This window comes from Eriocheir sinensis, chromosome 57 (assembly GCF_024679095.1).
Source record: "Eriocheir sinensis breed Jianghai 21 chromosome 57, ASM2467909v1, whole genome shotgun sequence".
Taxonomy (NCBI): Eukaryota; Metazoa; Arthropoda; class Malacostraca; order Decapoda; family Varunidae; genus Eriocheir; species Eriocheir sinensis.
Window position 1 is genome coordinate 7525213 of NC_066565.1, and position 72089 is coordinate 7597301.

The 72089-nt window shown below is 44.7% G+C and overlaps 1 protein-coding gene and 2 long non-coding RNA genes across 7 annotated transcripts; 2 read left to right on the forward strand and 1 right to left on the reverse strand.

Annotated features, from left to right (window-relative positions):
• Positions 1-596: 596 nt before the first annotated feature.
• LOC126984771 (DNA polymerase epsilon subunit 2-like) lies at positions 597-10151 on the reverse strand. Of its 2 annotated transcripts, none has more exons than XM_050838827.1 (3): positions 7181-7256; positions 4567-4714; positions 597-803 (listed from the first exon to the last, which is right to left on the reverse strand). In XM_050838827.1, exons 1-3 carry the CDS (start codon positions 7225-7227, stop codon positions 627-629), a joined length of 372 nt encoding a protein of 123 aa, XP_050694784.1. In that variant the 5' UTR covers positions 7228-7256; the 3' UTR covers positions 597-626. The 2 variants fall into 2 exon arrangements, with proteins under 2 accessions (XP_050694784.1, XP_050694785.1); XM_050838828.1 differs by lacking the exon at positions 7181-7256 and adding an exon at positions 9621-10151 and having other exon boundaries at positions 598-803.
• A 12342-nt stretch (positions 10152-22493) lies between these two features.
• LOC126984772 (uncharacterized) lies at positions 22494-29862 on the forward strand. The gene is made up of 3 exons (XR_007737669.1): positions 22494-22636; positions 23396-23477; positions 29780-29862. It is a non-coding gene; the product is annotated as an uncharacterized LOC126984772 (long non-coding RNA).
• A 7636-nt stretch (positions 29863-37498) lies between these two features.
• Positions 37499-41423, forward strand: LOC126984773 (uncharacterized). Of its 4 annotated transcripts, none has more exons than XR_007737673.1 (4): positions 37499-37796; positions 38784-39560; positions 39635-40959; positions 41167-41423. It is a non-coding gene; the product is annotated as an uncharacterized LOC126984773 (long non-coding RNA). The 4 variants fall into 4 exon arrangements; XR_007737671.1 differs by lacking the exon at positions 37499-37796 and adding an exon at positions 38259-38708; XR_007737672.1 differs by lacking the exon at positions 37499-37796 and adding an exon at positions 38260-38632.
• The last annotated feature ends 30666 nt before the right edge of the window (positions 41424-72089 follow it).

Sequence of the window (72089 nt, forward strand, 5' to 3'; positions counted from 1 at the left end):
GGTTTTGTTCTAGTCTCTCCGCTTGTGATCTTTGTGAGCGCTGAGGGAAATATGGAAACAGCAAGCAAGTTGAACCTCTCTGCGAGCTATTTTGCGGCGGCGGCAGCGGTTTACGTTCAATAGGCATTAAAAAGTCAATCGTGATGTTAGTGATTTCATGATTTTTAACAGAGAGTGTCAACAGATTACTTCATAACACACAGAAGAATACCACAAAAATATAGGTTTGTCCAACTGTCCCACAGGTGACCACAGAATCTAATACTTTTTAAACAGAATATGACCCTTTTAAAACAGAATATGACCCTTTTAAAACAGAATATGACCCTTTTAAAACAGAATATGACCCTTTTAAAACAGAATATGACCCTTTTAAAACAGAATATGACCCTTTTGAAACAGAATCCAAACCATTTGAAACAAAAACCAAACCTTTTAAAACAGAATCCAGACCTCTTTTACCTTTTTGAAACAGAATCGGACCCTTTTAAAACAGAATCCACCTCCTTGTGCTCCACCCTGTCCTCCCATTCCACATGCCCCGTAACTAAATAAAGAGATAAATAAATAAATAAACTAGTAATATAAAGTGAATAATTAAGTATACGAATATAATCGAGAGACCGTCACCTGTTTCTGAATAGCGTCGCTTTGTCCGCCGCCTTCCCGTGCAGGTCCAGCGCTCCGGCCGGCTCAATGATGAACTTCCTCTTGTCCACGTCGTAGGTCAGGCGGGGAATCTTGAAGACGTCGATCACCTCCAGGGCGCTGTCGGGGTTGACGTTTTGCACGTTCCCCGCGTCCTGCAAATAAGTGTTAACATTATTATTATTATTTTTCTTTTATTATTATTATCATTGAGGCAAAGCAGGTAACGAGTAGTAGTAGTAATATAAGTAGTAGTAGAAGTAGTACAGGGCGCATATTTGACAAGGCTTTCATAGGAGTTTTGGGCATTTCCAGAGGTAGTAGTTTTAACCCATCCACTGCGATTGGCATGGATTTCGCCATCACTGGTAGCCTGGTAACATACACTCCCAGGTTCGGTATTAGGTCCACTTTTGTTTATTATTTATATCAATGACTTAGACACAGGAATTAGTAGTGATGTTAGTAAATTTACAGATGATACCAAGATCGGTAGAGTAATTGAGTCGGATCAGGACGCTAGTATTCTCCAAGGTGAACTCAACAGATTATATGACTGGGCGGATAAATGGCAGATGGAGTTCAATGTAGGGAAGTGCAGTATTCTGAGTGTAGGTAGGAACAACCCCTCACATAACTATTGCTTAAATGACACTCTCATAAGTAGGTCTGGGTGCGAGAGGGATTTAGGGGTCTTAGTGAGCTCTGATCTCCGTCCAAGGGCACAATGCATTCAAGCTAGAAATCGAGCTAATAGGGTACTGGGATTTATTTCAAGGAGCGTAAGCAACAGAAGCCCCGAAGTCTTCCTCAAACTATATTTAGCATTAGTTAGACCTCATCTTGACTATGCGGTTCAGTTCTGGTCACCTTACTATAGAATGGATATCAAAATGTTAGAATCGGTGCAGAGGAGGATGACTAAGATGATTCAGGGGCTGAGAAACTTGCCATACGAGGAAAGACTCAAACAGTTAAACTTGCATTCTCTAGAAAGGCGAAGGGTGCGTGGAGACATGATCGAGGTTTATAAATGGATGAAGGGCTTTAATAAGGGAGACATTCATAAGGTTTTGTTGGTAAGAGAACCGGGTAGGACACGAAGTAATGGGTTTAAACTGGATAAATTCAGATTCAACAGGGACACAGGCAAAAATTGGTTTACTAACAGGGTGGTGGATGAGTGGAATAGGCTTAGCAGTCATTAGGTGAGTGCCAATACAATTGTCACATTCAAAAATAGACTAGATAAATTCATGGACAGCGATATTAGGTGGGGTTAGATACACGGGAGCTTAGGGTCAAAGGAGCTGCCTCGTACAGGCCTACCGGCCTCTTGCAGACTCCTGCGTTCTTATGTTCTTATGTTATGTCTTTCTCTGCCTCTGTGGTGGATAGTGGAGTGTTTCCCATGTGGTACTGGTGTGCTGGATATCCCTTCACTGGTAGCCTGGTAACATACACCCCCAGGTCTTTCTCTGCCTCTGTGGTGGATAGTGGAGTGTTTCCCATGTGGTATTGGTGTGCTGGATATCCCTTCACTGGTAGCCTGGTCACATACACTCCCAGGTCTTTCTCTGCCTCTGTGGTGGATAGTGGAGTGTTTCCCATGTGGTATTGGTGTGCTGGATATCCCTTCACTGGTAGCCTGGTAACATACACTCCCAGGTCTTTCTCTGCCTCTGTGGTGGATAGTGGAGTGTTTCCCATGTGGTACTGGTGTGCTGGATATCCCTTCACTGGTAGCCTGGTAACATACACTCCCAGGTCTTTCTCTGCCTCTGTGGTGGATAGTGGAGTGTTTCCCATGTGGTATTGGTATGCTGGATATCCCCTCCCAAGGTGCAGGACTTTACATTTTTCTTAACTGAATTGTAGCAGCCACTTTTTGTTCCACTCCTGTAGCTTGGTGATGTCTTCTTGTAGGAAATCCGCAGTCAAGGGGTTAAGATGGCGCCACTATAAACACCTGCCTGCACCAATACGGGCTGGGGCCGACTACCATCCAGGCCCCTCAAACAAGCCTATCGGCGCTATAGGCGTAGACATAAAGAATAAATAATAAATAAAAAAAGTCCCTTCTTCTGTACCGTGAACCTGAAAGAACACTCATGAGAACACGGCTGAGCTCCTTTTTGGCCTTCGGAAACACCTGATGTGAGGGGCAGAAGACCCTGAGAACACTGACAACATGTTTTCCAAGTGAGTGAGTGAGTGAGTGATAGAGTGAATGAATGAGTGAGTGAGTGAATGAGTAAGTGATAGAGTGAATGAATGAGTGAGTGAGTGAGTGAATGAGTAAGTGATAGAGTGAATGAATGAGTGAGTGAGTGAATGAGTGAGTGATAGAGTGAATGAATGAGTGAGTGAGTGAGTGAATGAGTGAGTGATAGAGTGAATGAATGAGTGAGTGAGTGAGTGAATGAGTGAGTGATAGAGTGAATGAATGAGTGAGTGAGTGAGTGAATGAGTAAGTGATAGTGAATGAGTAAGTGATAGTGAATGAATAAGTGAGTGAGTGCGTGAATGAGTGAGTGATAGAGTGAATGAATGAGTGATTGAGTGAGTGATTGAGTGAGTGAGTGAGTGAGTGAGTGAATGAGTGAGTGATAGAGTGAATGAATGAGTGAGTGAGTGAATGAGTGAGTGATAGAGTGAATGAATGAGCGAATGAGTGAGTGAATGAGTGAGTGATAGAGTGAATGAATGAGTGAGTGAGTGAATGAGTGAATGAGTGAGTGAATGAGTGGTGATAGGGTGAATGAATGAGTGGTGGTGGATGAGTGATAGGGTGGATGAATGGTGGTGGTGGTGAATGAGTAAGTGATTGAGTGAATGAATGAGTGAGTGAGTAAATGGTAAGTGATGGAGTGAATGAATGAGTGAGTGAGTGGATGAGTAAGTGATAGAGTGAATGAATGGTGGTGAGTGAATGAGAAGTGATGGAGTGAATGAATGGTGAGTGGTGAATGAGTAAGTGATAGAGTGAATGGATGAGTGGTGGTGAGTGGATGAGTGGATGAGTGAGTGGTGGTGGTGGATGAGTGGTGAGTGGATGGAGTAAGTGATAGAGTGAATGAATGGTGAGTGGATGAGTGAATGAGTAAGTGATAGAGTGAATGAATGAGTGGTGAGTGAATGAGTAAGTGATAGAGTGAATGAATGAGTGAGTGAGTGGAGCAATGAGTAAGTGATGAGTGAATGAATGAATGGTGGTGAGTGAGTGAATGAGTAAGTGATAGAGTGAATGAATGGTGGTGGTGGTGAATAAGTGATGAGGAGTGAATGAATGGTGGTGTGAGTGAGTGAGTGGTGATGTGAATGAGTGAGTGAGTGAATGAATGAGTAAGTGATAGAGTGAATGAATGAGTGAGTGAGTGAGTAAGTGATAGAGTGAATGAGTAAGTGATAGAGTGAATGAGTGAGTGAGTGAATGAATGAATAAGTGATAGTGAATCAATGAGTAGGTGAGTGAGTGGGTGAGTGAGTAAATAAGTGGTACCAGTAGAGTGAGTGAGTGAGCAAGTGGTAGAATGAGTGAGTGAGTGAGTGAGTGAGTGGGTGAGTGAGTAAATAAGTGGTACCAGTAGAGTGAGTGAGTGAGCAAGTGGTAGAATGAGTGAGTGGGTGAGTGAGTGGGTGAGTAAATAAGTGGTACCAGTAGAGTGAGTGAGTGAGCAAGTGGTAGAATGAGTGAGTGAGTGAGTGGGTGAGTGAGTAAATAAGTGGTACCAGTAGAGTGAGTGAGTGAGTGAGCAAGTGGTAGAATGAGTGAGTGAGTGAGTGAGTGGGTGAGTAAGTAAATAAGTGGTACCAGTAGAGTGAGTGAGTGAGCAAGTGGTAGAATGAGTGAGTGAGTGAGTGAGTGAGTGGGTGGCATTCCCTCTGCCCTGCCCTGACCAGCTCAACAAAACCTGCCTCGGCTGCCCTGTAGATTGCCTCCTTGGTGATCTGGTCGGAGGTGATGGGGAGCTTCTGCAGTGCCTCGATGACCGCCTCCACCCACTGCGTGTGCTCCTCCTGCGGCAGAGGCTCCAGCAGCTGACACAGGTAGCTTGCCACGTCGCTGTTTGGGAGAGGCAGGAAAGAGCGGAGTTACGGGAGTCCTTTTGTTGTTTTGTTTAGCTACGGTAAAGGAAGCAGGTCAAGGGCAATAATAAATAAGAAAATAAAGCTTGCTAGACGCTGCCCCAACAAGAGAAAAATGAACGAGAGGTCAGGAAAAAGATTAATTTCGGAAAGGAAAGAGCGGAGTGAGTTACCAGAAGTCCATTTTTTGTTTTTGTTTTTTTACAAGAAGGGAGGCAACTTAACCCTTATACCCCGTGATAAAATGAGTGGACGGTTTTAAGTTACGTACGTACATAAAAACGGGTGAGTAATGTTAGTACAGTCATCCCCCGCCGTTCGCGGGTATTTCGTTCCCGGACTTCGGCGCGATGCGCGAAACCGCAAACGGCGGGACTATAACCCTATGGGAAAATATGCATTTGGGGAAGTCACCTCTGACACGTCATATAAAACATGTTTTTTCGTTCCCAAAAGTAGCCCAATTTGCGATAAGTAGCCCAATCTGGCAACACTGCAGTGTGGCGGCGCGTGAATTTTTTTTTTTTTTAGGATAATGTTGCTATGAGAAAATCTCGACCAATAGCAGTCGTCCCTGAGTGAGCTGCTGGCCAATAGGAAAGCATGAAAATCGTCGATATCTTGGCTGCGGCCTGTCACACACAAACGGTGTTTCGTCTGAAACTTTCCGTCGGCACAGACCATGGGAATGTAAACAAACATGGAGTCCACGCTGCGGCAAAGATACGCTGCTCTGAACCTAATACTGTGTATTGTGAGACTTAGACGAGCTAAACAAGCCAAAAAGCGTGCATGGATGCGCTCATGGTTGGCTCGTCGGGAAAGAGAAAGTGTGTACCACAGGCTGTTAAAAGAGCTGAGTTTAGAGGATCATGAGACTCTGAAGAATTGGATCAGGTTGGACAAGAGCCAGTACCACAGACTTCTGGAGTTAGTGACACCTCTTATTGCCAGAAGTGACACCAGGATGAGGAAGGCTGTCACTGCAGGAGAGCGTTTGAGACAGGTTGAAGCCACGCGGAAAGTCTCGGTCTTGGTCTTGGAAATGTAAACAAAGGCGGAAATTTGCAGGCGGAAACGATCCTGATCGTCTGACAAATTCATGCGATAAGTTCATGCGGAACGATGAAAAATCGACGGAAATGGCATTAATCGACGGAAAAAGTGCTAGTGTGACACCGCCTTAACGTCCATTGACACTCCTCCTCCCCCCTCTCCTCCCTCCCCTCCTCCTCCCTCCTCTCTGCCTTCCTCCCTCCTCTCTGCCTTCCTCCTCCTCCTCCTCCCTCCTCTCTGCCTCCTCCCTCCTCTCTGCCTTCCTATTTAGCGTCAATGCATCCGTATACATGAAACTGGGGCCGCGTATAAGCAGAATCTGTTGACCGCGAATACGCGAAACCGCGATGGGTGAGACCGCGAACGGCGGGGGGTGACTGTAGGTGTTCCCTTGCTTACCTTAGTGTTCATTCAAATTATTGTAACAAATGCTGGGACAATTATATATCATCTGAAGGCTTAGAGGTTGGTCTTTGCTTTGGTATAATGATAAATGAACAAATGGAGCTTATGTAATCCTCTAAATGGTAAACCTCCAGTATCACCTCACACTCGTCATCTGACATCACCCTTATCTAGGTCAATAAGAAGACAAAAAAACAATTCTCACGTATTGTCATGTATCTTATCATGTGCCTGAAATACTTATTTACTCATGGAAATACATATATATCTGCTATCTTGCCTAGAAATGGGTAAAAAAAATGATAAAATACACCACACATCGCGACCTTGTACTCACTGCGGGAAAATCTGGAGCCCGAATACAACATAACAAATCCTTGTAAAAGCTGGGACGTGATTGGCCAGGCATCCAGCATGTTGGAAAAAAGGGCCAATGACAGGGCTTGATGTATGACGCATAGCCTCAAGCATAAACAGTGTGTCAAAAAATGATCGATCGTGGCGTGACGGAGACTAACATAAAAGCCATGATCATGCCTGACGGGGTATAAGGGTTAAGGGCAAAAAAACATAAAAGAACATAAAAATAGCTTACCAGACACTCCTCTGACAAAAGTAAGGAAACAAGAGGCCAGAAGATGGCCAATTTTGGAAAGGAAAGAGCGGAGTGAGTTACAGGAATCCTTTTTCTTTGTTGTTGTTTTTAACAGGGAGGCAACTTAAGGGTAAAAACATTGAAGAACAAAAAAATAGCCCGACACTCCTCCGACAAAAGAAAAAACAAGAGGCCAGAAGAGAGGCCAATTTTGGAAAGGAAAGTGCAAAGTGAGGTCAAGGAAGTTTTTTTTTTACAAAGGAAGAGTAGAAAAAAAAGGTTAATCTAGCCAACAACTGCTTCTAATATAGTGAAAAAATAGCATGGGTACTGCATAGGATACTTCTTTTGCTTCACATCTGTGAAGGTTTTAGTTACTGGTCGTACCAATTTACTGCGTAAACGGCTTGATTATGTGGGGGTGCCTTGAACATTTCTAAGTCCAGTGTTGTTGTTTGACTCGACAGCTTCCTGGGCAGACTGAGCCTCTTAGCTGCCTTATACTACACCACAGAAACTAGTTCCTAAGTCAGTAATATCCAGAACGTGCATGGATCATAACGATTTCGGACAAAAAACGGTCTTTTAAGAGTTCTACGTTATTTTCTTCTATATATTAAAGCAACTAATGCCGCAGCTATTTGTATTTTCTAATTTTAAAGGAATACATTCGTGAAATTTTACTACGCGAGGGTGTATCAGTGGTGGCACCTATAGGCAGGTTCCTGAAGTCAGTTGTTTTCAAGCCGCCATAATGGATGGAAGGCCCGACACTCACTCCCTCAAAACATCAGTCTACTTCACCTCTCGGTAAGTGTTAACTGAGTATTTAACCTCTTTATTGGTGTGCATGTAGGTTGACAAAAGGACCGACTACTATCCCATTACCGGGTCCAACAGTGACACGGGCGTGTCACGTGCGCTTTGTGAGTCACGGTCGCATGAAGCTATGACAAGCACGTGTCAGAAAACAAACGGATATTGTTCAACGTGCGATACTTATAGTTGATATATAGCATATATCATATGATATATAGCATATATAGTTGATATGTAGCAGTCGGTAGGTCACTCCCGGCTCAGTTAACAGCAGGAGCGTCAGTGCTGGATGACAGCTGTCACAAATGTTTTATTTTGTACCCCAAAGTACTTGGTAACAATGATCTAGCATCATCTTACAAGAAGTGGATGGGTTAACCGTCAGTACTGTACCACTTGTAATTATAAAACATGACATTTACCAAATTACTCGACTATGGATTGGGGCATGGCGGTGGGCGGGGGGATCTACTCGCTGACCATCCAATTACCGTAACACTCGTCAACAGACCCGCTGGGGCGGCTGCTAGGTTATATTGGAATTGATTACAAGAGTGTACGTTAGGGACTTTCCTTACTTTAGAGACTAGAGAATATTCCCTATTTTAGGGATTTTTGTAGGGACATTTTGGAAGCCCATTTTTCAGTGATTTAGCCTTCCACCACCAAAACCACGGTTCCCTACAGGGATTAATCGAGCGCATCATACATGTGAGTGGGGTCGAGGGGGCGAAGCACCCCAGTTAGTTGCCAGGTCGCAAAGTTCGGTTGGGGTACTTTAAGAGGGGGAGGGTCCAGGGGGGGTGCAGCCCCCCTTGGTCAGCAGGGGGGTCGAGGTTAGGTTATGTAAAGTTCGGTTAAAATAGTTTAAATATGCTCACCCACCCTAAAGAACCGATTTCAAGTGCATCATACATGTGGGGGTTAGTGACGGTACGCTTGGTTAGCGATTAGCCCACGCATGTGAGAGTATACATTAGGGATTTTCCTTACTTTCGAGAAGAGGGAATTTTCCCTAATTTAGGGATTATTCTAGGGATATTTTGGAAACCCATTTTTCAGTGATTTTGCCTTCCCCCCCAACAACCCCAGTTCTCCACAGGTCCCCAGGCTTGTGTTGGGGGGTAGGGGGGCTGGGGTGGTGGAGGGGGAGTAGTTGTTCCCTAGTTTTACAAAAAAAAAAAAAAAAAAACGCTAGTGTATGTTCCCACACAGGGTAAAGTGTGGCGGCAAGGGAGGTCAGTTCAGTGCTCTTTCTCAGTTTTCGTTGCAGTGACGGCAGCAGACCAAGGGCAGAAAATAAAGAGGAACAAAAAATCCTGCTGATCACTGCTCCTGTATAAAGAAGTATAGAGGAGTGGCCACCAGAGAGGTCAGTGTCCGGTGAAGTGTCTTAATGTTCCTCTCCTTGTTAATGTGATGTTAGGTTAGGTTAAGACGACGTGCGCTGGGCAAAAATAAACTTGGCGAATCTAACCAAACTAACTCTAACCTAATGTCTGCACTCCTCCCTCTATGCCGACTTTGTCTCATATGATAACAATAAAATAAAATAGTAATAAAGAAGAAAGAGAAGAGGAAGAAGAAGGAGAAAAAGGAGGAAGAGGAGGAATAAGAAGGAGATGGAGAAGATAACAATAAAAAAATAATAATAAGGAAGGAAGAGAAGAAGAGGAAGAAGGAGGAGGAGGAATAAGAAGGACAAGAAAAGAAGAAAGAGAAGAATACAAAGAAAAAGAAGGAGAAAAAGACAAAATGAAGAAGAAGAAGATTAAGAAGAAGCAAAGGGGAACATTAATAAGGAGAAAGAGGAGAAGAACAAGAAGAAAAAAAAAAAGAGGAAAAGAAGTGAAGAAGATTAAGAAAAAGGATAAGAAGCAGAAGAGGAATAATAAAAAGGAGAAGAAAAAGGAGGAGGCAGAGAAGAATGAGAAGAAGGAGGAAAAGGAGAAGAAGAAAAAGGGAACTGTTGATGAAGAAAAAGAAGAACAAAACTAACAACCTTTACCTCCGCAAGTTCAGTCCGTACAGCTTAAAGAACCGCATCATCTCACTCTTCTGCGCCAAAGTCCTGTTCTCGGCCAGGGTGGGGAGATCAGGGTCTGGGGGTTATATATCGCTTCTGAGGGCGTCACTCCTTCCTTTATAGCCTTTAATTATCTTGTTCTTCTGGGATGTTTTAGGGGGCTGGTCAGGCCATAATTAATTCTTACGAGTTAGTCAAGGTCATTTATTCTTCTTCTGGAGACCCCTGGAGCTTTGTAGCGCTTCTGAGGCCGTCACTTCTTGATCTCCTTCCTTTACGACCTTTAATTATCTTTTTCTTCCTCTGCGGTGTTTTAGGGGGCTGTTTAGGCCTTACGAGTCAGTCAAGGTCCTTCTTTTTGAGGCCCCTGGCGCTACGTATCGCTTCTAAGGTCGTCACTCCTTGATCTTCCTTCCTTTACGACCTTTAATTATCTTCCTGTTCTTCCTCTGGGGTGCTTTAGGGGTCTGTTCAGGCCGTAACTATTATCCTCCTCGCCGCCCCGCCACTCAAGGGTTTGTTTGTAAACATTGGGATTTGGCGCCAACGTCCTCATCATACTATCGTACTTAGCACACTGCATTTCCTGGTTTCAGACCCCAAAACAGTCGCATCCACACAGCTAACGATATTTATTTATACTACTTGTTGAAATCGTCGATTACTGAGGCTTCCTTGCGGTAATGTTGGGCCAGAAACTGGAATATGCAGTATTGTTCTGAGTACGACAATCTGGTGACGCTGGATTGGCGGGAGTCGCGCAAGGCCTTGCTCTTGCTCTTGCTCTTGCTGTACAGGTGACAAGGGAGGACAAGAGTAAGAAAGAGCTGAGGAATTATAGGCCGATAGCCCTGGCGAATACGGTGGGAAAGATTTTCTGTGCTGTGTTGAATGAAAGGCTGTGTAAGTGGATTGAAAGAGAGTGCTGGGTGAGGAGCAGAATGGTTTTCGCACAGACAGGAGAGCAGAGGACAATATGTATGTGGTAAATGAGATGATAGAGAGGAAAAGGAAGAATGGAAGTCCGTTGTATCTTGGGTTTCTTGATATTGAGAAAGCGTATGATAGAGTGAACAGGGAGGTGATGTGCAAGGTACTGGAGAAAGTAGGTTTGAGTGATAAGATAGTGCGAATCATTAGGAGCATGTATGTGGATACGAGAGCCAGGTATAGGTTAGGAGCATTAGAGACAGAGTGGGTGAGGAGTGAAAGAGGTGTTAGGCAGGGCTGCATCCTGTCTCCAACTCTCTTCAGTCTGTACACTGAGGAGTTGGCAGCCAGGATGAGGAGAAAGAATGCAGGAGTAAAAGTGGGAGAAGACAGGGTAAGTGTGCTTCTATATGCAGATGATGTGGTAGTCATGAGTGAGTCAGCGGAGGAACTGCAGGAACTATTAGATGTGGTGAATGAGTATGGGAGAGATTTTGGAGTGAAATATAGTAGTGAGAAAAGTCAGATAATGGTTGTGAATGGGGCAGAAGATGAGAGAAATAGGACCTGGAGGCTAGGAGACACAGAGCTAGGGCAAACAGATGCATACAAGTACCTGGGTGTATGGATGAGTCCGAGAGGATGTGAAAGGACAAAGAATGAGAAGATTAGCCTAGTTAATCAATGGGTGGGCCGTCTGAGAAGTGCGGCAAGAATGAGAGCATGTAAGTATGATGTGCTGAGAGAGGTGTGGAAGAGTGTAGCAGTGCCGAGTGTGATGTATGGGATGGAGGTGATTACATGGAGTGAGTTGGAAATGGATAAACTGGAAGTAGGGCAAAATAGGATCGGTAGGTTAGCTTTGAATGCACCAAGGTATGCAGCAGTGGAAGCATTGAGGGGTGATATGGGGTGGAGTACCTTTAGGGAAAGATTTAGGAAGGCTACCCTTAGATACAAAGTCAGACTGGAACGAATGGATGACGCGAGATTGGCACGGAAGGTCTACTTGTGGAGTGTGCATGAGAGCAAATGGATTAAAAACTGCATGAGAATGAATTGGTGACAGTGGTATGCGAGTCAGGTGGGTGAGCAGAGAGGAAGGGAGGCGTTTCTTTGAATGGAAGGTGACTGACAGAAATAGTGAGGGTCTAGAATGGAATGTGAGAAAGTGGAAGAAAGAGATAGACAGTGCAGTGAAAGGTGACGGTCTGAGGAGGTGGAAGCATGTGATGGAGCGAAAGACTACTTTGGAGTGGTACAGGGAAAAGGAAGCCCCGCAGTGTGTCAGCTGGTATGATGGAAGCCTGGGTGGTGATCTTCTCTTCCAAGCTCGCGCGCAGTGTATGAATGTGAATGCAAGAAACTACAGGTGGTCTGAGTCCCGCAGCAAAGTGTGTCAGATGTGTGACAGGGGTGTGGATGAAACTGTCGTGCATGTGATACTGGTGTGTGGGAGGTACCGGAGAGAAAGGACGGAGATGATGAGGGTGGCACTGAGTGAGATGGGCTGGGATGTGAATGGGAGGATTGCAAGGACAGAGAGGGAATGGATGCTGCTGCTGGGACTGAGTGATGAAGCAAATGATAGAATTATAGAAGCCATGAAGGGTTCTCTGGAAAAGATGTGGTGTGCAAGAAATAGGGAATTGGAAGATTTGTAATGGATACTGCTTGTGTTATTTTTACAGGGTGTGCCGATACGAAGGCCAGACTCTCCAACGGGTCACCTGTACAGCAAGAGCAAGAGCAAGTTGGAGAGTCAGGCCTTCGTATCGGCACACCCTGTAAAATAAAACAACACAAGCAGTATCCATTACAAATCTTCCAATTCCCTATTTCTTGCACACCACATCTTTTCCAGAAAACTCTTCATGGCTTCTATAATTCTATCATTTGCTTCATCACTCAGTCCCAGCAGCAGCTCCTGCTCTTGCTCTTGCTGTACAGGTGAATGGATGAGTGACAGTGGAAATGTAGAAAGACTGAAGGTGGATGGTGTAACAATTACAGATGAAGAGAAAATGAGGGAGGCAGTCAAGGAGTTTTGGGAGAAAATAGGAGGAGTGGGTGAAGAAATGAACGTGAGAGAAGCGGGTGTGACCATGGAGAGGAAAGATGCAACTGAGCTGAATGAAAGGATCAGTAGGGAGGAAGTTGAGAGGTGTATTAAGAGACAGAAGGATGGAAAAGCAGCAGGACCAGATGATATCCCGTACGAGCTTTATAAGAATGGTGGTGAGAGTGTTATTGACAGAATGACTGACTTATTTAACCAGGTGTGGGAGGAAGAGAGAGTGCCGAGCAAGTGGAATGACTGTAAGGTGACTTTGATACATAAGGGTGGACACAAGAGTAGACAGGAGCTTAAGAATTACAGACCAATCTCCCTTGTAAACACAGTAAGGAAAGTTTTTTGTGCAGTGCTGAATGAAAGGTTGTGTAAATGGATTGAGAGGAATAGGGTATTAGGTGAGGAACAGAATGGTTTCCGGGTTGACAGGAGAGCTGAAGATAATATGTTTGTGGTGAATGAACTGATTGAAAGGAAAAAGAGAGCAGGAGAAAAGTTGTACTTAGGTTTTCTAGACATAGAGAAAGCTTACGACAGGGTTAATAGGAGTATGTTGTGTAGGGTGCTGGAGCAGATTGGATTGAGTGATAAGTTTGTGAACATAATTAGGAGTATGTATGCAGGCACAAGAGCTAAATACAGGTTAGGGAGCCTAGAGACAGACTGGGTGAAGAGCGAGAGAGGAGTGAGGCAGGGTTGCATTCTGTCACCAACATTATTTAGCCTGTATACAGAGGAGCTGGCAGTTAGGATGAGAAGAATGAATGCGGGAGTGAAAGTTGGAGAGGACAAGTTGTGTGTGTTGTTGTATGCGGACGATGTTGTGATTTTGAGTGACTCTGCGGGAGACTTACAAAGAATGTTAGATGTGGTAGGGGGCTATGGAAGAGATTTTGGTGTTAGATTTAGTAGTGAGAAGAGCAAGATTATGATAGTCAATAGGTCAGAGGATGAGAGAGAAACAACTTGGAGACTGGAAGGGAATGAGTTGGAACAGACCGAAGAATACAAGTACCTAGGGGTGTGGATGGAGGTAAATGGATGCTGCAGGGCCAAGAATGTAAAGATAAGTTTGACAAACCAGTGGGTAGGCCGTTTAGGGAGTGCAGCGAGGATGAGAGCGAGCAAGTATGATGTCATCCGTGAGGTTTGGAAGAGTGTGGCTGTCCCGAGCATTATGTATGGAATGGATGTGATGACATGGAATGAGAGTGAGATACAAAAATTGGAGGTGGGGCAGAATAGGGTAGCAAGAATGGCACTGAATGCACCAAGGTTTGCAGCAGTAGAGGCTCTTAGGGGTGACATGGGATGGAGCACGTTTAGGGAAAGACTAGTAAAGGCAACCTTGAGATATAAAGTGAGACTGGAACAAATGGAGGATGCAAGATTAGCAAGAAAAGTATACTTGTGGAGTATAAGAGATGGCAAATGGGCGAATAAATGTGGGCGAATGATAGACAGGAATGTTATGCTAAGTAGGTGGGTGTACCGACCCTTTGAGGATAGGCAAAATGTGTTTGAATGGAGAGTAACAAACAGAAATGGAGAGGGGTTTGAGTGGGATGTAAGAAAGTGGAAGAATGTGATAGATATGGCAGTTAAAGATGAGGGATTGAGCAAGTGGAAGAATGAGATGGAAAGAAAGGAAACTCTCGACTGGTATAGGGAGAAAGAGGCCCCAAAGTGTGAGGTGTGGTATGAGGGAAGCCTGGGAGGTGATCTTCTTTTCCGTGCTAGAGCGCAGTGTCTGGATGTGAATGCAAGGAACTATAGATGGTCTGAGTCCCGCAGCAAAGTGTGCCAGATGTGTGACTGGGGTGTGGACGAGACTGTGCAGCATGTAGTGCTGGAATGCAAGAAGTATGACAGGGAGAGAACGAAGATGATGCATGTGTTTTTGAGCGAGATGGGACGTGGAGTGAACGGGAGGACGGCAAGGGAGTGGATGGTGCTGCTGCTGGGGCTCAGTGGAGAGACGAGTGGACGAGTGATTGAGGCAGTGAAAGAGTTCTTGGAGGGCATGTGGCGTGAAAGATATAGGGAATGATATCTTGCCCCGAGAACATAGACTTTCCGCATGTTTTTTGTTTTCTTTTCACAGGCCTGGCTGGGGAGAAATCCCGAGCCACCTGTGACATCAAGATCAAGATCAAGATCATGACGCAAGACTGGCACGGAAGGTTTACTTGTGGAGTGTGCATGAGAGCAAGTGGATTAAGAACTGCATGAGAATGGTTGGTGACAGTGGTATGCGAGTCAGGTGGGTGAGCAGAGAGGAAGGGAGGCGTTTCTTTGAATGGAAGGTGACTGACAGGAACAGTGAGGGTCTACGTAGATTTTCAATACACAGATCAGCAGTACACGGTCGTAAGGAAGGACAGAGCTGTACAGAATGCCCCGGGAGGAGGAGTGGCAATACTAGTGAAAAATTACCTGCCCATAGATTTAAGTTCAGTAACCAGTCTTGTTGACCACAATGCTCAAGAATCAGTTTGGTGTGAGTTAAATTAAAAAGCAAGGAGGGCAAAAACTTAGTACATAAGAACATAAGAACGCAGGAGTCTACAAGAGGCCGGTAGGCCTGTACGAGGCAGCTCCTTTGACCCTAAGCTCCCGTGTATCTAACCCCACCTAATATCGCTGTCCATGAATTTATCTAGTCTATTTTTGAATGTGACAATTGTATTGGCACTCACCACATGACTGCTAAGCCTATTCCACTCATCCACCACCCTGTTAGTAAACCAATTTTTGCCTGTGTCCCTGTTGAATCTGAATTTATCCAGTTTAAACCCATTACTTCGTGTCCTACCCGGTTCTCTTACCAACAAAACCTTATGAATGTCTCCCTTATTAAAGCCCTTCATCCATTTATAAACCTCGATCATGTCAATGTTTTCTTTTCTAAGTATTCGCTGTGGTATATGCTGTCCTTGCCCCTCTACTATTACTCTAACTAAATTATTGTAAGACATTTCTACCTGGTTCTCCTGGCTCTCCAATCCGCAGTTCTGGCCCTCATGAATCCCTAAATTATCCCAGTTTACCCCTTCAAGATGTCTTCGAAGCCCCTCGTAATTTGCTCTTCTGAAATCTGGCACTAACACTGGGTTTGGTTCGCGGGTTACCGCCCAGTCTAAGCTAAAACGAATCGTTCTGTGGTCACTATTTCCTAACTCTCCGCCCACTTCCAACTCACGTAGCAAGTTCCCATTATTGGTTAGGACTAAGTCTAATATGTTATCTCCTCTGGTAGGCTCAGTAACTACCTGCTTAAGGAAATTATCTTGTATAACTTCAAGAAAGTCCTCGGCTTCCAGGTCACCCACTAGGTCTTCCTAGTCTATATTCCTATAATTAAAGTCCCCCATTACGCAGACATTTCTACTCTTACTCGCCCTGCCAATCTCCTGTAGTAATATACTCGTGTCCTGCCTGTTAAGGCTGGGTGGCTTCCTAGAGTTAGTTTTTCTTTCCCTTTGTAAACGTCCACCCAAACTGATTCTGAATCCATGTTAGTTTTGACTGAATTGTCAACTAAACATTTAAGTGAGTCTTTAACATATAGCGCAACTCCGCCTCCCTTTCTGCCCCTTCTGTCTTTGTGAAACATCTGATAACCCGTTATTTCAAATTCTGATCTAAAATTTCTATTGGCAGTGTCTATCCATGTCTCAGTGATCGCTATTATGTCAAAATTTTCTGAACAAGCTTCACCCCTTAGTAAGTCTATCTTGTTTCTGAGGCTCCTGCTGTTAGTATAGAAGATTCTTAGCCCGCCCTCTGTTACTCCCCTATAATTACTTCTAAGCTGCCTGGTTATATTATGAGCTAGATGTCCTCTTCCATTACTCCTCCCATTGCTCCCATTACTCCTTCCCCCCTCGCCTATACTGAAAAATCCCTCAGGGTACCAAGTGCTCGCTCAAGGGAGTCTGAGAGAGCCTCAACACCCTTGAACGTCAAGTGTATCCTGTCACGGGCGTAGAGGGCGTCGTTGCCAAAAAAGAGGTCCCAATTGTCGACGAACAGCCACGCATTGTGCTCGCAGTGCTCAGCAAGTCTTCTGTTCACTGCTATCGCCCTGGACAGCCATCCATCGCCAACGCCCCTCCTTGGCAGGACGCCACACACTACTGGCATGTGCATGTGACCAGCGTCACGTATCCTGCCTAACAATTCTCTAAAACGCCTGAGAAGGTCCTCGCTTGGCACACGAGAAACCGTTTCCGCCACAGCTGAGAAAGACAATGGGGTTCGATCCCTCGCTTGCCATACACGCCTCAATCCTGTCTGATATATGGCCCACCCCTGCCCCTGGGAAACACACCCTCGTCCTGTTCTTATCCTTGGAGCAAAAATACCTGTCAACATAACGAACCTGACTATCACCAACAACAAGAACCCGACGGTCACAGAAACTCACAGAAGAAATCCAGAAGAGGCTAACAAAGCCTGTGTCTCCGGTCTCTGTGTCTCCGTTCGGGTGGTCTCCGTGGTCGAGTTGTCTGGACCCGTGCCCAATATCAATGGCTACCATGTGCTCAAGTTTTTGTCTCTGTGATCTCCATGCCTTATCCAACCTATTTTCAAAGGTTTTAACTGATGGTGCACTCACTACTGCTTCAGGGAGGCCGTTCCAGATATCCACCACTCTATTACAGAATGAATATTTTCTTATATCTAACCTGGCACGTTGTTTATATATCTTCTTACTATGTCCCCGTGTAGCTTGATAATTTTGATCCATGAAGAGGCCGCTGCATATGTCACTGTCGTACACTCCATTCATGATCTTGAACAATTCTATCATATCACCTCTTGATCGTCTGTATGACAGGGTTGGGAGGCCTAATTTCTGTAGTGGTTCTGGATATGACAAGTTCTTCAAGGTTGGTACCAATTTGGTGGCTCTTCTTTGAACTGCCTCCACTGCCTCAATGTCCATCTTCTTGCTCGGGGACCAGGCTTGGTTTGCATACTCTAGGTGTGGTCGAACTAAGGCAATAAACAATAACTTGAGTTCTGACTCATCCAGTGTCACAAATGTACGTCGGATCAGTCCGACCAATCCGTTAGCCTTATTGATTTTCCTTGCACGGTGTTCTTTAAACTTCAGCTCGCAATCAGTCCAAACTCCCAGGTCCTCTTCCACTGTGATGTCCCTTAGCTCCTCCCTCATGTTGCATGTGACCTTTTCTTCATTTGATGTTCCTAGCCTCATAGCACTGCACTTTTCAGGGTGGAACTCCAACAACCACTTCCCCGACCAATGTTGCATCCTGTAGAGATCTTCCTGCAGTCTAACACAGTCCTCTCTCTTACCAGTTTGTCTCGATAACTGATGACTGCGTATTTTGAGTAATTATCAAACCCAAAAGTCAGACCCACGTCTGCACCAAATAACTTTTTTCATATTGGTTACTTTATTCAATTAGCGCGAATTCAGTTAGCGCGACCGCGTTCATCCACCTAATTCTCGCGCTAAATGGGGCTCTACTGTATAATACAGAATGTGTCGTCGGCTGTAGGCATATGCAGGCACGGATATGGGGGTGGGGAGCCAGATGACCCGGGCCCCCCCAAAAAAAATATTAGGATAACTAAAATATTTGAAATACCCATGAATTGAGAAAACATAAAATATATCTAAGATACCCCTAAAAAGCTAGAGAGCTGGGGAGCGAAGCCGGCCGCCGCTAGATAGCTCTGGACGCTGTCCTCCAAACTTAAAAAAATTCCTCCTCTATGGTTCCTTGGGCTTTACTATGCGGAGGTGGACGGGATGCTCAGGCAAGATTTAAATTTTTTCGGTGTCTGATGTAATTTTTCACTCCTGCAGGGCCAGGGCACAATGGGCACCGCGCTCTTATGGCCCCGCACTCATCTAACAATCTATATACTCGTACAGGGCCGTAGTACGCCGTTCCTAGGGGGGGGAGGGGCTGGGGGTGTTGGACGACCCCCCCCCCCCCATCTGCTAAAATGTCCACTTTCTGAGAGAGTCAAAACGAAAACTGGTACCTTTCTGTTGCATTTCTGGAGAACTCAGGATTTTCTTTATTTATTTTCAGTATTTAAGTTCCGGAATCATATATTGAATATTATAGAGTAAGATTTAAAGGCCTAGGAAAAAATCTTTGTGACCTCATTCCTCACATGCAAGCAGAAAGTGAATTTTAGTGCAGGCCACTATCATCATTCGGCACTTGGAAGAGGAAATAAGGGAAGACTTCCTTGCCTTTGTGCGTGCTCATGACCTCACCGGTAAAGGTTTAGCCTGGCTCCTTTTGTGCACCGTTGAAGACCTCGGATTGAACATGGCCAAGTGCAGGGGACTTGGTTTCGATGGAGCAAGTGCCATGGTGGGAACATTCAAAGGGTGTGCCGCAGTACTCATGAAGAAGTACACCCTGGCCAACCCAATCCACTGCTTTAGCCACCGACAGAATCTTGTACTGACGAAGGCGTGTGACGTCAAGGAAGTGAAGATCGCTCTTCAAACACTGACCCAGGTGTACAACCTGACCCAGGTGTACAACACTGACCCAGGTGTACAACACTGACCCAGGTGTACAACACTGACCCAGGTGTACAACACTGACCCAGGTGTACAACACTGACCCAGGTGTACAACACTGACCCAGGTGTACAACCTGACCCAGGTGTACAACACTGACCCAGGTGTACAACACTGACCCAGGTGTACAACCTGACCCAGGTGTACAACACTGACCCAGGTGTACAACACTGTCCCAGGTGTACAACACTGACCCAGGTGTACAACACTGACCCAGGTGTACAACACTGACCCAGGTGTACAACCTGACCCAGGTGTACAACACTGACCCAGGTGTACAACCTGACCCAGGTGTACAACACTGACCCAGGTGTACAACCTGACCCAGGTGTACAACCTGACCCAGGTGTACAACACTGACCCAGGTGTACAACCTGACCCAGGTGTACAACACTGACCCAGGTGTACAACCTGACCCAGGTGTACAGCTTCGTTCATTCTTTGAATGTGCGCTCTCTCCGCTTCACAGAGGTTGTCAAGGTTACCTCGGCCAAGTGCGAAACGCTTGTTCCCCTGTGCCCCACCAGGTGGATTGAGAGGCATGACAGAATGATGGTTTTCGTTGAATTTCTGCCTGTCATCGCTGTTTTTCTCGAGGAGGAACTTGACGCCACCGCTGGGCTCCTTCTCATCGCCATACGTGTTTCCTGCTTTCTCGTTGGACTGGTTGTAGTGGAGTGTATATTGGCACATACTCTCGAGCCGAGCCAAACTTCAGAGGAAAGATGGCGACCTGGTGTCAGCCGATGCCGTGGCATCGAGACCATTTTTGCCAAGTTCAGAGCAGATGCGGAGAATCATTTTCACGACGTGTTCACGAAAGCGGAAGAGCTTTTGGTCGAGGTGGGGTCATCGCATGACACCATCCCTGTGCCACGACTCTGTGGACGACAGACCCAGCGATCAAATGTTCCGTGCGAGAATGCTGAGGAGTACTACCGCCGGGCGGTGTACATTCCGTTCGTGGACCACATCTTGGCTGAGTTGAAGAGTCGGTTCGGTGACGACACAGTGCCTGTCGCACTTCAGCTCAAGCAACTCCTCAAAGGCCCAGAAACGGATGTTGCGTGCGGTTGTGCTTCAAGTGGCGAAGCTCTACGAACTCGACATTGAATCCCTGACACTCGTGAAGGTAGAAGCGGAGCGCTGGGCATTATCTGTTCCGGTCTTCCAAACGATCAAAGAAGCCCAGGCACACGCCAGCACCAGCATCTGAGGAGTACCGTCGGCCAAGAGCGCCTGAACAGGCTTGCCCTCCTCTGTGTCCACCACGATATCCCCATTTCAGTCGAGAGATTGATAAGCAAATTCGGCGAAAAAAACCGCCGACTACTCTTTGCTTGGTGAGGCACTTGTTGAATACTTGGGAATTTGTAAATATATTTCTTTAGATCAGCCAATCTTTGCAAATGTGTTACCTCAATCCCGTGTAAAAGAAGCCCTATAAGAATTCCTTTTTATCTTCAGCTGCGTCTAATTTCACATATTAGCTCTTTTTTGTAAAGGTCAGGTTTGTAATTTATATATGACCTGTATTATGATCACCCTTGCTGCTTACATAGCGAAATAAACATTTAGTTTTCTTCGAGTGATCGTATGGTGATGATTTCTACCTGTTCAGATCTGCCTTTTTACGGGTCGGATGTGCAATTTGAATTGTTTCTTGTTATTGCTTGCCAGCTTAATATTGATTGCACTTCATATATAGATACAAGAAAAATTCATTTGTCACATATACGTTGATTGCTCGGGAGCTGCGGATTTTAAGCAAGGAACCGCCATCACTATCCATTGGTCTTCACTGTTTGAGGCTGTCGCTAACTTATGAAATTTTACCAGCGGGCTCCCCAAAATTGATTTTCTGGATCCGCCTTGCTTTGTTCCTCGTGTCGACTGTTATATCAACTGTTTTGCTTTCCACTGCTTCATTAATCACACTCTTGACTTCCTCCCCAACTTTCTGCTTGACTTCATCAATCCTAGATTTGAACTCACTGTTCACTTGAGACCTGATATCATCTCTAATTTCCTCCTTCAGATTCTTGACATCACTCTTGATCTCCTCTAAGGCCTCAGTGGTTTTAGTTTCCAGGGCATCCATACGTCTTTCTACTTTATCCTGTCTCTTGGATGTGTTGGTTACTTGTTTGAACAATTTCCCCGCAACAATATCGCATTTGGTACAATACCAGTGAATCTTACTTACTTGATTGCTGCTCAGGAAATTATACACTGCCTCAGTGACCTCCTCACACTTTATGTGGTGCCACATTTCACATAGTTCACAGCCTAGAGCCTTGTCTTCCTCACCAACCTTAACCTTACAGACTGGGCATGTGTCTGTTTGTTTATCTGCGTCGCTATCGTCTGCCCCTGTCAGCTGATCATCCCCGCCCCCAGCCGCAAGGCTTGTTTTGCCAGATCCAACAGTATCCTTGGTTTTTGTGCCCGCCTGCTTACTAGACGGATTATTCTTCGAACGATTCATTCTTCTGGCAATATTACTATTGGAGAATTCCTTCACTTTTACAGAGCTCTCACGGGCACGTCCACCCTCGACCACGACCACGGACCCTAGGCTGCCGGTGTGTAGAGGAAAAGAGAACAAGGAAAGAACGAGGACAACAACAACACACTCAGCTTCCGCAAAGGTTGGGGCCGCCTCATCTGCAGGGCTGGACAGCAGCATGAGTGGCCAGGACAAGCAGGAGCAGACTGCTGCAGGGGGCAGGAGGGTCAGTGGTCACCAGATGAAGCAACTGGCTGCTGGCAACTCCAGCAACAAAGGAGAGAGGAAGTTTGTGTGTCTGGAGTGTGGAAAAGAATTAACCACAAGGCAAGGCCTCAGATATCACACCCTTACACACACTTGTGTGAAGAACTATGAATGTAAGGAATGTGGGAAACAATTCATCCAGAAGAGTCACCTTGATACACACACCCTTTCACACACTGGTGTGAAGAACTATGAATGTAAGGAATGTGGGAAAAAATTCAACCGGAAGGGTAACCTTGATACACACACCCTTACACACACTGGTGTGAAGAACTATGAATGTAAGGAATGTGGGAAAAAATTCATCCAGAAGATTGACCTTGATAGACACACCCTTACACACACTGGTGTGAAGAACTATGAATGTAAGGAATGTGGGAAAAAATTCATCCTGAAGAGTCAACTTGACAGACACACCCTTACACACACTGGTGTAAAAAGTCATGAGTGTGAAGAGTGCAGGAAGAGGTTCAGTGTGAAGCAGGCACTCAATCGACATGTCTTCAGGCACTATGGCCTTAGAGAGTTCAAGTGTGATGTTTGTGGAAAGCTCTTTAAGACAAGGGATTACATTGCCAAGCACATGAAGATCCACTTCTGAAGTGTGTCTGCCTACAGTAGTTATAGTGACCAAGGTAGGGAAGGGATGGGAGAGGAAGGGAAGAGAGAGGAAGGGGAGGAAGAGGAAGGGAAGGCTGCAGTAGGGAAGGGAAGGCTAGCCCAAGAACGGGAAGGGAAGGAAAGGGAAGGCAGAGCAAGGGAAGGAAAAGGGAGAGTAATGTGGTGTGGCTGGGTGTGGTGTGGTGTGGCGGGGTCTGGTGTTTGGTGTGTGGTGTGACTGGGTGTGGTTTGGTGGTGCATGGTGCATAGTGTGGTGGTGCTGGGTGTGTGTGTGGGTGTGGTGTCAGTGTGGTGTGGTGTGTGGTGGGGCTGGGTATGGTGTGGTGTGGTGTGGTGTGGTGTGTGGTGCGGCTGGGTATGGTGTGGTGTGGTGTGTGGTGTGGCTGGGTATGGTGTGGTGTGGTGTGTGGTGCGGCTGGGTTTGGTGTGGTGTGGTGTGTGGTGCTGATGGGTATGGTGTGGTGGTGTGGTGTGGTGTGTGTGTGTGGCTGGGTGTGGTGTGTGGTGCAGCTGGGTTTGGTGTGGTGTGGCTTGTGGTGTGTGCTGTGGTGTGGGGTGGTGTGGCATGGTGTGGTGTGTGGTGCGGCTGGGTATGGTGTGGTGTGGCTGGGTATGGTGTGGTGTGGTGTGTGGTGCAGCTGGGTATGGTGTGGTGTGGTGTGTGGTGCAGCTGGGTATGGTGTGGTGTGGTGTGTGGTGTGGCTGGGTGTGGTGTGGTGTGGCAGGATTTGACTCGGGGACTTTTTTTACCTCGCTGTTGGTGGTGTTTGCAGAAGGACAAGCAGGACCCGGACGGTGACATCATTATGAGGCTTGAGTACGGTCTCCTGAACTCCTCGTCCCTGGAGCTGATTGGTGAGTTGGCGACCCTGTTTTTTCTTTGTTCGCATGTCTCTCTGTCTCTATCTCTGGTTGTGGCTTTTAATTGATGGGTCTGTCTATGTCTGTGTCTCTGGTTGTTTTATTTGCTTCTCATTTTCTCTCTCTGTCTGGGTCTCTCTGTGTCTTTGTCTGTCTCTGTTTTTCTCTCATTTTCTCTCCCTGTGTGTCTCTGTCTCTCTGGATGTTTTATTTGCTTCTCATTTTCTCTGTCTGTCTGTCTGTCTGTCTCTCTGTGTCTTTGTCTGTCTCTGTCTCTCTCTGGATTTCTGTAGCTTTTTGTGATGGTTGTTTATTTCTGTTTTTATTTTCTCTGTGTCTGTCTATGTCTTTGTCTGTCTCTGTTTGTGTCTCTGTGTCTGTCTTTGTCTGTCTCTGTCTCTCTCTGGATTTCTGTAGCTTTTTGTGATGGTTGTTTATTTCTGTTTTTATTTTCTCTGTGTCTGTCTATGTCTTTGTCTGTCTCTGTTTGTGTCTCTGTGTCTGTCTTTGGCTGTCTCTGTCTCTCTCTGGATTTCTGTAGCTTTTAGTGCTAATGGTTGTTTTATCTACTTCTCATTTTCTCTGTGTCTGTCTCTTTGGTAGTATTGCTTTCCTTCTCTTTCTCTACTTATCCCTGTTTCATTTTCCTCCGTTCTCATTTTTTGTTCTCTTTCTGTTCTTATGTCTTATTTTTTCACCGTTTTCCTTTCATTCTTTTCCTTTTTCATTTCTCTCTTCCTCTCCTTGTCTTAGTTTTCCCTTTTCATTTCTTCTTCTTCCTTTTGCTGTCTCATTTTCTCTGTGTGTCTGGCTCTCTGGATTTCTGTAGCTTTTATTTATTTATTTATTTTTACAACAAAGGAGACGGCTCAAGGGCAACAAAAAGTGCATAGAAAAAAAAGGCCCGCTACTCACCGCTGCCATAATAGACGAAAGTAAAGAGTGGCCAAGAGAGAGGTCAATTTGTGGTGGAGAGGTGTCTTGATTTTGGGAAAAGATGTCTTCATAGTTTGTCTATTTTTGATCTGTTGCTCTGTCTGGAAAGCTGGATTTTCTTATAGCCTTCTCAAACTAATGCTTCCTCTACATAGTTTGTCTATTTTTGATCTGTTGTCTGTCTGGAAAGCTGGATTTTCTTATAGCCTTCTCAAACTAATGCTTCCTCTACATAGTTTGTCTATTTTTGATCTGTTGTCTGTCTGGAAAGCTGGATTGTGATAACAAAGGAGTCAAGTAAAAAAAAAGTATTTTTTTCCATGGGCCAGAGCCAATAAGCGCTTTTTCATGTATTTCAATACCTTGAGTTTAGCGCCATACCTTCGGAACGAAGCAAGCGGGAAATTTGAGAGGGTACTGTATTCTTTTTTCAAAATTAGCTTCCTCTTCTCCTTATTTTCACATATTCATTTCTTTCTTTCTTTTTTATATATGTCTCTGTTATTCTTATTTGGTCTTTTCTTTAAATTCCTCCATGCCTTACTTCTGTTTTGTTTTTCTGTTTCACACCTCCTCCCAAACCATGTTTTCTCTCCTTTAGCTTTTACTGTATAGTATGGAACATCTATCTCTACTCCTTTGTTGTAGATATTCATAAAAAGGTCATATTTCTTTTGAATGTTAGGACTCCTCTTCATATCACTCTAGTCTACCCCAGGGAAGAAAGTCTTGAGTCCAACGTAATCTGCCTTTGCGTAGTTTTTCCTTTTTTCCTTATATGCCTCATCTCGGTGTTCACATCCTTCCAAAGTTTTCATCTCTAATAGCTCATGGTCGCTCTTTCTAAAGGGCACTCATGACTGACTTCTTCATCTAGCTCAACATTTTTGTGAAAATTAGGTCTAGTCTTGATGGTTGGTCATCCCTCTCAGCCTTGTTTTTCCTTTGACCCACTGCGTCAACAGGTTATCTGTTGCCAGCTTCAATAGTTTACTTCCCCAGGTATTTTCTTCACCCTCCTTTGCATAGTCTTCCCAATTCACCTCTTTGCAATTGAAATCTCCCGCTAATATTATTCATTCATTCATTCATTTCATCGACGCCTGCTCCTAGGAGCTCCCACCAGGGGATGGCCACGGCAGAAGAGCTTCCAACTTTCTCTATCCAGACACTCCCTCCTTGCCTGCTCAAAGTTTCTCAAAGATCTTTCACCCCTCTCCCTAACGTACTCTTGCACCCTATCCCTCCATTTCACTGGAGGTCGTCCTCTAGCATTCCCTCCCTCTATCTCACTCACATACACCCTTCTGGTCATCTTACTCTCCTCCATTCACTCCATGTGGCCAAACCACTTTAAGGTCTGTCGCTTCACTTCTTCCACCACTCCACACTTCTTCCCTTCACCCCTGTGACACATTCCAAAATGCTCGTACACACTTTCATTACTCATTCCATCCATTCTACTCACACCACAAGCACTCCTCAAATAACTCATTTCCACTGCCTGCACTCTAGACCTCTGACTTTCATTACAGGCCCACGTTTCACTTGCATATGTGAGGTTGGTACTATTATTGTATTTCTCAAATCCTCTTTACCTCCATGCTCACACTTCTGCCATTCATGATTCGTCCCAAAGACCCTACCACCCTTCTTCCTTGCAATGCCCTTTCTCTTATCTCCCTCCATACCACCATGCTTACACATAACTGATCCAAGGTACTTAAACTCATTGACCTCCTCCATTTCTTCACCATTTAAAATTATTTTGCATTCTTATTCACATTCAATTCCCACTCTCTATGGGCATACAAAATCTACAACCTCACTTCTGCTTTGCTCACAAACCATCACTTTACTTTTGTTGACATTTACTTTCAGCTTTCTCCTATTACAGACACTATCAAAAACACTGACCAAATTTTGTAGGTCACTTTCATTTTCAGCAATGAGCACCGTGTCATCAGCAAACAGTATCGAATTCCGTACCCACTTCCTTCCCCCATCGAACAGTCATACTCCAAATTCTCCAACTTTGCCCTTCATTTCTCTAATAACACCGTCCATATAAATATTGAATAACCATGGTGACATGACACACCCTTGTCTTAAGCCCACTTTTATCTCAAAATGTTCACTTGTTTCTCCAGTAATTTTGACACATGCAGATGCATCCTCATAGAAAGACTTTATTGCACTAAGCAGTTTTCCTCCCACACCATAAATCTTTAAAACAATGCAATCCAATCGACTCTGTCATAAGCTTTTTCCAAATCCATGAAGGCAGCGTATAGTTTCTTTCCTTTTGCTATTATTTTTTCTACTACCATCCTGAAGGCAAATATCTGATCCACACATCCCCTTCCCTTCCTGAAGCCTCCTTGCTCTTCACTGATTTTCTCTTCTGTAAGTCTTTGCACCCTCTCTATTATGACTTTTCCATATACCTTTCTGGGTATACTCAGGAGACTTACACCTCTATAGCTCCCACATTCCCCTCTCCTGCCCTTCCCCTTGTAAACTGGGACTATGATGGCTTTCATCCAGTCTGCTGGCACGCCCCCCCCCTCCCCATGCTACTTCAAATATCTTGACCATTCATTTCACAACTTCATCTCCTCCACACTTCAACATTTCTGCTGTGATTCCATCAATTCCTGCTGCCTTTTCGTTTTTTAATCATTTTATTGCCTGATTTACTTCTTCATATGTTATACTTCTTTCTTTATATACTCCTCCTCTACCTCTACTCAAAACTGCTGCTGTTACAGCTGCTGGACGTCCATCCTCAAAATTCATTAAGTTTTTGAAATATTCTCTCCATCTCTCTTTCTCAGCTTCCCCGTCTTTCAGCATCTTTCCATTCTCATCCATAACTTCATTTATTATTATAATAAATATATAAATATTACCTTTCTACTATTCTTTATTTGGTCTGTCAGTGCCCGTACTGTTTCTTCCAGCATAGTGTTGTATCTTACTTCATTCCAACTTTTGGCTTTAGGGGGACATAGGCTGTTATTATGTTATTCTTCTCCACCCTGTACCACTACCTGCACAGCCATCACCTCCGCACTTACCATTTCCATGTCTCACTTCAGTCGCTTTCAAGTTTTGTTTTGTCATTGTCATCACTCCTCCTCCCTTTCCTTCTTTCCTATCTTTTCTCCCAATGTTGTACTTGCTCTTTCCCTCCAGCACAAGTTCCAGTTATTTTGCAAGGTTTGTTTCAACTCTACATATCATATCTGGATCACTCTCCCTTCAATAATCATTAGTTTTTTATTTTTATACAAGACCATCTATGTTTGTGTATGCAATCCTTAACCCATTTTATCCCAATGTCCTCATTTGAGGACACCTGATAACACCTAATTTTCCCATGTTATGAAAACATATATAAGTTACAGCACAGAATAATGATTCCTTCCTGACGTACATAAAGAAAAGCTTAAGGTTTAATGACATCTTTATCTGACTGTAGTTTGACTCTGAAACTGGTGAACATTTCTGCCTCAAAATGCACTGCATTGACTAGGCTGTGCTGACTTTCTCATTCATGAGATGAATTATTATTTTGCTGTGTTTTATTCTCAAGAAGATGCAATATTATTCTCATAATACCCCAATAAATTATCTTAAGTAGAAAAATAATTATTGATATTACAAAATGTCTGTCCTCAAAAGAGGACACTGGGACGATATCGTGGCAGCGCGTGTCACAACACGTTCAGGATGGTGCATGCTGTAGAGCGGACTGAATCCCAGTTCCTACGCAGACCACCGCAGGATGCTTGTCTAATCAGCCGCAGATGTTGGTAATAAGGCACATGATATGATATATAAAAAAAATATGTGTGTGTGTGTGTAATTCACCTCTTGGTCTGCTGCGGGTCTCTCTCGAGACAGCCAGCCGTTCCCCTACGGAAGAGCACAGAGCTCGTAGTACCGATCTTTGGGTAGGACTGAGACCACTCACCCACAACACACCGCGACAACGAGGTCACAACTCCTTGCCTGACGTCGCGTACCTGCTCACTGCTAGGTGAACAGGGGCTACACGTGAAAGAAGACAAATCCAACTTACCTTCACCCGGCCGGGGAATTGAACCCTGATCCTTCTGGTTGTGAGCCAGACGCTCTACCCCTGAGCTACCGGGCCGTGTATGTGTGTGTGTGTGTGTGTGTGTGTGTGTGTGTGTGTGTGTGTGTGTGTTTACTCTTTTATATCGTATACTTGTTGACTTAGGTATTGCTCACTTGAGTGCTGCATTGAGCTGCTGTATTGCAGATGGTGAAAGCTACCTATTCTGCACTGACAATAGATGAAGCACATGCCTTGTTGTGTGAAAAGGGCGCCGAGGGAGAGTTTGAAAAGGGCGATGTGATTATTGGACCACCAGATGCAGATGAACTGACTGACGAAGAGGATGTCAGTGGTGATGTAATTGGTGAAATATCTGTTCAAGATGTACCAGGTACACTAGAGGTTCATGTGGACAAAGATGTCACTGAGGAATGTGCTGTATAGAAAGATAAACCCACCAGAAAAAAAAGGAAATTCTGTGATCATTTCAGCAATTTGGTATATTTGAAGAAAGCATTTCTGTAGGTGAAAATTCATAAATTCCTGCATGAAGGAAAGGATCAGCTTGATTTGATAACCTTCAGAAGAGAGATTTGTGTTCCACACTTGAAGCTGGGTGATGCAAATGGAAGACTGGGAAGGAAAAGCTGTGCCCCTAGCCCGTCCACAACAATGGTTGATGCTCGCTATGATGGAAAGGCCCATGTCATTGCAAAGCGGGAGAAGGAAAGACGGTGCCAAAGGAAGGCGTTGCAGCACTGCACAAGTATTTTTGTTTTGTATTGGATTTTACTATTGATATACATGGCAGAACTGTTACTATAACAGGTACATTTTTACTTTTAGTTTTCATTATAATAGTAAACTGCGTGTTGTCAAAAAGAATAATAGAGTATTTTTCATGCTCCATATATATGAAAAAGAATATTACATAGTAATAGTTTTCTTTCCTTATTTTCCCAGTTGATATGATATTGTCCCAGTGTCCTCTTTTGAGGACAGCTGATTTCAAGCTTATTAAAGGAAAATAAAAGCTAAGACCATTATGTTGCATCTTTCTTTAACCAGATGAATGTAATTTAATGAAAACTACCAAAAAATACTAAAAGAAAAGACCCTTGAGATTTAATAGGTTAAACCTTTCTTCCCTTCTCCCTTTTTTCCCCCTCGTGTGTGTGTGTGTGTGTGTGTGTGTGTGTGTGTGTGTGTGTTACCCACATTACTAACAGGCAGATGAATGGTGGCTGTCTGCTAACTGATCTTCTCTTGGCAGGTTTTGTTCCCAGCTGTCCCTTGAAGGTCTCAGGCAGCAGCCATCCCTCATGATGATGCAGCTCCCCTCAGCCTACCGGGCGCTGCTGGGAACACACCCACGCCTCCCCCAACCCAGCTGCAAGGGGAACTTGCTGAGGTGAGTGTGTGTGTGTGTTGACCGATTTATTTCTTTATTATTATTTTCTAGTCTATGGTACCGGTAGGCATAGCTGGGCACGATAACAGAAAACCTTATTCCCGATAACTGATAATGAAAAACGTCAACGGCGATAACCGATATTCGTTAACTAGAGACACAAATATAGGTGATAACCGATACCCGATATAAATCCACAATTCCCGTACTAGCTAGCGATAAGTCCGATAGGCGAAAACGATACTATATTGATATTTCAGATAGAACAACATTGATGAATTCAAATTTTCATTATCTGTATTTTAGGAAACTTACAAAACCTTAAAACCACACGTTGACACGTACATATGGACAGTAATACTAGAAATGCCTGAACCGGTGTTGTGTTATTTGGCGTCTCCACCGTCAAAAATTGTTTACAAACACTGGTCTCTCATGAACGGTGCATGCTCAGACCAGCAAGCGTAGACCTGTACAGTATCACAAAGCTTGTAAACTGCAATTAAGAGTTGCTGGAAGGCTGAATCAGACATATAGTACCACTACCACCATCCTCGCTGTTTCTAGAACGACACTCTGTATGAGTTGTATTTATATGTACAGAGTGTACGTCATTCTAGAAACAGTGAGGATGGTGGTACTGTATGTTTGATTCAGCTTTCCAGCAACTCTTAATGTGTTAAAAAAGCATTGTGAGACTGTACAGGTCTACAATTAATGGTCTGAGCATGCGCAGTTCACGAGAGACCAGTGTTTGTAAACAAAAGCGCCAGCTTTTGACGATGGGACACCAAATAACACAACACCACCAGCTTTTGATGATGGGACACCAAATAACACAACACCGGGTGCCTTCAGTATCATGGCATGGTCACAAACGAATATGGAATATCAAATTTGAGGCAGTGAATAATCATTTTGGGGGCAAAGTTAAATGATTTTTCTCTGATATATTGATTTTTGAGTAGCATAAAAAAATAACCTAGTGTTTTAATTTTCATGATCTAAGTATGAAATCTCATCACCGAAAAGATTTCATACCCCGAAGTTTTTTCATACAACACCGGGCCACGCATGCGCAGTAGGGAGACGTTTTTTTCTGAGAGGCGTAAAAAAAAAAGTAGCGATTATCGCTAGTTTGGTTACAAAAGTAACGAAGATATCGATATATATTTAAATAAATAGCGGATGGTCGATAATCCGATTTTGTTATCAGCGATAAAGTATCGCGATAACTTATCACGATAACGCCCAGCTATGCCGGTAGGCTTTCGTGATGGGTCCTGATGGTCGGTCCCAGCCCATCACGGTGCAGGCAATTGTTTATAGTGGCGCTGTCTTGCTTGCTGTGCCCCGGAGCTCACCTGTGATCCCATTCAGAGCGAGACTCCAGAGTCTGGATTGGCAGGAGGTCTTGAGGGCAGCATGGGGGTAGTCCGTGGCCACTCGGCGCTAACTGAAATATCCCATCTTGTGGTGGTGGGTGGGGCGCGAACCTGGGACCTCCTGAATGCGGCGCTGGTATGCTAACCGCTCAGCCACTGCCCCTCCATGTCATGATTCTCCTTGTTATGTTCCTCATAGAGTTTCCTTAAAGCCTTATAATATGTGCTGGATTTCCTGGTGTCAAAGATATATATTTTTTCCCTCAAAATAGGAATAGAAAAAAATGGCAGTGCATATTGAGATAGGTAACTGTATGTGTTTGTGTGTGTGTATATATGTGTGTGTGTGTGTATGTGTATATATATGTGTGTGTGTGTGTGTGAGTGTGTGTGTGTCCCCGTGCTTTACGATGGCTGAATTTATGATCAAATTCCTATCTGCTACAGCAAACCCATGCTTTTAGGAGACAGCGACATAATGAATTTTGGCTTTAACCCTTTCAGGTCGCATATAGGTTTTTGGGTCATACCTTTGAGACGCATTTTTGGCCGAAAAATCGGGTCTTGCAAATATGGAAAAAATCATTATTCTCATGCATAATAGAGTGTTACGCATCTACTGTAAAAAATTAAGGTCTCTACTCACCCTGGAAAGTGGTGCAATAACGAGGGGAAGTTGGTTTCCTGGTGGTACGTTGTGCGTTGTTGAGTATTGCCATCTTAGCGGGTGATTATTTTCCGCCGCAAGTTGTGCAGGTGTTCTCACTAAATTACACAGAATTTTTTGCCTGATTTGAACTGCAATTGCTCAGAGCTGCTCACAAATGTACTAGGGTAATTATTTATCACACTTTTGTATACATTATATTCACACAAATAATATAAAATATGTTTTCAGAGTGTTTTCTTGATGTACACACTATTATTATCAAATTCAACATAAAATACTGGCTTCCTTCGCAATAGAACACAACAAAATGAGTTTTTTTTTTTGTTTTTTTTTTGAGAACAAGAAATAAAATGAATGTAGTTTTCACTAAATGTATCAAAACCAACATAAATACTTGCTTTCTTTTCAATAAAACAGAACAAAAAGAACTGCTCATCACTGCTGAATTTCAGTGTAGTACCTTTAGCACAGGTAAAAAGAATTAGTCTCTTGCCTGTCTACCAACTAATAGACAGAGAGGGAGTGGTAATCCCTCATGCATCCACCTACACACAACGGTACGTCACATTCTGCACACTTCCACTTTGTACGCACTCTTGCTTTGCGACGACGCTTTGTGTTAGTGCATACGAAGCACTGAAGGATACCTTTCTTTCCTGTGGCAGTCGGAGGTATCGCGATCAAGTAATGCCTGGACATATACTCCCTACACTCCAGACGATCTGGTCTGTGTCCAAGATCAGAAGCTGGGCGTCCATGATAGGCTGATGTAGATGTCCCATATTTTTCTAGCATTTGGTACACCAGTTCATGCACGAAATCTTTCAGGGGCATCCTTTCACCAGTTTTCATCAGGTAGAAGTTGTAGGCATTCAGCACTGAGATGTCAGTCAAGTGAAAGAAGAGTTTTTTATACCACTTCACAGATTTCCTTAGACATTCCACATTTCCTATTTGCATGTCAGCTTTATCTATCAGTCTCATGTTCAATGTGTAATCTTTCACAACATCAGGCTTGATGACAGGGTCTTTGGTCTTAGGGTCAATTTTTCCTGTATCTTGTAGCTCACCCTTATGGAATGTAGTCAGAAGGTGAACATCACGCTTGTCCTTCCACTTTATGGCTAACATGTCTTCTGTTTTTTGACGAGCACATGTACCTCGGGCAATGTCGAGAAATTTTGGCATGCCCTTCCTGTTTGGGCCCACTGTGCCACAAGAACCAGTCCCATTGTCATGAAGAAACTTGCAAAGGATGGGACTGGTGTACCACCTGTCAGTGTAAAGCAGGTGGTTCTTGTTCAGATAATTATCCAGGAGCGTCCTCACTACTGCACCTGACATTTCCCAGGGGGTCGTTTGGGGATATATTGTCTGTGGTTGCTCCTGTGTAGACAAGAATTTTCATCACAACACCTGTCTCACAATCACACACCACAAATAATTTTATCCCAAAACGGTGAGCCTTACTTTTTATGTACTGTCTAAATGAAAGCCTGCCTCTAAAAAGTACCAGGCTCTCATCAATCACAAGTTTCTGAAAGGGAGTAAAATATTTGGTGAAGTTCACATTCATCATTGTGAAGAGTTCTCGAATTTTGCAAAGTGAATCACTCTTGTCCTGTGAGGTGTTGTCAGCAAAATGAATGAATTGCAGTAAGAGCTGATACCTATCCCGTGACATATATCTTGGAAAGACAGGAAGGAAGGTCATGCTGTCTTTCTTCCAATAGTCACGAATAGCATGCTTTTTCACAAGGGGCATCAGCAGCGTGAGAGCCAGAAATACATGCATTTCTTGGGAAGTTGTGTCTTTCCACCTCCTAGCTCTTGAGAAGGGTGACAAGTTTGTGAAACCACCACAATATACAAAATACTTATTAGTTTCACAAACAATCAGATCTATGACAGCATCGTCCATAAACAGCTTGAAAAAATCTAGGATAGTGGAGTCATCTGTGATGCCACTAGCGTCAGAAATTCCGCTTGATGCATTATCAAAATCATACACATTTGGAATAAAATCATCACCATCTGTCCATGTAAATGCAGGCTGTTGTCGCGTGCGGCGGAGGGCAGGCAGGAGGCGTCGTCTAGCACGCTGCGCATCACGTGTGGGAGGAGGAGGACGAGGAGGAGGCAGTGGTGGTGGGCTGGGAGGCTGATACGAAGCATCAGATGACTCGGTGTCTGCCTCAGAATATGAGTTTTCACTTTCAGTGCTGGACACATCAGGTGCTATCTCATCAATATTTTCCTCCTCATCTGAGTATTCATCTCCAGATGCTGTAATCATGGCAATAGCATCTGGTGTGCTAACAATTGTGGGCCTTTTACGCCGCACTGCGGGCGTAGCAGGCGGCTGGGGAGGTAGGGGGCCACGAGAGGTGGAGGGTCGAGAATCACACATCTTTCATGACAGACACGGACTGAGGGTCCCATACAATCCTCCTCCTTTGTTTCAGTGCGGTTACCTTGTAATGTTTTATGTAAACAATAGCGAGAGGAAGTCATGAGCTAGGATACACATGCCCATATATGGTAATATACGAAATACGCATTATACTACCAATAAATGAATTATATCTGGCATATCTGCTCTCTAACAACAAGATTTTATCATTACTTATGTTATTTCAGTAAATAAATGCACAAATAGCCGCTAGCGACGTCTGGAAATAATAATAATTGTGAAAAAATGGGCATTTGATAACTTACGGTGTGATTGCCATTGTGACTATATTTTCCTAACCACACAACTAGTGACGCGTCCCATGAGCCGAGCGAGGATGGGAGAGTGTCAGCTGACCACAAGCAGCAGCTTTCTCTCTCTCTCTTATATAATGTGTACACCTAACACTTGGCAGAGTGCAGTTTATGGTATCTGTTAAGAACAATAGTGTGCCTTTTATTTTATTTTTTTCCCGATAACTTCCCTCACTAGTAAGAGTTGCTACATCAACATGCATTGCTTTATTTTAGGTTTTACTGTTTATCTGATAGGGTTTGATGTGTTTAACAAGAGTGAGAATGTGATGGGCTCAGTGTCTGCAGAGCCGCAGGCAGCCGTCCTCCCATACTTCTAGATGAAATTTTACTTGGAAACTTTATATCCATTCCAAGACAACTGAAAGTTAGGAAAAGACTTGTGAAAACAGTTTAGAAAACTGGTTTGCAGAGCACATTAATTACATTAATCTTAACCAACTTTAGCACACACAAAAAAATAAAATAGCAATCTTGGAGGGTAGGATGATGGGGGCAGTTCCCCCCTAATGTCAGGTAGTCATACATATGTAAATGATTTCAATATTTGTGTGTGTGTGTGTGTGTGTGTGTTTTCACTTAGTAATATTATTTATATCCACAGCACATTATGAATTTGGTGAGACAGAAGACCAGGTAAAGATCATGCAGGATGGAATACTATAGACATCAACATCAGACGTGTAGAGGCTGAGAATGCTGGACAGGCCTTTGTCCTGCAGTGGACTAGTAATGGCGGTGAGTGGGTGACACAAGGTTTGAACACCATCTTTATTGCAGAGTGCAACGATGGCAGCCTATAGACACCTTCACAGAGCGACTCACTGGGAGAGAGGAGAGAGGTGGCCGCCAGGAGGCAGACCTGTACATTGAAGACCCGTGGGGATCCCTTTGTACTCCGGAGAGGCGTTCATGCATCACAGCCCCAGAAATGAACACAGCTTTTATTGTAGAATATAATTAAAATCTTACATTGTATAGAATTCAGGAAATCAAAATAACTAAGATATTACTTATATATTTTTTCATTAAAATTTACACAGCCTTTTCATGTGCCCATTTCTTGAAACCAACACTGATTATGTAAACATTAACTTATATCAATGGAAATATTATAAATAACACTAAATGCTAACACAAATTATGTTAATAATAACCTGAACACCAGTTTGATGGAAAAGCAGAGGTTAGCATCCCTGACTACAAATCTGCAGGCCTTGGTCCAAATCCCGGCCCAGGCAGTCAGCATGCAACCCACCCAGCTGTTCATCCTTTCTTTCAGGATGGTCGGTAAACGGGTACCTGGGGAGACTTGGGACAGGTAAACAGTGGGTAACACTGATGTTGCATGGGACCTGTGTTGGGTTAATTAATGGGTTCTCTTCTAGTTGTATAAAAACAAATATATTATTCTTTCTGATGCACATCTTAAGTAATACCGTAAATTGTCTCTTTATCAATTTTGTTCTTGACCACTGCATGCCTCCCTGTTGAAGTGTTGAGAGTGAATTTAAGCCATGACTATCCAGGCTTGGGTCTGGATTCCCGAGTGAACAGTTTGGGCACAGCTGTTCATCACCTCTTTCAGGTGGGTCAATAAATAGGTACCCGGGGAAGGTAAACTGGTAACCAAGGTGCTGCACTTGCCGTGTGTACCCAGGGTAATGAGTTCTCTCTCATCACAGGCTCAAAAGCTAATGAGAGGTGAGCAATGATGCCGAGTGGTCAGCGTGTGGGCATGGTAAGCCCGTGGTTCGAGTCCCACAAAAACACGCTGATTTTTCAAGCCATCGCCGAGTGGCAGAAGATTACCCACATGCTGCCCAGATCCGCAGTCAACCCTAACTTCAGCGAGTTCGTTCAAGTGGAGCACTGGGGGGCAGCATGGGCCAAGCAGTCATACATCATGGCAGCCACTATAAATAGAATTCGCCTGTGCCACTATTGGGATGAGACTGTCCAAGATGCTTCTCAAAAGAGCCCTCCAGAACTACAGGCAGCACCTAAAAAAAATTAAAAAATTAAAAAAAAAAAAATAATAAAAAAAAATAAATTCTCATCCCTTACAATACTTTATCATTCACAACTCTCCCTGAAGCACCTGTTATCTGTCTGTTTTTCTCTGCTTTTGCTCTCGTGATGGAGGGTGCCATGTGAAGCTCTCCAGAGATAACAGTGGTGACAGCATCATGTTCTTCAGTGATGTTGGGCAGTGATGGAGGGTGCCATGTGAAGCTCTCCAGAGATAACAGTGGTGACAGCATCATGTTCTTCAGTGATGTTGGGCAGTGATGGAGGGTGCCATGTGAAGCTCTCCAGAGATAACAGTGGTGACAGCATCATGTTCTTCAGTGATGGCGGGCAGTGATGGAGGGTGCCATGTGAAGCTCTCCACAGATAACAGTGGTGACAGCACCATGTTCTTCAGTGATGGCGGGCAGTGATGGAGGGTGCCATGTGAAGCTCTCCAGAGATAACAGTGGTGACAGCACCATGTTCTTCAGTGATGTTGGGCAGTGATGGAGGGTGCCATGTGAAGCTCTCCACAGATAACAGTGGTGACAGCACCATGTTCTTCAGTGATGGCGGGCAGTGATGGAGTGTGCCATGTGAAGCTCTCCACAGATAACAGTGGTGACAGCACCATGTTCTTCAGTGATGGTGGGCAGTGATGGAGGGTGCCATGTGAAGCTCTCCACAGATAACAGTGGTGACAGCACCATGTTCTTCAGTGATGGCAGGCAGTGATGGAGGGTGCCATGTGAAGCTCTCCAGAGATAACAGTGGTGACAGCATCATGTTCTTCAGTGATGGCAGGCAGTGATGGAGGGTGCCATGTGAAGCTCTCCAGAGATAACAGTGGTGACAGCATCATGTTCTTCAGTGATGGCGGGCAGTGATGGAGGGTGCCATGTGAAGCTCTCCAGAGATAACAGTGGTGACAGCACCATGTTCTTCAGTGATGGCGGGCAGTGATGGAGGGTGCCATGTGAAGCTCTCCACAGATAACAGTGGTGACAGCACCATGTTCTTCAGTGATGGCGGGCAGTGATGGAGGGTGCCAACTGAAGAACTCCACACAAAACATTGGTGACAGCACCATGTTCTTCAGTGATGTTGGGCAGTGATGGAGGGTGCCATGTGAAGCTCTCCACAGATAACAGTGGTGACAGCATCATGTTCTTCAGTGATGTTGGGCAGTGATGGAGGGTGCCATGTGAAGCTCTCCAGAGATAACAGTGGTGACAGCACCATGTTCTTCAGTGATGGCGGGCAGTGATGGAGGGTGCCATGTGAAGCTCTCCACAGATAACAGTGGTGACAGCACCATGTTCTTCAGTGATGGTGGGCAGTGATGGAGGGTGCCATGTGAAGCTCTCCAGAGATAACAGTGGTGACAGCATCATGTTCTTCAGTGATGGCGGGCAGTGATGGAGGGTGCCATGTGAAGCTCTCCACAGATAAAAGTGGTGACAGCACCATGTTCTTCAGTGATGTTGGGCAGTGATGGAGGGTGCCATGTGAAGCTCTCCACAGATAACAGTGGTGACAGCACCATGTTCTTCAGTGATGGCGGGCAGTGATGGAGGGTGCCATGTGAAGCTCTCCACAGATAACAGTGGTGACAGCATCATGTTCTTCAGTGATGTTGGGCAGTGATGGAGGGTGCCATGTGAAGCTCTCCACAGATAACAGTGGTGACAGCACCATGTTCTTCAGTGATGTTGGGCAGTGATGGAGGGTGCCATGTGAAGCTCTCCACAGATAACAGTGGTGACAGCATCATGTTCTTCAGTGATGTTGGGCAGTGATGGAGGGTGCCATGTGAAGCTCTCCACAGATAACAGTGGTGACAGCACCATGTTCTTCAGTGATGGCAGGCAGTGATGGAGGGTGCCATGTGAAGCTCTCCAGAGATAACAGTGGTGACAGCATCATGTTCTTCAGTGATGGCGGGCAGTGATGGAGGGTGCCATGTGAAGCTCTCCAGAGATAACAGTGGTGACAGCACCATGTTCTTCAGTGATGGAGGGCTGTGATGGAGGTGCCATGTGAAGCTCTCCACAGATAACAGTGGTGACAGCACCATGTTCTTCAGTGATGTTGGGCAGTGATGGAGGGTGCCATGTGAAGCTCTCCACAGATAACAGTGGTGACAGCACCATGTTCTTCAGTGATGGAGGGTGCCATGTGAAGCTCTCCACAGATAACAGTGGTGACAGCATCATGTTCTTCAGTGATGTTGGGCAGTGATGGAGGGTGCCATGTGAAGCTCTCCAGAGATAACAGTGGTGACAGCATCATGTTCTTCAGTGATGTTGGGCAGTGATGGAGGGTGCCATGTGAAGCTCTCCAGAGATAACAGTGGTGACAGCATCATGTTCTTCAGTGATGGCTGGCAGTGATGGAGGGTGCCATGTGAAGCTCTCCAGAGATAACAGTGGTGACAGCATCATGTTCTTCAGTGATGTTGGGCAGTGATGGAGGGTGCCATGTGAAGCTCTCCACAGATAACAGTGGTGACAGCACCATGTTCTTCAGTGATGTTGGGCAGTGATGGAGGGTGCCATGTGAAACTCTCCACAGATAACAGTGGTGACAGCACCATGTTCTTCAGTGATGTTGGGCAGTGATGGAGGGTGCCATGTGAAGCTCTCCACAGATAACAGTGGTGACAGCACCATGTTCTTCAGTGATGGCGGGCAGTGATGGAGGGTGCCATGTGAAGCTCTCCACAGATAACAGTGGTGACAGCATCATGTTCTTCAGTGATGGCGGGCAGTGATGGAGGGTGCCATGTGAAGCTCTCCAGAGATAACTGGTGACAGCATCATGTTCTTCAGTGATGGTGGGCAGTGATGGAGGGTGCCATGTGAAGCTCTCCACAGATAACAGTGGTGACAGCACCATGTTCTTCAGTGATGGCAGGCAGTGATGGAGGGTGCCATGTGAAGCTCTCCAGAGATAACAGTGGTGACAGCACCATGTTCTTCAGTGATGTTGGGCAGTGATGGAGGGTGCCATGTGAAGCTCTCCAGAGATAACAGTGGTGACAGCACCATGTTCTTCAGTGATGTTGGGCAGTGATGGAGGGTGCCATGTGAAGCTCTCCACAGATAACAGTGGTGACAGCACCATGTTCTTCAGTGATGGCGGGCAGTGATGGAGGGTGCCATGTGAAGCTCTCCAGAGATAACAGTGGTGACAGCACCATGTTCTTCAGTGATGGCGGGGGCCCTCACCAGTCTTCTTCATTAAGCTTCTGTCTTCCTGCTTCAGGCTGCAATCAAACAGTTGTTTAGTACCACATTAATATGTTTGGGGCAGATTGAATTATAGCTAACATAGTATACTGTTTGATTGAATATTTGAAAGAATCAAACCTAAACTAACATACTGTTTGATTGAATATTTGAAAGAATCAAACCTAAACTAACATACTGTTTGATTGAATATTTGAAAGAATCAAACCTAAACTAACATACTGTTTGATTGAATATTTGAAAGAATCAAACCTAAACTAACATACTGTTTGATTGAATATTTGAAAGAATCAAACCTAAACTAACATACTGTTTGATTGAATATTTGAAAGAATCAAACCTAAACTAACATACTGTTTGATTGAATATTTGAAAGAATCAAACCTAAACTAACCAGGTTACCCCATTCCCAAGCTTGCAGGGTAGGCACTGAAAAAGGTAGATTGAAAAACAGAACTGTATTACTAACCTAAATGAATGTATTATTCTAGTGTTTGTGTTAGAGATAGGTTTACTGTTCAACAGGATGAGGTAGGGTTGTTAAGTTTGAAAATGGCTCTTAATGAAGCAGTAATAGGTTACTATTTTGTCTGTGATTGTTAAATTATTAGCATGTTTAAAAGCTACAACTGCTATATGCTACATAGTAATATTCTATGTATCTATATATCTTTCCCTTTGCCCTAATTAAAGGTTAAATTCAATATCAATGAAAATTTCTGCTCTTATAAATTGTCAAAATGAGTTGTAGCCTATTCCTAACTGATCAGAATTAGTTTGCATCCTGAGAACACGTGATTGATGTAGTATTTGTTTCAATAGGCTAGAAATTTATCATTTAAATCAACACAAGGTTATGTTAGCCAGTCATTCATTACACATGTTTTTCTTTAGTTTGAGACAAGGTTATGTTAGCCAGTCATTCATTACACATGTTTTTCTTTAGTTTGAGACAAGGTTATGTTAGCCAGTCATTCATTACACATGTGGTTCTTTAGTGTGAGACAAGGTTATGTTAGCCAGTCATTCATTACATGTGTTTTCTTTAGTTTGAGACAAGGTTATGTTAGCCAGTCATTCATTACATGTTTTTCTTTAGTTTGAGACAAGGTTATATGTTAGCCAGTCATTCATTACATATGTTTTTCTTTAGTTTGAGACAAGGTTATGTTAGCCAGTCATTCATTACATGTGTTTTTCTTTAGTTTGAGACAAGGTTATGTTAGCCAGTCATTCATTACACATGTTTTTCTTTAGTTTGAGACAAGGTTATGTTAGCCAGTCATTCATTACATATGTTTTTCTTTAGTTTGAGACAAGGTTATGTTAGCCAGTCATTCATTACATGTGTTTTTCTTTAGTTTGAGACAAGGTTATGTTAGCCAGTCATTCATTACACATGTTTTTCTTTAGTTTGAGACAAGGTTATATTGTTAGTCATTCATTACATTCATTTGAGTAGCTTCCATAACCTTCTCTCGATGGACAGAAGTGACAAAACAAATGACTAACATAACCTGGTCTCAGTGTTACAAAGGGCAGAGCAAGTTAATAGTGACAGAAATAAGCATTACAAAAGATTTAGCAACCGAAGGGACAGGAGTACGCATTGCTACAGATGACACAGTAACCCAAGTGTGATAGGGATTGTAATGTTACGGAAGATATGGTGACGTAAGTGACGAGGACCGAGCGTTACAGACAGCGTAGTGACTTAAGCATGACAGGGATTGTAGAAAGATTGTGGAATGATTGTATAAAAAAAGATACAGTAACTCAGCAGTGACACAGATACGTAATGTTACTGAGGACATGGTAACTTACGTATGATGAGGATCGTAATGTTGCAGATGAACTAACAATAATTTAAGTGTCAGAATTCATCATGTTACAAATGGCATATTAATTTTAGTGGCATGGATCAGAATGTTACAAAATATATACGTATATTAAGTGGCACGGATCGTAATGTTACAAGATACATGGTACCCACACCGATATGTATACGTAATGTTAAATGACATAGTAACTTAAATTAAATGGATACATTACGCTAAAAAAGCTTAGTAACCAAAGTGACATGTATACGTAATGTTACAAATGGCATAGTAACAAATAAAATGGATACGTAATGTTAACAAGACTTAGTAACCGCAGTGAATGAATGCGTAATGTTAACAAGACTTAGTAACCAAAGTGAATGAATACGTAGTGTTAACAAGACTTAGTAACCGCAGTGAATGAATGCGTAATGTTAACAAGACTTAGTAACCAAAGTGAATGAATGCGTAATGTTAACAAGACTTAGTAACCAAAGTGACATATACGTAATGTTAGGGATCACACAGTAACTTAAATATAATGGTTAGTAATGTAAACAAGACTTAGTAACCAAAGTGACATATACGTAATGTTAGGGATGACACAGTAACTTAAATATAATGGTTGGGAATGTTAACAAGACTTAGTAACCAAAGTGACATATACGTAATGTTAGGGATGACACAGTAACTTAAATATAATGGTTAGTAATGTTAACAAGACTTAGTAACCAAAGTGACATACGTAATGTTAGGGATGACACAGTAACTTAAATATAATGGTTAGTAATGTTAACAAGACTTAGTAACCAAAGTGACATACGTAATGTTAGGGATGACACAGTAACTTAAATATAATGGTTAGTAATGTTAACAAGACTTAGTAACCAAAGTGAATGAATGCGTAATGTTAACAAAACTTAGTAACCAAAGCGACATATACGTAATGTTAGGGATGACACAGTAACTTAAATATAATGGTTAGTAATGTTAACAAGACTTAGTAACCAGTGACATATACGTAATGTTAGGGATCACACAGTAACTTAAATATAATGGTTAGTAATGTTAACAAGACTTAGTAACCAAAGTGACATATACGTAATGTTAGGGATGACACAGTAACTTAAATATAATGGTTAGTAATGTTAACAAGACTTAGTAACCAAAGTGACATATACGTAATGTTAGGGATGACACAGTAACTTAAATATAATGGTTAGTAACCAAAGTGACATATATGTAATGTTAGGGATGACACAGTAACTTCAGTATAACGTGGATCGTAATGTTACATCTACATAAAGACGAAAAATGAGCATAACAGTGAGTGCCGTGTTGCCGTAATCTTGCCTCAACGTACAGAGATCAAATTAACACACGACATACAAATTGCAGTTACTTATACAAGCACTTCGTAGGTAAGGTTGACAAGTTATATTCCATTAGTTTAAATGACGTAATCTCTCCTTGACATACAGAGATCAAATGAACATACGACATACGACTGAATTGAAGTTACTTATACAAACATCTCAAAGGTAAGGTTGGCATAACTTATATTTTGCTAGTTTAAATGATGTAATCTTCCCTTTACATACAGATCAAAGTAACATACGACATATGAAATGAATTGATGTTACTTATACAAACATACCAGTGAAATGAGGTTACTTATACAAACATACCAGTGAATTGAGGTTACTTATACAAACATCTCGCAGGTTAAGGTTGACGTAACTTATATAGCGTTACTTTAAGAGATGTAATCTTGCCTATACGTACAGAGATCGAAGTAACATCTCGAGAGTAGGGTTCAAGTAACTTATATTTCGTTAGTTTAAGGTTACATATACTTACAATAAAGTCGTAAAGAGGGAAAGAATAAAGGTGTGTGGAAAAGGTCATCTTATTGCCTACAAACACCAAGAGAGACAAATATTGGGGCGAGGGAGGGAGGGCAGGGTAACAAATACACACACACACAAAAAAAAATAATAAATAAATAAATAAATAATTAAATAAAAACACTGAACCACATACCCAAATCAAACACCTCCACACTAAACATCCTTCTTCGACCGTCCATGTTGAGAGGAGCAGGAGGAGGGCGAGGGGGAGGAGGGCAAGGAGGAGGAGGCGGAGGCAACTGAGGAGGAGGAGACGAGAGTAGACGTGGAGCCGCCAGCGATGGAGTTGGCGGCTGTTCCTCCGTCCTTCCCTTCGGCGGCTGCGGCGGGTGACTTCTTGGCCACTGCCACCGCCTTGTCCATCTTCTCCTTCCGGTGGATTTGGTACTCAGCGATGAGCCGGCAGGTTAGCATGAAGAACACCTGGGGGGGAGGGGAGGGGAGGATAGGGGAGGTGAGATTAGGTTAAGTTAGGGGAGGTTAGGTAAGGTAAGGTTAAGTTAAGGTAGGTTAGGTAAGGTTAAATTAGGGGAGGTTAGGTCAGTTAAGGTTAAGTTAGGGGAGGTTAGGTAAGGTTAAGTTAGGGGTGGTTAGGTTAGGTAAGGTTAAGTTAGCGGTGGTTAGGTTAGACGAGGTTAAGTTTGGGGAGGTTAGGTTAGACGAGGTTATTTAAGGTTAGGTTAGGGGAGGTTAGGTAAGGTTTGGTTAGGGGAACTTAGATAAGGTTAGGGGAGGTTAGGTTAGGTTAAGGGAGGTTAGGTTAGGTTAGGTAAGGTAAGGTTAAGGGAGGTTAGGCAAGGTTAGGTTAGGGGAGATTAAGTTAGATTAGGGGAGGTTATGAAGTTTTATCTTTTAGGGTTCAAGGGCAATAAAACAAAAAAGGCATAAAAAACACTAGGTCCTGCCCCTGAACAGAGAGAAGGAAAAATGACAACGGGGCATAATTACCAGTGAGGGGGCGAGTCTCTCAAACTTGTCGGCCACCATCCAGTGATTGTACCTGGCGAACAGCATCATGAGGGCCAGGACCAGGTTGGCAAACTGCTTCACACGCTCTGAAAGACACAGAAACTGCTCAGCAAGGACTGTAGGCGGGCATCCTCAACACTTCCCCTCACATCAACTCTTTCCAAAGGCCAAGAAAAGGTATCAATTGCATTCTAATGACGTGAGATAATCCAGCTTTCCAGACAGAGCAACAGATTGAAAATAGACAAACTATGTAGAGGAAGCATTAGTTTGAGAAGGCTATAAGAAAATCCAGCTTTCCAGACAGACAACAGATTAAAAATAGACAAACTATGTAGAGGAAGCATTAGTTTGAGAAGGCTATAAGAAAATCCATCTTTCCAGACAGACAACAGATCTATGGAATATGCTACAAGACCTGTATGCCAAAAACACTCTGCTTTAAAGAAAAAATCTGAAAAGTTTCAAAAGATGGAACACTGAGTATGACTTAACCTGGAAGCAGCAGGGATCATGTTTCTTAATGGTCCCTCCAAGCAAGAAAAATGAGAAAAAATCACCCCTCTCACAAACCATTTAATAACATATATCAAAGCATTCGTGATCAGATTATGTATCATCTATCTGCTACCGGGTTAATGATGCAAAGACAAAATTAGGTAAGACTTAAAACTGCAAGATATCATTAGCAAGGGACAGGAATACAACTTAACTATAGGGAATTACTAATGAGGGAGGGACAGGGAAAACAAAGTAACCATCAACCAGTGAAAAGAAAGGCAACAGGTAACAAATACAGGTTAACAAGCACACAGGTAACTCACAGGAAGGTATAATTAACAAGCAGGATTGTTCACAAAGGAGGGGACTCGGACACAGGGACTTGGCCTCGGCTTACTATTATATATTACATGGAGGGTAGTAGTGTGTCCTTGAGCCATTATTAGTGACTAGCAACAAGGCATATGCGTCCCCAATGACCCAAAGTGACGTCAAGGAAACAAAAACCACCTGCCATATTAACGTGATATTATTATCATCATCATCATTAGCAGATTTACATAGATCTTCAGACCGTGCAGATCCTATGGAAGGAGGACAGGGAGGGAAGGAGGCGAGGGAGCTGAAGAAGGAAAGGAAGGAAGGAAGGAAGAAAAGGAATAAATGATGAGTAGTGGAAGAATGAGATGAATAGTGGAAGAATGAGATGAGTAGTGAAAAAATGAGATGAGAAGTGGAAGAATGAGATGAGTAGTGGAAGAATGAGATGAGAAGTGGAAGAATGAGATGAGTAGTGGAAGAATGAGATGAGTAGTGGAAGAATGAGATGAGAAGTGGAAGAATGAGATGAGTAGTGGAAGAATGAGATGAGAAGTGGAAGAATGAGATGAGTAGTGGAAGAATGAGATGAGAAGTGGAAGAATGAGATGAGTAGTGGAAGAATGAGATGAGTAGTGGAAGAATGAGATGAGTAGTGGAAGAATGAGATGAGAAGTGGAAGAATGAGATGAGTAGTGGAAGAATGAGATGAGTAGTGGAAGAATGAGATGAGTAGTGGAAGAATGAGATGAGCAGTGGAAGAATGAGATGAGAAGTGGAAGAATGAGATGAGTAGTGGAATAATGAGATGAGAAGTGGAAGAATGAGATGAGTAGTGGAAGAATGAGATGAGTAGTGGAAGAATGAGATGAGTAGTGAACAAATGAGATGAGAAGTGGAAGAATGAGATGAGAAGTGGAAGAATGAGATGAGTAGTAGAAGAATGAGATGAGAAGTGGAAGAATAAGATGAGAAGTGGAAGAATGAGATGGGTAGTGGAAGAATGAGATGAGAAGTGGAAGAATGAGATGAGAAGTGGAAGAATGAGATGAGTAGTAGAAGAATGAGATGAAAAGTGGAGGAATGAGATGAGTAGTGGAGGAATGAGATAAGAAGTGGAAGAATGAGATGAGAAGTGGAAGATTGAGATGAGTAGTGGAAGAATGAGATGAGTAGTGGAAGAATGAGATGAGAAGTGGAAGAATGAGATGAGTAGTGGAAGAATGAGATGAGAAGTGGAAGAATGAGAAGAGTAATGGAAGAATGAGATGAGAAATGGAAGAATGAGATGAGCAGTGGAAGAATGAGATGAGAAGTGGAAGAATGAGATTAGAAGTGGAAGAATGAGATGAGTAGTGGAAGAATGAGATAAGTAGTGGAAGAATGAGATGAGTAGTGGAAGAATGAGATGAGTAGTGGAAGAACGAGATGAGAAGTGGAAGAATGAGATGAGAAGTGGAAGAATGAGATGAGTAGTGGAAGAATGAAAAAAAGTAGTGGAAGAATGTTTTTTTTTTTTTTACAGCAGAGGAGACCGTTCAGGGCATAAATAAAAAGAAAACAATAAAAATAAAAAATAAAAACGCTTCTCACTGCTCCTGAATAAAGTACATAGGATTAGCCAAATAGAGAAATCAATTTTGGGAGGAGAGGTGTCCAGATACCCTCCTCTTGAAAGAGTTCAAGTCGAAGGCAGGAGGAAATACAGATGAAGGAAGATTGTTCCAGAGTTTACCAGCGTGAGGGATGAAAGAGTGAAGATGCTGGTTAACTCTTGCATAAGGGGTTTGGACAGTATAGGGATGAGCTTGATCAGATAGTCGTGTGAGGCGAGACCGCAGGAGGGGAGGCATGCAGTTAGCAAGTTCAGAAGAGCAGTCAGTGTGAAAATATCGATAGAAGATAGAAAGAGAGGCAACATGGCGATGGAATTTAAGAGGCAGAAGACTATCAGTAAGAGGAGGAGAGCTGATGAGACAAAGAGCCTTACAGCCGTACCAGAAGGCAGCCTCCTCGACTATAGAAGCTCTTCAGCCAATTTCTCATACCATAATCTTCGAGGGGCCCTCACCGTAAGCGAAGGAAAGGTGTTGACGGGCGAAATTGTTGGAATCTGGCAAGGGGTCAAGATAGGTACATCCTCGTGAGCCCCTTCGCATATTTTATGCCTCAATTCTGCATTCTCTCATTAATATAGTAATAAATGATCCAGGAATTATAATAAAATGTATTTGATCTAATATGAATCTGCAAAAGTTTTTTTAAATAAATGATTTAAAGTTTTGTTTAAGACTTTAGGGTTGTATCATGATTTTTAACCCTTGCCGTGTTGCCGTGTCAACACGCCTCCTTGGTCAACTCAAAGAGCTAGGCAGTCATTTCCTATAGCTCCGATGGGGCTCGAGCACTTTTCTAACGGCACCTTGCTTGACGGGATGGTAGCGATGGGCAGAGAAGCGTTAACGTCGGGTGGATGTGGACCCCCTGGCTGTGTGCGTGGAGAGAGGAGGAAACCAAGTGGTGCTGACGCCACTCCACATCCCCAACAAAAAGTACGGGAAAACTCAATAGAAGAAGAAACAGAATAGAAATATGACGCCTTAGGCGTCATCGTATATGCTACTGGGGCTTCATGATGCCTACGTAGGCGTCATCATATTGAAAGGGTTAATGGTACGGCTGGTAGACTCCACTCTGTCCAGAAGAGCTGTTAGAGTGGAGCCCCCCACACATGAGATGCATACTCCATACGAGGGTGGACAAGGCCCTGTATATGGCTAGCAACTGTGCGGGGAGAAGAACTGATGGAGACGATACATAACGAGATGAGAATGATATACAGAATGAGATGAGAAATGGAAGAATGAGATGAGTAAAGGAAAAATGAGATGAGTAGTGGAAGAATGAGATGAATAGTGGAAGAATAAAATAAGTAGTGGAAGAATGAAATCAATAGTGGAAGAATAAATAGTGGAAGAATGAAATGAGTAGTGGAAGAATGAGATGAGAAGTAGAAGAATGAGATGAGTAGTGGAAGAATGAAATGAGTAGTGGAAGAATGAGATGAAAAGTGGAAGAATGAGATGACTAGTGGAAGAATGAGATGAATAGTGGAAGAATGAAATGAATAGTGAAAGAATAAAATGAATAGTGGAAGAATGAGTATTGGAAGAATGAGATGAGTATTGGAAGAATGAGATGAGTAGTGAAAGAATGAGATGAGAAGTGGAAGAATGAGACGAGTAGTGGAAGAGTGAAATGAGTAGTGGAAGAATGAGATGAGAAGTGAAAGAATGAGATGAGAAGTGGAAGAATGAGACGAGTAGTGGAAGAATTAAATGAGTAGTGGAAGAATGAGATGAGAAGTGAAAGAATGTGATGAGTAGTGGAGAAATGAGATGAGAAGTGGAAGAATGAGATGAGCCTCAGAAGTGGAGAATGAGATGAATAGTGAAAGAATGAGATGAGAGGTGGAAGAATGAGATGAGTAGTGGAGGAATGAGATGAGGAGGAGATTAATGAAACCTTTACCCAGACATGACATGACAGCGACATAATCCAAGCCTTTGGATTACATTGAGTAAACGTGAGAACATGGTCATAATTATCACTTGCATCAGTGGTACTCTTGGGTGAAGCACACCACTGAAAGGCATTGATTCTTTTGCTGCAGCAATGGTTTATAAATACATGTTCCAGCTATTTTAGTGTTAGGTGACATTCTCTTGCCCCTCACCTCACAGAGGAGTAAGTAATTCACTGTAGCTGTGAGACTCAACCAGGCTCCAGGCCCAGGTGCAGCTGCCACAGCTGTGGAAAGTCAGCCATCAGTATTTCCTTCCTCTTCTTGCTGTGGCCTCTCCTTTTATCACTTCACAGGCAAGCCTTCTTTCTTCCTTGTCTTACAAGATCACTTTTACCTCTCCTTCACTTCCCTTTCCCTATCAGGCTCAGCTGCTGCTAACACCCTGGTCACTATAACTACTGTAGGCAGACACACTTCAGAAGTGGATCTTCATGTGCTTGGCAATGTCTGCCTTTGTCTTAAAGAGCTTTCCACAAACATCACACTTGAACTCTCTAAGGCCATAGTGCCTGAAGACATGTTGATTGAGTGCCTGCTTCCTGCTGAACCTCTTCCCGCACTCTTCACACTCATGACTCTTTACACCAGTGTGTGTGTTCATCAAGGTAACCCTTCCGGATGATTTTTTTCCCACATTCCTTACATTCATAGTTCTTAACACCAGTGTGTGTAAGGGTGTGTGTATTAAGGGTACCCTTCTGGCTGAACTTTTCCCACATACCTTACATTCATAGTTCTTCATACCTGAGTGTGTAAGGGTGTGTTCATCAAGATGACACTTATGCCTGAATTTCTTCGTACATTCCTTACATTCATAGTTCTTCACACCAGTGTGTGTAAGGGTGTGTCTATCAAGGTTACCCTTCAGGCTGAATTTTTTCCCACATTCCTTACATTCATAGTTCTTCACACCAGTGTGTGTAAGGGTGTGTCTATCAAGGTTACCCTTCAGGCTGAATTTTTTCCCACATTCCTTACATTCATAGTTCTTCACACCAGTGTGTGTAAGGGTGTGTATCAAGGGTACTCTTCTGGATGAATTTTTTCCCACATTCCATACATTCATAGTTCTTCACACCAGTGTGTGTAAGGGTGTGTGTATCAAGGTGACTCTTCTGAATGAATTTTTTCCCACATTCCTTACATTCATAGTTCTTCACACCAGTGTGTGTAAGGGTGTGTCTATCAAGGTGACTCTTCCGGATGAATTTTTTCCCACATTCCTTACATTCATAGTTCTTCACACCAGTGTGTGTAAGGGTGTGTGTATCAAGGCTACCCTTCCGGTTGAATTTTTTTCCACATTCCTTACATTCATAGTTCTTCACACCAGTGTGTGTAAGGGTGTGTCTATCAAGGGTACTCTTCTGGATGAATTTTTTCCCACATTCCTTACATTCATAGTTCTTCACACCAGTGTGTGTAAAGGTGTGATATCTGAGGCCTTCCCTTCTGGTGAATTCTTTTCCACACTCCAGACACACAAACTTCCTCTCTCCTTTGTTGCTGGAGTTGCCAGCAGCAAGTTGCTTCATCTGGTGACCACTGACCCTCCTGCCCACTGCAGCAGTCTGCTCCTGCTTGTCCTGGCCACTCATGCTGCTGTCCAGCCCTGCAGGTGAGGCGGCCCCAACCTTTGTGGAAGCTGAGTGTGTTGCTGTTGTCCTCGTTCTTTCCTTGTTCTCTTTTCCTCCACACACTGGCGGCCTAGGGTCCGTGGTCGTGGTCGAGGGTGGACATGCCCGTGAGAGCTCTGTAAAAGTGAAGGAATTCTCCAATAGTAATATTGCCAGATGAATGAATCGTTCGAAGAATAATCCGTCTAGTAAGCAGGCGGGCACAAAAACCAAGGATACTGTTGGATCTGGCAAAACAAGCCTTGCGGCTGGGGGCGGGGATGATCAGCTGACAGGGGCAGACGATAGCGACGCAGATAAACAAACAGACACATGCCCAGTCTGTAAGGTTAAGGTTGGTGAGGAAGACAAGGCTCTAGGCTGTGAACTATGTGAAATGTGGCACCACATAAAGTGTGAGGAGGTCACTGAGGCAGTGTATAATTTCCTGAGCAGCAATCAAGTAAGTAAGATTCACTGGTATTGTACCAAATGCGATATTGTTGCGGGGAAATTGTTCAAACAAGTAACCAACACATCCAAGAGACAGGATAAAGTAGAAAGACGTATGGATGCCCTGGAAACTAAAACCACTGAGGCCTTAGAGGAGATCAAGAGTGATGTCAAGAATCTGAAGGAGGAAATTAGAGATGATATCAGGTCTCAAGTGAACAGTGAGTTCAAATCTAGGATTGATGAAGTCAAGCAGAAAGTTGGGGAGGAAGTCAAGAGTGTGATTAATGAAGCAGTGGAAAGCAAAACAGTTGATATAACAGTCGACACGAGGAACAAAGCAGGGCGGATCCAGAAAATCAATTTTGGGGAGCCCGCTGGTAAAATTTCATAAGTTAGCGACAGCCTCAAACAGTGAAGACCAATGGATAGTGATGGCGGTTCTTTGCTTAAAATCCGCAGCTCCCGAGCAATCAACGTATATGTGACAAATGAATTTTCTTGTATCTATATATGAAGTGCAATCAATATTAAGCTGGCAAGCAATAACAAGAAACAATTCAAATTGCACATCCGACCCGTAAAAAGGCAGATCTGAACAGGTAGAAATCATCACCATACGATCACTCGAAGAAAACTAAATGTTTATTTCGATATGTAAGCAGCAAGGGTGATCATAATACAGGTCATATATAAATTACAAACCTGACCTTTACAAAAAAGAGCTAATATGTGAAATTAGACGCAGCTGAAGATAAAAAGGAATTCTTATAGGGCTTCTTTTACATGGGATTGAGGTAACACATTTGCAAAGATTGGCTGATCTAAAGAAATATATTTACAAATTCCCAAGTATTCAACAAGTAGTCGGCGGTTTTTTTTCGCCGAATTTGCTTATCAATCTCTCGACTGAAATGGGGATATCATGGTGGACACAGAGGAGGGCAAGCCCGTTCAGGCGCTCTTGGCCGACGGTACTCCTCAGATGCTGGTGCTGGCGTGTGCCTGGGCTTCTTTGATCGTTTGGAAGACCGGAACAGATAATGCCCAGCGCTCCGCTTCTGCCTTCACGAGTGTCAGGGATTCAATGTTGAGCTCGTAGAGCTTCGCCACTTGAAGCACAACCGCACGCAACATCCGTTTGTGGGCCTATGAGGAGTTGCTTGAGCTGAAGTGCGACAGGCACTGTGTCGTCACCGAACCGACTCTTCAACTCAGCCAAGATGTGGTCCACAAACGGAATGTACACCGCCCGGCGGTAGTACTCCTCAGCATTCTCGCACGGAACATTTGATCACTGGGTCTGTCGTCCACAGAGTCGTGGCACAGGGATGGTGTCATGCGATGACCCCACCTCGACCAAAAGCTCTTCCGCTTTCGTGAACACGTCGTGAAAATGATTCTCCGCATCTGCTCTGAACTTGGCAAAAATGGTCTTGATGCCACGGCATCGGCTGACACCAGGTCGCCATCTTTCCTCTGATGTTTGGCTCGGCTCGAGAGTATGTGCCAATATACACTCCACTACAACCAGTCCAACAAGAAAGCAGGAAACACGTATGGCGATGAGAAGGAGCCCAGCGGTGGCGTCAAGTTCCTCCTCGAGAAAAACAGCGATGACAGGCAGAAATTCAACGAAAACCATCATTCTGTCATGCCTCTCAATCCACCTGGTGGGGCACAGGGGAACAAGCGTTTCGCGCTTGGCCGAGGTAACCTTGACAACCTCTGTGAAGCGGAGAGAGCGCATATTTGAAGAATGAACGAAGTTGTACACCTGGGTCAGGTTGTACACCTGGGTCAGTGTTGTACACCTGGGTCAGTGTTGTACACCTGGGTCAGGTTGTACACCTGGGTCAGTGTTGTACACCTGGGTCAGTGTTGTACACCTGGGTCAGGTTGTACACCTGGGTCAGTGTTGTACACCTGGGTCAGGTTGTACACCTGGGTCAGTGTTGTACACCTGGGTCAGGTTGTACACCTGGGTCAGTGTTTGAAGAGCGATCTTCACTTCCTTGACGTCACACGCCTTCGTCAGTACAAGATTCTGCCGGTGGCTAAAGCAGTGGATTGGCTTGGCCAGGGTGTACTTCTTCATGAGTACTGCGACACACCCTTTGAATGTTCCCACCATGGCACTTGCTCCATCGAAACCAAGTCCCCTGCACTTGGCCATGTTCAATCCGAGGTCTTCAACGGTGCGCACAAGGAGAAGGCTAAACCTTTACCGGTGAGGTCATGGGCGCGCACAAAGGCAAGGAAGTCTTCCCTAAGAGAAGAGGAGCTAAGGGACATCACAGTGGAAGAGGACCTGGGAGTTTGGACTGATTGCGAGCTGAAGTTTAAAGAACACCGTGCAAGGAAAATCAATAAGGCTAACGGATTGGTCGGACTGATCCGACGTACATTTGTGACACTGGATGAGTCAGAACTCAAGTTATTGTTTATTGCCTTAGTTCGACCACACCTAGAGTATGCAAACCAAGCTTGGTCCCCGAGCAAGAAGATGGACATTGAGGCAGTGGAGGCAGTTCAAAGAAGAGCCACCAAATTGGTACCAACCTTGAAGAACTTGTCATATCCAGAACCACTACAGAAATTAGGCCTCCCAACCCTGTCATACAGACAATCAAGAGGTGATATGATAGAATTGTTCAAGATCATGAATGGAGTGTACGACAGTGACATATGCAGCGGCCTCTTCATGGATCAAAATTATCAAGCTACACGGGGACATAGTAAGAAGATATATAAACAACGTGCCAGGTTAGATATAAGAAAATATTCATTCTGTAATAGAGTGGTGGATATCTGGAACGGCCTCCCTGAAGCAGTAGTGAGTGCACCATCAGTTAAAACCTTTGAAAATAGGTTGGATAAGGCATGGAGATCACAGAGACAAAAACTTGAGCACATGATAGCCATTGATATTGGGCAAGGGTCCAGACAACTCGACCACAGAGACCACCCGAATGGAGACACAGAGACCGGAGACACAGGCTTTGTTAGCCTCTTCCGGAATTCTTCTGTGAGTTTCTGTGACCGTCGTGTTCTTGTTGTTGGTGTTAGTCAGGTTCGTTATGTTGACAGGTATTTTTGCTCCAAGGATAAGAACAGGACGAGGGTGTGTTTCCCAGGGGCAGGGGTGGGCCATATATCAGACAGGATTGAGGCGTGTATGGCAAGCGAGGGATCGAACCCCATTGTCTTTCTCAGCTGTGGCGGAAACGGTTTCTCGTGTGCCAAGTGAGGACCTTCTCAGGCGTTTTAGAGAATTGTTAGGCAGGATACGTGACGCTGGTGGGTCGCCAGTAGTGTGTGGCGTCCTGCCAAGGAGGGGCGTTGGCGATGGATGGCTGTCCAGGGCGATAGCAGTGAACAGCAGACTTGCTGAGCACTGCGAGCACAATAGGTGGCTGTTCGTCAACAATTGGGACCTCTTCTTTGGCGACGACACCCTCTACGCCCATGACGGGATACACTTGACGTTCAAGGGTGTTGAGGCTCTCTCAGACTCCCTTGAGCGAGCACTTGGTACCCTGAGGGATTTTTTAGTATAGGCGAGGGGGGAAGGAGTAATGGGAGCAATGGGAGGAGTAACGGAAGAGGACATATAGCTCATAATATAACCAGGCAGCTTAGAAGTAATTATAGGGGAGTAACAGAGGGCGGGCTAAGAATCTTCTATACTAACAGCAGGAGCCTCAGAAACAAGATAGACTTACTAAGGGGTGAAGCTTGTTCAGAAAATTTTGACATAATAGCGATCACTGAGACATGGATAGACACTGCCAATAGAAATTTTAGATCAGAATTTGAAATAACGGGTTATCAGATGTTTCACAAAGACAGAAGGGGCAGAAAGGGAGGTGGAGTTGCGCTATATGTTAAAGACTCACTTAAATGTTTAGTTGACAATTCAGTCAAAACTAACATGGATTCAGAATCAGTTTGGGTGGACGTTTACAAAGGGAAAGAAAAACTAACTCTAGGAGGCCACCCAGCCTTAACAGGCAGGACACGAGTATATTACTACAGGAGATTGGCAGGGCGAGTAGGAGTAGAAATGTCTGCGTAATGGGGGACTTTAATTATAGGAATATAGACTGGGAAGACCTAGTGGGTGACCTGGAAGGCGAGGACTTTCTTGAAGTTATACAAGATAATTTCCTTAAGCAGGTAGTTACTGAGCCTACCAGAGGAGATAACATATTAGACTTAGTCCTAACCAATAATGGGAACTTGCTACGTGAGTTGGAGGTGGGCGGAGAGTTAGGAAATAGTGACCACAGAACGGTTCGTTTTAGCTTAGACTGGGTCGTAACCCGTGAACCAAACCCAGTGTTAGTGCCAGATTTCAGAAGAGCAAATTACGAGGGGCTTCGAAGACATCTTGAAGGGGTAAACTGGGATAATTTAGGGATTCATGAGGGCCAGAACTGCGGATTGGAGAGCCAGGAGAACCAGGTAGAAATGTCTTACAATAATTTAGTTAGAGTAATAGTAGAGGGGCAAGGACAGCATATACCACAGCAAACACTTAGAAAAGAAAACAATGATCCTAAGTGGATGACTCGTGGACTAAAACACGAGATTGGGTTAAAGAAGGGAATTTATCAGAAAATAAAGAATGGTGAAACACATCTCAGGGGCCGGTACGTCGAACTATCTAGATTAGTTAAGAAAAACACCAGGATAGCAAAAAGGAACTATGAGATCAAAGTAGCAAATGAGGCAAAAAGTAATCCTAAGGGCTTCTTTCAGATGAATAGAACAAAAACACGGGAGAAAATTGGACCGCTGAAAACAAACACAAGGGAGCTAGTAGAAAATTACGAAAATATGAGCACATTGTTGAACAACTACTTCCTTTCAGTATTCACACAGGAGGATCGAACGGCTATACCGGAAAGGGTTCAGGTGTACGAGGGCGGGGATGCCGATAAGTTGAGGGATATAATCATTACCAGGCAAGTAGTTCAGGATGAGATAGATAAGCTTAAGAAGAACAAGTCGCCAGGTCCTAACGGGATATTTCCGAGGGTATTAAAGGAATTAGGTGATGTACTCAGTGACCCACTAACCGACATCTTTAAGATGTCGGTAAATACTGGCTATGTGCCGAGCCTATGGAAAGTAGCTAATGTGACGCTGATTTTCAAAAAGGGGGACAGGTCAGTTGCTTCAAACTATCGCCCAATTAGCTTAACATCAGTTATAGGCAAGATGCTGGAGTCCATAATAGCCAGGAACATTCGGGAGCATTTAGAGAAACGTAGCTTAATTCACGACTCGCAGCATGGGTTCACAAAAGGTAGGTCATGCCTCACCAATCTCTTGTCCTTCTACAATAAAGTATTTGAGGCAGTTGACAGAGATGAAAATTATGATGTAATCTATCTTAATTTTAGTAAAGCGTTTGACAAAGTTCCTCACCAACGACTGTTGCTTAAATTACAGGCTCACGGAGTAGAGGGTAAAGTTTTGAACTGGGTCAAGGCGTGGCTTAGCATGTAATGGGCTTGTCGGGGGGCGTTTAAAGGGTGTTGATTAAGACTTCAGCTTCCTTAAGGCGAATTATATTCGTAGCCTTTATGTACAAGAAGCGACGGAGCGAGAGCGACTGTCGTTGTGTGTCAGTCGGACTCTCGTGAAGGAGTGGCGAGTTACAGGTTGGAAAATAATTGTTACAATTGGTCACGTATGTCAAGGTGACCTCCACGCACCATCGGAGTGCGAAGTATACAAAACTGAGACGGTAAACACTGACGGATGACATTCCTATAAGGTGACGTGATCTATCTGTCGTGGGTTTTTCCATTGACAATTGTATGCCTAATTCGTGGTGATATTAAATAATAATAATACATTGATATCCTACTATAACAAGCAATAGGAAGCAAAGAGTGCAAATCAATGGTAAAAGATCTGACTGGGGATGTGTTACGAGTGGGGTCCCACAAGGTTCGGTATTAGGTCCACTTTTGTTTATTATTTATATCAATGACTTAGATACAGGAATTAGTAGTGATGTTAGTAAGTTTGCAGATGATACCAAGATCGGTAGAGTAATTGAGTCGGATCAGGACGCTAGTATTCTCCAGGGTGAACTTAACAGATTGTATGACTGGGCGGATAAATGGCAGATGGAGTTCAATGTAGGGAAGTGCAGTATTCTGAGTGTAGGTAGGAACAACCCCTCACATAACTATTGCTTAAATGACACTCTCATAAGCAGGTCTGGGTGCGAGAGGGATTTAGGGGTCTTAGTGAGCTCTGATCTCCGTCCAAGGGCACAATGCATTCAAGCTAGGAATCGAGCAAATAGGGTACTGGGATTTATTTCAAGGAGCGTAAGCAACAGAACCCCCGAAGTCTTCCTCAAACTATATTTAGCATTAGTTAGACCTCATCTTGACTATGCGGTTCAGTTCTGGTCACCTTACTATAGAATGGATATCAAAATGTTAGAATCGGTGCAGAGGAGGATGACTAAGATGATTCAGGGGTTATGAAACTTGCCATATGAGGAAAGACTCACAGTTAAACTTGCATTCTCTAGAAAGGCGAAGGGTGCATGGAGACATGATCGAGGTTTATAAATGGATGAAGGGCTTTAATAAGGGAGACATTCATAAGGTTTTGTTGGTAAGAGAATCGGGTAGGACACGAAGTAATGGGTTTAAACTGGATAAATTCAGATTCAACAGGGACACAGGCAAAAATTGGTTTACAAACAGGGTGCTGAATGAGTGGAATAGGCTTAGCAGTCACATGGTGAGTGCCAATACAATTGTCACATTCAAAAATAGACTAGATAAATTCATGGACAGCGATATTAGGTGGGGTTAGATACACGGGAGCTTAGGGTCAAAGGAGCTGCCTCTACAGAATGGACATCAACTTGCCAGAATCAGTTCAGAGGAGGATGACCAAGATGATTGAGGGGCTGAGGACCCTCCCATATCAAAATAGGCTGAAACATCTAAACTTACATTCACTAGAGAGCCGAAGAGTGCGGGGAGATCTGATAGAAGTATTCAAATGGGTCAAGGGTTACAACAAAGGCGATATAAGTAAAGTACTGAGAATTAGCCAGCAGGATAGAACTCGCAGTAATGGATTTAAATTAGAAAAGTATAGATTTAGGAGATATAGGCAAGCATTGGTTTAGTAATAGGGTGGTGGGGGAATGGAATAGACTCAGCAATCACATAGTTAGTGCAGGGACGATAGCTTGTTTTAAGAGTAGACTGGATAGCTACATGGACGAGGACGACAGGTGGCAGTGAGGTGTGGGTGCAGTAGGGTGACGGGGTACTGGATGCGTGCCTAGTACCGCCGGTATAACGAGGATCAAGCCTCTACCTGTAACCCCTGTAACTACACCTCACCCATCGTGAGTAGTGGGGGGGATTCTGGAGCTGCCCTGTGTAGGCCACCCGGCCTCTTGCAGTTTCCCTATGTTCTTATGTTCTTATGAGTGGAGGGCGGCCTGTCTTGTGCAGGACAGCTTACCTACTTCTGCTGCATGAGAAGGTTAAGACTTCCCGGCGGCGGTGGTGGAGGTGTTGTCCTGGCAGTGTTGGGGCTGAGGGTGTCGCTGGCCAGCAGGTCCCCAGCGCTGGCCCGTGGGTGTGGAGCCTTCGTCGTCTTCTTCTTCTGGGGTGTTTTAGGGGGCTGGTTGGGCAGGGCCAGAAGGGATGCTGCTCGGGCCTCGGCGCGTGCTGTTGTTGTCACCTGGCAGTGTTGCCAACTGGAACTTTCCGCTACACGCACGGCCCTCAAACACGCTACATTGGACCACAAACGATACAAATTGTAAATATATTTCCACATCAGACGAAATAATGTTATCTGCTGGTTACTGTATAGCCAGGTACCCAAGGCAGGTCAGGAAGCCACATAAGAAAAAATACCTATCAGTGCATTGACGATCATAATTTAGAGGCGGTTCTACTTTGGCTTGTTATCTACAAGGAAAAAATATCTACACCGTACTTTGGCTTGTTATCTACAAGGAAAAGTATCTACACCGTACTTTGGCTTGTTATCTACAAGGAAAAGTATCTACACCGTACTTTGGCTTGTTATCTACAAGGAAAAAATATCTACACCGTACTTTGGCTTGTTATCTACAAGGAAAAGTATCTACACCGTACAAATTTTATTTTGAAATATCTACATAAAAACATATAACATATATATAACAGAGAAAATTTAATTAAAAATAATTTCAAAAATTCTATTAATAACATTCTAGCGATAAACAGCACATATACATCAGCTAAAAATGCTAAATATAAGTCAGGAGCTTCTTTTCTCATCATCCGCCAACATAAGTTGTCTAGGTGCAATTAAAATATTCTTTGACTGCAGCCTCTAATTTTTTTTCAATATACGAATCTTAGCATCAAGCCAGGATATTTCAATTCCTTGTGTATGTGCTCCGGTGTTAAGATCGACGTAATAGTCCTGATGATTTACGGAAAAATGACGAAAATTGATTTGGTTTAAATTAGAGTAAGCTGGCCAGTCGTCGGAATGGATTGTTGAGCCTTCAGCGACTTCTCTCTGAATAATTGGTTGAAGTGTTTTCCTTGTTCGGGACCGGAGCTTCGACACTTTAACCAGACATTCTCTCGAAACCACGACAAGTGTTTTCCTCGTTCTTGTACATTGTTGAGCCGGGACTCAACTACTTCTCTACCATCTCTATTACCCTCTAGAGTCAATCAAGACCATCTAGACCAGTGGTTCCCAACCTTTTCTATTCTGTGGCCCCCGACCAATATATATAATAATCTCCATGGCCCCATTCAGTGTCTGTCATCTTTTCAGATTCAGTTATTACTAGTTATGAATTGTGTAATGGTGCCAATAGCTATAGGACCAGAACACTATATGGAAAGATTCCAATTTAATGATATGTAAGAGATAATTATCTTTAGGTACTGCAGTGCATTAGAAAAACTGCATGAAAATTGACTTTAAAAGAATCAAAACCATAATTTTCATATTACTCCATGGCCCCCAAGAAAGTATCCCGGGGCCATGGCCCCCAGGCTGGGAACCATTGATCTGGACCATCCATCAACCTTTTAGATGGCATACCAAAGTAGATTCATGACACGTAGATCGCAATATAAAGTGTAGATCGCATACCAAAGTAGATTCATGACACGTAGATAACAAGCCAAAGTAGCACCTTTAGAGGCTCATTATATATGATGTCTCTTGCTTGAGGAGGCTTTTATTTATATCTCACAAACTTTATTATTACCCTACACACTTATTGTTGCTTTATAAACCTAAAGAGAACAGTGTGAGTACGAACTGGGCTATTTATAATAATTTCGCAGGTTGATAAGTATTTCGCACGTCTACGTGCGAAATACTCACGAGTTCTCGCCGCGCATGAGCAGATACCGATGTTACTAATTATTTGTCGGTCAAGTTATTTCGCACGACACCGGCATAACAATAGTTTCAGTGTTAAGAGTAATTACACAAATATGTATTCTGCTGGCGTGTAGGCACTTGTGGGGTTCCCTTCTCGTGGAACCCGTCTAGGTAAGATGTCTAGGTAGGTAAGGCAACACGAATCTGGCAGTGCAGTGTATAAGGGTAAGGTTGGGGGTTGTCATCTCCTACGTACAATACACACACTTGTTTTGGCAGCACAATGCATTACACGGGTGTGTGTCATAGGTAAGGTTGGGGTTGAATTATGGGCAAGACAGACGGACCCTGACCACAGGAAGCCCCCATGCACACGACTGCCCTAGCAGCCCCACACCTTCCCTGACAGCCCCAATCCTGCCCTGATGGCCCCACACCTGCCCTGACGGCCCCAATCCTGCCCTGATGGCCCCACACCTGCCCTGATGGGCCCACACCTGCCCTGACGGCCCCACACCTGCCCTGACGATCGCACACCTGCCCTGATGGCCCCACACTTGCCCTGATGCCCTGACGATCACACCTGCCCTGATGGCCCCACACTTGCTCTGATGCCCCACACCTGCCCTGACGATCACACACCTGCCCTGATGGCCCCACACTTGCTCTGATGCCCCACACCTGCCCTGACGATCACACATGCCCTGATGGCCCCACACTCGCCCTGATGGCCCTACACCTGCCCTAACGGCCCCACACCTGCCCTGACGATCGCACACCTGCCCTGACGATTGCACACCTGCCCTGACGATCGTATATTTGCCCTGATGGCCCCACACCTGCCCTGATGGCCCCACACCTGCTCTGATGGCCCCATACCTGCCCTGACGTCCCCACACCTGCCCTGATGCCCCCACACTTGGCCTGACGACCGCACACGTGCCCTGATGGCCCCACACCTGCCCTGACAGTCCCACACCTGCCATAACGGCCCAACACCTGCCCTGACAGTCCCACACCTGCCATGACGGCCCCACACCTGCCCTGACAGTCCCACACCTGCCATGACGGCTCAACACCTGCCCTGACAGTCCCACACCTGCCATGACGGCCCCACACCTGCCCTGACAGTCCCACACCTGCCATGACGGCTCAACACCTGCCCTGACAGTCCCACACCTGCCATGACGGCTCAACACATAGACTCCTTTAAGGAAGGACTGGAACGTCAGGACCTCGGGGTTTTTAACTTGAGTCTGAGAGACTTCATGCCTGACTTTTTTAAAATTGACATATGTTATGTATTTTCAAATTTTAAGATCATTTTGCTCCCACAACTTTTCCTGTTTTTATCTCGTTTTCTATGCAAATCCCATTTTCTGTTCAAATCTCACTGACTAATGTGTTTTGTTTCTGTTTTTGTTATAGAAACGGTCCAGCTGGTGATCTCACAATATGCCACGTCACTGTAGCTGCTTTGGTTGTAAAGGGAACTATGATGGGACACCTTATGTAAAAGTCATATCCTTCCCAAAAGATCCTGAGGAGAGGGAGAGATGGATATTGGCAATGCCGAATGAGAAAGAAAGCTTGAGACGCTTGAAGGAGATATATATTTGTGAGACACATTTCAATTGTGAATGGGTGTCAGTTAAGGGTGGCAAGCGACCCAAACAACCTCCATCAATATTTCCTGGAATACCAAAATCAGCTTTGAAGCAGGTTACCTCAGCCCCACGCCCAACATCATCTTCTACATCACAATCAAGAGCTAAAAAGGTGCATGCAGCTGCTGAGGCTGCAGACAAAATCCGAGATTTCGACCAATTTCGCGCCAAAATTAGCTCCTATTTTCCTGGTTTTAACGTCATAAAAGACCAGAAAAATCTCTACCTATCAAGAACTGACGCTACTGGACAAACTGTCAAGCAGTTCTTTCATCTACAACAAGTCAACTCACCTTTTGGATTCCTATTCTTGAATAGAGTTGAGAAAGATGGCATTGAGGTGCCTAAACGACTTTTTCCTTTGCAAAAGAACAGCTTGCTCTCAAAATGGTCCCAGATTAGATCCATAACTGAACAGGTAAACACCTATGAGTACACAAGCCAGGAAAGTCTTCAGTACATAATAAGCCAGCTCTGCAAAATGACTGAGGCACACGAGCTTCCTCATTTAACCTTCATTCTGTCACAGCTGCGGCTTGTGTTCAAACCTCCTGATGGTCGTCGATTTCATACCGACACTCTGATATTCGCAATGCAGCTTCACAACATATCACCCAGTGCATACAAAATGATTCGTCGATCTGGCCTAATCATTCTACCATCAACAAAAAAGATGAAAGAGGTGCTTTCTAGTAGTCTGCAGGACTCCAACCTCAAAACGTTATTCGACCAGCTTAAGCCGCAGCAGCGTTTGGTGAATCTAATGTTTGATGAAGTAAAGCTGATCGAGACATTGCGATTTTCTGGAGGACATGTTCTAGGATATGCTCAAAACGTTGCAGCGGGTAGTGGCCATGAAATGCTTGCTTCACATGCTATGGTTGTTGAAGTTGCCTGCCATTTTGGTGGTCCACGCTATATTCTACGCGTTTTACCCTGCAAAAAGCTAGCTGCCGATAAGCTGAGTGAACTTCTTACTGAAGCTGCCTCAGCTGTAGTTGGTGCTGGCGGTACTGTGATTTCTTTGATATGTGACAATTGCTATACCAATCGCAGTGTTTATTCGAAACTTGGAGGACCTGGAAGTTGTCAAGTGCTATCCATTCAAGAGCAATCTATGTTCTTAGTGTACGACTACGTGCACATCTTCAAAAATGTTCGTAACAACTGGATTACTGTTGATGGCCAGACACTCTCATTTCTTGTACATGGCAATGAGTACAAAGCTTACTGGAGTGATATTCGGAAGCTTTATGAGATCGACCGAGCTACTCCTATTCGCTTAACCAAGCTGACGCACACCGCTGTTTTCCCCAAACCCCTTCAACGCCAGAGCGTACCCTTAGTATGTCAGGTGTTCAATGACAAGACTGTCGCTGCCTTAAAGACCTTCAAGGATTCATTGGGCATCAGCGAAGGCACCATCATTCTCACCCAGACAATGAGTGAGTGGTTCAAGATGATGAATGTGAAAGACCGTTTCTCAGCTAGACATCTACGTGACGAATCCAGACAACCTTGGACAGCAGACTGTACATCTTTCACTAAGTTGGAGGACGCCTGCCAAATTATATCGACCTGCACATGGCAAGGAGGTAGTGGTCGTAAGCTGAAGTTAACTAAACAAACTGCTGAAGCATTCATTGTGTCTACACGTAATAATGTGGCTGCTGCCAAATTGCTTCTGGCAGAGAAAGACTTTGACTACGTTCTTCCTGCTATATTCGCGGATGAAGCCTTGGAAAAGTTTTTCGGTCAAGCCAGGCAAAGAAGTGGTGGAAACTTCTACATTGATGTAGTTGACATTATGGCTGCAGCAAAAGTTACAAATTTGCAGACACTTCTAAAGCATGACATTATGCCAGAATCTAGTTCTCGTGTGCTTGATTGCGACAAGAATTGTACTTCTTCCATAAATCCAGATAAGCGAAGTGAACTCATTGACGAGATCACTCCTCAAGACACTCGGGAGCTCTTGAGGTCTGCTGATAACCTTAAGCATAAAGTTGTATATTTGGCTGGATACCTTGTTCATAAATATTGTAATAGCACTAGTATGGAGGATATCATGGATGATGAAGATGGTAACGAGGTGTCATCTGAGTTCTTAGATCATTTGAATAGAGGTGGACTGAGTGTGCCAACTATTTCAACTGTCTTTTTTGTACATAATGCCTATAATTTGCATGCCATGACTAAAATGCATTGCCGCTTTCATTTTGCTGAATTGTTATCTTTTGTAGATGCACCTTTAGCTACTAATAATGCAGCATGTACGACTTTAGCCAACATTCTATTGAAAGCTCAGGTTCTCAATGTAAGTGACAAAGAAAAGGCTGTGAGATGCCTCAGGAGGCAAGAAAAGCTCTCCATCTAGCGATGTTCATCTAATCAAATGTTAATGTCTTTGAGTTTTGTTGTGATGAGAAATACCGTTCTTTATTTCTTATTTTAGTGTTTCATTGTTTTAGGGCTTGTTTGGAATGTTTGAGTAATACAATATTTGACAATATATATTAAATTTGGACAGAACTACAGACTTGCCTCTTATTATAATCAGCCATCCCTCACCATCTATGAGTTACACACAAAAACGAGTAAAAATGACCAAAATTCACTATTTTGACCTTGAAATATGACCTTTTGACCTTGAAGATGATGAAGATGACCCCAGGTGGTGTTGAAAATGTCACTATTGAACTCACCGTCCTCAAAAACCCCCATTTTGACTCAGAGAACGTGTTTCTAGCCCTTAGAAGTCATTTTAGTCCAGGACTCAAGTTAATCCTTCAGACTCAAGTTAAAAACCCCGATCAGGGGACGTTCCAGTCCTTTCTTGAAGGACGATATATGACAATATATATTAAATTCGGACAGCTCTGCAGACTTGCCTCATATTATAATCAGCTATCTCTCACCATTTATGAGTTACACACAAAAAACGAGCAAAAATGACCAAAATTCACAAATTTGACCTTGATAAATGACCTTTAGACCTTGAAGATGACCCCAGGTGGTGTTGAAAATGTTACTATTGAACTCACCATCCTCAAAAACCCCCATTTTGATCCAGAGAACGTGTTTCTAGCCCTTCTAGAAGTCATTTTAGTCCAGACTCAAGTTAATCTTTCAGACTCAAGTTAAAAACCCCGAGCAGGGGACGTTCCCTCAACACCTGCCCAGACAGTTCCACACCTGCCATGACGGCTCAACACCTGCCCTGACAGTCCCACACCTGCCATGACGGACCCACACCTGCCCTGACAGTCCCACACCTGCCATGACGGCTCAATACCTGCCCTGACAGTCCCACACCTGCTATGACGGCTCAACACCTGCCCAGACAGTTCCACACCTGCCATGACGGCCCTACGGGCAACACCTGCCCTGACAGTCCCACACCTGCCGTGACGGCCCAACACCTGCCCTGACAGTCCCACACCTGCCGTGACGGCCCAACACCTGCCCTGACAGTCCCACACCTGCCATGACGGCCCTACGGGCAACACCTGCCCTGACAGTCACACACCTGCCTTGACGGCCCAACACCTACCCTGACAGTCACACACCTGCCATGACAGCCCCACACCTGCCGTGACAGCCCAACACCTGCCCTGACAGTCCCACACCTGCCATGACAGTCCCACACCTGCCGTGACAGCCCAACACCTGCCCTGACAGTCCCACACCTGCCATGACACCCCCACACCTGCTGACAGTCCCACACCTGCCATGATGGCCCAATACCTGCCCTGACAGTCCAACACCTGCCATGACGGCCCCACACCTGCCATGACAGTCCCACACCTGCCATGACGGCCCAACACCTGCCCTGACAGTCCCACACCTGCCATGACAGCCCCACACCTGCCCTGACTGTCCCACACCTGCCATGAAGGCCCAACACCTGCCCTGACAGTCCCACACCTGCCATGACGGCCCCACACCTGCCCTGATGGCACAACACCTGCCATGACAGTCCCACACCTGCCCTGACAGTCCCACACCTGCCGTGACAGCCCAACACCTGCCCTGACAGTCCCACACCTGCCATGACGGCCCCACACCTGCCCTGACAGTCCCACACCTGCCGTGACAGCCCAACACCTGCCCTGACAGTCCCACACCTGCCATGATGGCCCAACACCTGCCATGACAGTCCCACACCTGCCGTGACGGCCAAACACCTGCCATGACAGTCCCACACCTGCCGTGACGGCCCAACACCTGCCCTGACAGTCCCACACCTGCCATGACGGCCCAACACCTGCCCTGACAGTCACACACCTGCCATGACGGCCCCACACCTGCCCTGACAGTCCCACACCTGCCGTGACAGCCCAACACCTGCCCTGACAGTCCCACACCTGCCGTGACGGCCCAACACCTGCCCTGACAGTCCCACACCTGCCATGACGGCCCCACACCTGCCCTGACAGTCCCACACCTGCCGTGACGGCCCAACACCTGTCCTGACAGTCACACACCTGCCATGACGGCCCCACACCTGCCCTGACAGTCCCACACCTGCCGTGACGGCCCAACACCTGCCCTGACAGTCCCACACCTGCCGTGACGGCCCAACACCTGCCCTGACAGTCCCACACCTGCCGTGACGGCCCAACACCTGCCCTGACAGTCCCACACCTGCCATGACGGCCCTACGGGCAACACCTGCCCTGACAGTCACACACCTGCCTTGACGGCCCAACACCTACCCTGACAGTCCCACACCTGCCATGACAGCCCCACACCTGCCGTGACAGCCCAACACCTGCCCTGACAGTCCCACACCTGCCATGACAGTCCCACACCTGCCCTGACAGTCACACACCTGCCATGACGGCCCCACACCTGCCCTGACAGTCCCACACCTGCCGTGACGGCCCAACACCTGCCCTGACAGTCCCACACCTGCCATGACGGCCCTACGGGCAACACCTGCCCTGACAGTCACACACCTGCCTTGACGGCCCAACACCTACCCTGACAGTCCCACACCTGCCATGACAGCCCCACACCTGCCGTGACAGCCCAACACCTGCCCTGACAGTCCCACACCTGCCATGACAGTCCCACACCTGCCCTGACAGTCACACACCTGCCATGACGGCCCCACACCTGCCCTGACAGTCCCACACCTGCCGTGACGGCCCAACACCTGCCCTGACAGTCCCACACCTGCCGTGATGGCCCAACACCTGCCCTGACAGTCCCACACCTGCCATGACGGCCCCACACCTGCCCTGACAGTCCCACACCTGCCGTGACGGCCCAACACCTGCCCTGACAGTCACATACCTGCCATGACGGCCCCACACCTGCCCTGACGGCCCAACACCTGCCCTGACAGTCCCACACCTGCCGTGACGCCCCAACACCTGCCCTGACAGTCACATACCTGCCATGACGGCCCCACACCTGCCCTGACAGTCCCACACCTGCCGTGACGGCCCAACACCTGCCCTGACAGTCCCACACCTGCCGTGACGGCCCAACACCTGCCCTGACAGTCACACACCTGCCATGACGGCCCCACACCTGCCCTGACAGTCCCACACCTGCCGTGACGGCCCAACACCTGCCCTGACAGTCCCACACCTGCCGTGACGGCCCAACACCTGCCCTGACAGTCCCACACCTGCCGTGACGGCCCAACACCTGCCCTGACAGGGATAATATTCAGGAGGTATGGGCTCTCTCTACCGCCGTTAATACTCACGTTTTCTGCATTATTTCTGTATCAGTATATAGTGTAGACCCTGTTCACTTCCGGAAACCATAAAAAATAAAAAAAATAAATACATAAAAAAAAAATTATTCCTGGACCCCGAGAGACATACACCCTCCCTTTATCACATACCGCGCATGACTGATTGTCGCAGAAGCAGTGCCACGGCCTCGGGCTGGTTTGCCGTTAAGTTAGGTTAGGTTAGGTTAGGATAGGTTAGGTTAGGTTAGGATAGGTTAGGTTAGGTTAGGTTAGGTTAGGATAGGTTAGGTTAGGTTAGGTTAGGTTAGGTTAGGTTAGGTTAGGATAGGTTAGGTTAGGATAGGTTAGGTTAGGTTAGGATAGGTTAGGTTAGGTTAGGTTAGGCACAAACTATTTTTTTCTGGGTAATTTGTGGTGTTTTTTTCATGTGGAGATGGTTTTTTTCCGGAAATATTAGGATTGTGACTTGATCAAGAAAATTGAAATAGCCCCTTTCCTAATAGTTTCCGGAAAAAAAGACTATCTCCACTTGAAAAAGCACCACATTTTACCTAGAAAAAAATAGTTTGTGCCTGGAAATTCGAGAGCCCACATCTCCTGAATTATTACCCCTGCTGCTGCTGCTGCAGGACCGTCGAGGAGACCATTGGGCACCTCCTGCTGCTGCTGCTGCAGAACCGTTGAGGAGACCATTGAGCACCTCCTGCTGCTGCTGCTGCAGAACCGTCGAGGAGACCATTGAGCACCTCCTGCTGCTGCTGCTGCAGAACCGTCGAGGAGACCATTGAGCACCTCCTGCTGCTGCTGCTGCAGAACCGTCGAGGAGACCATTGAGCACCTCCTGCTGCTGCTGCTGCAGGACCGTCGAGGAGACCATTGAGCACCTCCTGCTGCTGCTGCTGCAGGACCGTCGAGGAGACCATTGAGCACTTCCTGCTGCTGCTGCTGCAGGACCGTCGAGGAGACCATTGAGCACCTGCTGCTGCTGCTGCAGGACCGTCGAGGAGACCATTGAGCACCTCCTGCTGCTGCTGCTGCAGGACCGTCGAGGAGACCATTGAGCACCTCCTGCTGCTGCTGCTGCAGGACCGTTGAGGAGACCATTGAGCACCTCCTGCTGCTGCTGCTGCAGGACCGTCGATGAGACCATTGAGCACCTCCTGCTGCTGCTGCTGCTGCAGGACCGTCGAGGAGACCATTGAACACCTGCTGCTGCTGCTGCAGGACCGTTGAGGAGACCATTGGGCACCTGCTGCTGCTGCTGCTGCAGGACCGTCGAGGAGACCATTGATTACCTCCTGCTGCTGCTGCTGCAGGACCGTCGAGGAGACCATTGAACACCTGCTGCTGCTGCTGCTGCAGGACCGTCGAGGAGACCATTGAGCACCTCCTGCTGCTGCTGCTGCACTGCCCCGCCTCCACTCCCAGCCACGACACCAACTTCCTCCCTCCCTGGGGCCGGATTCATCAAACCATTTACCAGACCTCTGTTTGGTAAGTTTCGCGGTATCTCCGCCCACCCGGTAAATCGGTATTCATCAACCACTTACCGCACCTCTGGTAAGGCCAAAAGTTACCACGGCTCCGAGCACCCGTAACTGAGTTACCGGAGGCGTGGTAAGTGGGTAAATACTGCCGCCTCAGGTTTATTTTCCCGTGTGACTGCTTGTATCGGCGGTTCCTGAACATGACAATGCAATTGCGATAATCTCGGTAGTTGCAGGAGTATGAAAACGTATAATAGTGACGGAAATAAGTGGAGAGAGACGTGGAAAAGACGAAGTGAGTGACACGTAGCCGCATCGGCGATGAGTTATCCTCAGTTTTCACTCTCTACTTATCGTGTTCCATGGTTTTATACGCAAATATTCGACTGACATGCTTAGTAGTGAATGGAAGTGACAAACATGAGTGAGTACAGCCGTGTAAATACCGCTGAGTAAATCGAAATGAACGGCACATTAGCGGGTCAGCTGGCAGCTCTCCACGAATCAAAAGTGGTGTTTTTTTTTACTTAAATTTCCATGATTTTGATCTGCAACGTTAAAGACTCAAAGCAAATAGTTAGCATATGAAAAGAAATGCAGTTCATAAGACTTGTGGGAAGAGTGCACTTGGAACTCTGTTGATGAAGAGTAATCAGTCAAATCATGGGACTATTATTATTACCTGTTGTTGTTTAGCAGTATGTCTCACAGTCATATTCATTGATTATTGTAATTGTGTTTTGAAATATTTAGATGTCTAGCTGGACATAATTAGTGTCAGAGGAGATACCATGATCATGAAGGCAGTTTTTCCAGCTATAATTATAATCAGCCCCTCAAGCCTCACACTATTCTCGGCCACCCTTGGACTTTGGTTGTTCAGATGTTAGTCGACATAGCTCTACATACTGAGTTCTTCCTTGCGTGTAAACAAATATTAACAAATGTGTGGAAATCATTCACTTCATTTACACATCCAATATTTCCAATAGATTAATAAAATAATGGTCAAAGCACATGAGTGATGTATTATTTATTGAAAAAAAATTTGGGGGGGGGAGTGTTCTGCGTCCCTCTAACAAATGTTATTGATATGCTGGTAAAATGATACTTAACAAAGTAATAATGGAGGGAGAATTTGGAATGCAGGGGCCAAGGGGTAAAGTAATGCTGGTGATAATTATATTTTCAGCTGTTAGTTTTATCGGATAATATTAGGTTAGTTTGGGTTTTCAGGACTCCTAACCCAAGCAAAATATAATGCACTGTGGTGTTTATCACCTATGGACTATGTTGATTTTGCCAAGCTGGAAACAATTTTGTAAAACATTTTACCAGAATGTCAGTAGGAATTAGGGAGCAAGAGACCTGTTGCTTGACAAGCTGCCGTGACATTTCATCCGAAGAAATGGAGACACCGTTTTAGATCTGGATGGAACGTTTGATAATAAATAGTTATTTACTTAGGTTCTATATAATTATATTAGCTGATCACTGGACTTTTTTAAGTAACTGGAACAAAAAATCCAATTCTAGCATATGAGATTATTACCCTATATAAATTATTTTTTTGTAGGTGAAATGGCGCTGATCTGGGCACTGTAACATGACAGGATACGACGTGAAAGAGTTTTCAGAGACCGTCTAAATCCTTTAGAGGTCAGAGATGATATCCTACTACACTATTATCGTCTGCCCGCCATGAAATCCTTCAGCTGTGTGAGGAGATTGGACCACATATCCACAGGCCCACAAGTAGGACAAGAGCAATTCCAATTCACACACAGATCTTGGTTGCCCTGCGTTTTTATGCCAGTGGGACATTTCAGAATGTGGTGGGTGATGTAGCTGGTATCAGTCAGTCATCAATATCAAGAATATTGAATGATGTTACTGAGGCTTTGTTGAACAAAGCAAAACGAGAAATAAATATGCCCCAAAATCTGCAGGAGCTCATGCTTATCAAGAAAGATTTTATGGCCTCAGTGGATTCCCTTCTGTCATAGGGGCAATAGACTGCACTCATATACCCATCAAAGCACCTGCAAATGCAGTTGTTTATCTGAACAGAAAGAGGAAGTACAGCCTTAATGTACAAGTTGTGGCAGACTCAAAGATGAGGATCATCAGCTTCTGTGCAAGCTTTCCCGGGAGTGTTCACGACTCCTACATATGGCGTCAAAGTGTTCTGCGCCAGCAGTTTGTGGAGGGCCAGTACGGAGACTCACTACTTCTTGGTAATTACCCTAACCTTTGCTGTATTTTGTAAAATTTAGCAGCTGTAAGAAAAACAGCATAAGTTAATGTGCCTCCATGGTGCTGTGGTTTGTATACATTTTCACAACTGTGTGCCTGAGTTCAAATCCTTCTTTTCTGGATGATTGGTAAATTGTTACCTGGGGAAGGTGAACCGGTAACCTGGATGCTGCACTGGGCCTGTGTCCCAAGTTAATGGATTGTTACCCACCACAGGCTGAAGGGCCAATGGTATGGAGATGAGTATCGTGACCATTCAAAGCTAATAGCATATGCTCCCAACTTAACCTGTATGTTAATGTTTGGCTTTGTTATCTTCTTGACTTGTCAGATGCATTATCCTGGTTATCCTTTCGAGGGATTAATATGGATGAGTATTTACAAAAAGG

Coding starts and splice junctions, on each gene's coding strand:
- LOC126984771 (XM_050838827.1), bottom strand. CDS start 7,227: ATGTTCAAGGCACCCCCACATAATCAAGCCGTTTACGCAGTAAATTG. Junction 4,715..7,180: donor GCCGTTTACGCAGTAAATTG/GTACGACCAGTA, acceptor TCTCCCAAACAG/CGACGTGGCAAGCTACCTGT. Junction 804..4,566: donor CAATCTACAGGGCAGCCGAG/GCAGGTTTTGTT, acceptor ACTTATTTGCAG/GACGCGGGGAACGTGCAAAA.